The sequence below is a fragment of the Capsicum annuum genome, chromosome 2 (genome assembly GCF_002878395.1).
Source record: "Capsicum annuum cultivar UCD-10X-F1 chromosome 2, UCD10Xv1.1, whole genome shotgun sequence".
NCBI classification, from domain to species: Eukaryota; Viridiplantae; Streptophyta; class Magnoliopsida; order Solanales; family Solanaceae; genus Capsicum; species Capsicum annuum.
Window position 1 is genome coordinate 80,277,192 of NC_061112.1, and position 61,711 is coordinate 80,338,902.

The 61,711-nt window shown below is 33.8% G+C and overlaps 3 protein-coding genes and 1 long non-coding RNA gene across 7 annotated transcripts; 3 read left to right on the forward strand and 1 right to left on the reverse strand.

Moving 5' to 3' along the window:
- Window positions 1-9,599: 9,599 nt before the first annotated feature.
- On the forward strand, window positions 9,600-13,088 carry LOC124896199. Its single transcript, XM_047407722.1, has 6 exons — window positions 9,600-9,702; window positions 10,115-10,267; window positions 10,382-10,773; window positions 11,386-11,602; window positions 12,208-12,398; window positions 12,966-13,088. The coding sequence occupies exons 1-6, from the start codon at window positions 9,600-9,602 to the stop codon at window positions 13,086-13,088; spliced, it is 1,179 nt and encodes a 392-aa protein (XP_047263678.1).
- A 3,339-nt stretch (window positions 13,089-16,427) lies between these two features.
- On the forward strand, window positions 16,428-33,167 carry LOC107858637. Of its 4 annotated transcripts, XR_007052152.1 has the most exons (6): window positions 16,428-16,932; window positions 23,071-23,132; window positions 24,147-24,281; window positions 25,556-25,777; window positions 32,475-32,595; window positions 32,681-33,167. It is a non-coding gene; the product is annotated as an uncharacterized LOC107858637 (long non-coding RNA). The 4 variants fall into 4 exon arrangements; XR_007052151.1 differs by having other exon boundaries at window positions 16,582-23,132; XR_001671168.2 differs by lacking the exon at window positions 25,556-25,777 and having other exon boundaries at window positions 16,600-16,932.
- A 14,601-nt stretch (window positions 33,168-47,768) lies between these two features.
- LOC107858636 lies at window positions 47,769-50,812 on the forward strand. Its single transcript, XM_016703379.2, has 2 exons — window positions 47,769-48,246; window positions 49,298-50,812. The coding sequence occupies exon 2, from the start codon at window positions 49,458-49,460 to the stop codon at window positions 50,463-50,465; it is 1,008 nt and encodes a 335-aa protein (XP_016558865.1). The 5' UTR covers window positions 47,769-48,246; window positions 49,298-49,457; the 3' UTR covers window positions 50,466-50,812.
- A 953-nt stretch (window positions 50,813-51,765) lies between these two features.
- LOC107858635 (BTB/POZ domain-containing protein SR1IP1) lies at window positions 51,766-56,029 on the reverse strand. Its single transcript, XM_016703377.2, has 5 exons — window positions 55,692-56,029; window positions 55,523-55,592; window positions 54,222-54,782; window positions 53,371-53,907; window positions 51,766-52,599 (listed from the first exon to the last, which is right to left on the reverse strand). The coding sequence occupies exons 1-5, from the start codon at window positions 55,796-55,798 to the stop codon at window positions 52,054-52,056; spliced, it is 1,821 nt and encodes a 606-aa protein (XP_016558863.1). The 5' UTR covers window positions 55,799-56,029; the 3' UTR covers window positions 51,766-52,053.
- Between the last annotated feature and the right edge of the window lie 5,682 nt (window positions 56,030-61,711).

A 61,711-nucleotide genomic window follows, 5' to 3' on the forward strand; every position in this document is an offset into this window, starting at 1 on the left:
TATATATAACATTAAAAGTGTGAAGACCCTTAGAAATGTGATTTGAACTTTTTGCCCTTCATTAAAATTTTGTGCATCAACAATTTTATAACATCTGAACCGTATAGAAATTGGTGTATGAATAATTTTAAGGAGTTTGAATTTTATAAAAACTGATGTATCAACAATTTTATGGTATCTAAACTGTATAAAATTTTATATTTTAAAGGGATAATAATCCGAAAAATACTTGTACTTTGCCTAAATTTGTATTTGCGCATACTGAACTTTGCAGAGGTACTATTACCCCCTAAATTTTTTTTCGTATTTGAATGATATATATCTGTCCACTTGAACCATTGCGTGTAATTCACGTACATTGAGTGTGAGAGAGTGTTGAAAAATCGTTATAAACCTTTTTTTGTCACATAGCCCCTCAATTTTCTTCATTTTAAATTTTTTAGATTTTTTATTTATTTTTTTATTTGTGTCTTCTTTCTCTTCTCTCTTCTTTCTTTCTTCTCTTCCACAAAGCACCATGCACGCTACTAGAAATTATCCCTATGGTGACGATTGCAAAATTATTGTAATAGATAACAAAATCGTTGTCATAGCTCTACCGCAACGGTTCAGTAAGCGTCCTATATGTAGGCGCTGTGATAGGTCTATGGCAACGGTTTATGCGACAGTTGGTTGAAACCATCGCCATAGGTGAAGCTATAGCAACGGTTATTTTATGACTTATTGGGATGCCTATTTTCATCTAGTACAACGGTTACTAACCGTTGCAATAGATTCTATTGCAACGACATTAAACCGTTGCAATAGCATCTATTGCTATGCTTTTGTTATTCTATTGCGATGCTTTTTAAGTACCTATTACAACTATTTCATTAAACTCTTACAACGATTTTATTGGTCTTTTTTGATGATTTTTGACTACCTATTGCAAGGGTTTATTGATCTATTGCAACGGTTGTTGCAATATGTTATTAAATTAAAACGATTTATATAAATAGTCACTCGTATTAATGTAAATTTTTATTTACATACATAATAAATTATAACATAATATATACACATCACAAAAGAAAATCATTCATTAATAATCTCATAATCCAAAATATGCAACAAGCTAGTAATTTAAACCCAAAAGCAAAATGTTAATTAAATCCAAATGATTAGTTAAGGCCAATGTCTTTATCACTTTCTTCATCTATTTCTTCATTTTAGACACCTATAAAAAAAGAAAAAATAATATAAATTAGCACTTAATGACAACATATGACTGCTCCATTGTTGAATTGAACATATTTTCATCACACACACTCAAATGAGTCATCTTCAACACACTCAATTCAATTTCATCAATTTGAACTAATTTCAACACACACACACCAAATAGGGCATCTTCAATTCCATCAAAGTAGCAAAATTAACCCACCATTTCCACCACCAACCAACCCACCATTATCGTCGGCAGCCATCAGCCTTCGTTCAATGCTAAACCATACGATTTGAATAAAATTATTCAAATTAAGAAAGTTTCTTATGGGATATTTTCTTATGGTTTTCTACATAATTTGAATAAACAATACTATTTGAAGTTTTTCGATTTGGGCATAATTAATAAACATTGAAAAAGTGTTCCATCCGATTTGAATAAAATTATTGAAGAAAGTTTCGATTTGAATTTGAAATTTGGGAAAAGATCTTCTTAAAAAAATAGATGAACTAAATAAAAGTCAAATTTCAAGAATTAAGAATCAAGATTTTGGTGAAAAAAATATGAAAGTGCTGAAAAGAATAAGAATGGAGAAGAAAGAAAATAAAAATTAATTTTAAACAAAAAATACATGTGTAAATATGAGATTGGCACGTGGATTACACCACCATCTGCCAAAATTGGGTATAGCGTTTCAGGGGGAGGGGGGGAATTAATTCCACTTTAAAAAAATCTAGGAGGATAATAGGACCCCCGCAAAGTTTAGTATGCGCAATTGCAAATTTAGGCGAAGTACAGGTATTTTTTGGACTATTATCCCAACTAGAGAATTTACTACCACTCATGGTATTTTTTTTTTTCAAAAATATTAAAAATTAATGTCAATTATATTGAAATAAATAAATAAAATTAAAAACAAAAAACAATATCATATAAATGTGTTTAATGATAGATATATCAATTAGAATGTAGGTGGATTCTTTGAGATTTATCGTTTTTTGAAATGAGAGTGAAAAACGAAGAATGAATTTTGTTTTGGATGGAGATTGACAAAAACAAGGATGTTTCACAGTGATATTAATTTTTCTGTGTGTGTGTGTGTGTGTGTATATATATATATATATATATATATATATATATAATCAATAAAAAATAAATAATCAAATCTAAAAAGAAAAATATTAGTATCCTAGCACAAATAATAAACACCGGACGATTGTAAACATGAATGATAACAATGTGAAATTTCAATTTTTAATATTGAAGTAAAAAAAAATTAAAAATACATACCACACATTTTTTGTATAAGGTCTCTTCATTTTCAATTTTTCCGCATGTTCTTACAAACTCTTTAATTTTTTTTCCTGATATGGCTGTCTCTATTCCATTACCATGGATATTCCACCAATAATCCCTCTAAAAACATATGTTAATAAATATTATTATCACCAGATACCTTTTTAAAAGACTTATAGCTACACACAAACAAATGAATACACAAAATAATTATCATAAGTGCATTTGCATTGCATGTCAAAAAATAAAATAAGAAATCAATGAAAACACAAACCACATTTCAGCACTAATATAATTTTCATGAGATGAAGATGCCAGTTTTTAAGAATTTTGTTGAGTACACTTTTTGAAAGGAAACTAAAAAAATCACTCATGTTATATGTATGTATAGATTGTGGAGATGAAAGGATCAAAGGAAAATGTATATTTGTGTAGATTGAGGAGATGAAAAAAATGTATTCTGTTAAAGAGATGAAGTAGAAATGAATTTAAAATGTGTTCTATTAGTCTCTCTCTCTCTCTCTCTCTCTCTATATATATATATATATATATATATATATATCTGAATTTGCCAATAAACAGATTTTAAATCAAATTTAGAAAACATATTGGCATCAAATAATCTGGACAATAAATCTTTTTTATTGGGAATAGGGTATCTAATTCATTTCAAATATTTATAAAGAGGTTTATAATTAATTACTAACCTTAGCATACCACGCTCTTTTCAGCCGCATTATTCACATAAAATGTAACACAAGACCATGATGATTTATAAAGTTTTATTAGACCCTTTTGTAAGAGATTATCAATCTCTTTTTTACAGAATTTGACTTACTCTACATTCATTTGGCAGGGTCTAGATTTCGTTGGGATCTTGTCCTCGTACAAATCATCTTCATATGGAAGAGTTACAATGTGCTCTTTACGATTCCAGAAAGCATTTGGGTGATCAACATATTTATCAACAATTATTTGTTCGGAGATCATTTTTATTTTCTCCCTTACCTTAGCAAATTTCAATGTATCACCAATATTTATGCTAAACATTTCAAGATGTAAAAAGTTAACATATTTTTGCTTTATATCAATTGAAGCATTTATATCCCTAGTTACTGGATCTGTAACAAAAGGGTAGGATATCTCCTTATTTTTATAAGTAGCAGTAAATCCTTTAACATCAGTATGAGTAGAAAGATAAATTACATTTATAAAAGGGGTGCCAAGTATAATTAGGGAATATAATTAATTTTTTACCAAAAATAAGAAATGCGGAATACAAATCTTATTTCGACAAATATATGAATTAGGAAGTTTATAATTAATATCAAGAGAATGATCAGATGCAGACTTAACAATATATGTAGTCTTATGAAAATATCTGATTGGAATAAAACCTTCTTGAATGTAACTAACATCAGCACCACTATCAATCATGGCCACATTAGTCATAGAGAAATTATTATCATTTAATATAATGCAATTTATATACCATTTATGAGCTGTAACAATTTGCATCATGCCCAAAAAATAATCATTTTTTAAATTAAAGTTTTTGACAATATCATCGTCTTCTTCTATATCGAACATTCTTTCTTTCCCTTTGGAACTGGAAGAAACATCATTGTGAGAAATATCTTTCTCAATTTTTGTAATCTTGTGATCACAAATCATTTGGTTTTGCTTTAAAGATATAATCTCTTTGAGAAGTGTGAGTGCTATCAGCAATTTTAGAAGTACTAGGGGCGTTATCAGTAGATTTTTTAGTAGCAATAGTAATAATTTTTCATGAATTTTTTCATCGAAAACTTCTTTTAATAACTCAAGAACGCTATCAGCAGTGAGAGTTTGAACATTCAGATCTAAATCTTCAAACTGTTATTGCAATTTATAAAAAGTTTTATCATAAACACAATTATCACTATTGCAGTCAGCACAAATATTAGCATGATCACTATCAGATGAATTAGGTAATTCAACATCATTTTCAGAATTAGAATCATAATTATAATCAGATCAGAACTAGAAGTGTATAACAAACCATATACTTGATCATGAATATCATCAGCAAAGCCTAAAGACTTAAGCTTTTGGAGCTTGCAGTTACGAGCAATATGCCCAAAGTTACCACATCTGTAACACTTAATTTTGGCAAGATCGCACTTAGACCTATTTTTCATAAATCTAGTGGACTTACGCTGGGCTTTGCGAATCTCACGTTCTTCTTTGGATCTATGCCTAGATCTCTTCTTCTTATAGGGTTTATCAGACTTAGAATATCTCCGACCCTTTTCCTGAGAAGTAGAAGCCGGTTTATCCATACCAAATTGCTCACAAAAATCTCCTAATTGGGATCTTTCTTTAAGCTTATCAAGCTTAATTTGTCTAGCTAATGTTAACTTATTGCACAAAGCTAAACCTTGCTGAGTACAGGCTGCAATCAGCTGGCCATAGGTAAAATTTTCATAGGATATTTCACCATAGGAATCCAAGCCCCTAAGCTCCTTTCTAACCCTTCCAGCAAATAGAGGAGAAAGACCATCTATGAATTTAGCTTTTCAATAATACTTACTTTCGGGTAAATCCATGACCCTGCTTAGAAAAGTGTCTTTATACCATCTGAATTCTCCTAGGGTCCTATATCTAAGACCATTTAAGAGCGTTCTAGTATTTTAATATTGATTGATAAATCTGCCTCCAAAATGCTCAATAATGGTAAGCATAAGAGTATAAACAACATCTTCTCTATTAGCAGGTAATGCTCTTCCTAGGTTATCAACACCTTCGGTAGAATTCCTAGCTTCGAATATAGCTTTTCTTCTATCATTATCTAAGAAATTATCCCACCAGCCATCAAGTTGGCCAGTAAAATCAGCAATAATCATTTTACAAATAGTTGCATATGTTCGTCTTTGATGATTCTTGGCAGATGTGTAGCTTTCGTTATAGAAGAATACATTAACATTTGATGAACAAGGACAGATAATTGTCTTTCAGATAAGTCATCCAAGTTCCATTCATAGATTGTATCTCCGCTATATGACGTATTAATCTGATTCCAATCTCTTTTCTCTATCAGAACATCTTGAGGAGTTGGACACGGATAATAATTAGAAGTCATGCGGGGTATAACTGCTCCTAACCATACCTTTTCAGGATGATTTATATAATCAATTTTTTATTAAAACTGATGCTCAATCGGTGAAGTATCTGTTTGAAAAAGATTTTAAACATGATGCTTCAAAATTAATATTCGCAAGGTGACAAGCTCAATCAGCTCCTTTTGATTTTGAAATTCAATATAAAAAGGAATTGATATTTCCCTGCCTGATTTTTTATCTAGAGAATATGTAAGTGAAAAATGAATTTTTACACTCATTTCCTCTCTAAAAAAATGATAATCACTATTATAAAGGAATCCCTTTGAATGCAGATATGCATATGCTTATTCTTGAAAAAATCATACATTCAATAATTGAAGATGAATTCCTTGTCTTTAATTATGAAGAAATTAGAGATAAAATTGATTGGTTTGATATTGATTTATCTGATTTTATCTGACTAATCAATTATGTGCAACATGACTACAGATCCACCCTGGAAAATAGCCAGAGGAAAAGATAGAGGCAGAGGGAGATACTCCTCTTCAGGGGGAAGATTCGTCCCCTCATCATCACAGCCTCGGGCATCATATGTTTTATCATCAAATACCCCAGTGATACGAGGGGGAAATATGAGTTTGATAAATTCCAAGATTCCACAGCTAGGTGAATCTTCTTTACCCTCGATCCATCTAGAAGATATTTCAGAGGATCATCCATTATATGAACAATTGCAATCATATTTAACTGCAAAGCAAGCAGATACATTTGCTAACATTACAAAATAAAATGCTGATAGCAAACCATATGAATAACTTGATAATAGAGAGCTGATAGTTCTTGTTGAAAACTCTGAAATACAGAGACAAAATGATCCGTGGAAGATATTCCACAAATATTTGATTTCTAACCTCTATTTTGCAGGAGAGTCTTATAAGACTCGAACATATTATGAAATAATTCTATTATCCACGGGAAGTGCAAAAATTGTTTGCTTCCTAACCATACCTCTGAGCTTATTAAGTTCAGAGTAGATCTCATTTCCCATAGCTGGAGTAGATTTTATGCTATCAGCAAAGGCATTAGACAAATCAATAGGTTTGATATTTAAACCGGAAAACTTTTTATGAAATAATTTTTCCAATTTTTCTATGGGAGACAATTTTTCAAATCCCTCAATATCTAGAGGTCTCTGAATACAAGGCCTAGTTGTCAAGTCTTCCTTCTTACTTTTCGAAGTGAAAGCAATATCGGATGACTTTGGACTAACACTAAGCTTTTTTACCATCTCAACCAATTCATCAAGTTATCAAGAGAAGAAATATGTTCACTCAAAACTTTCACATAAAGACTCAAATAATTGTTCTGAGCTATCAAACTATTTATTTCTGCAACAGTTACTTTACCAATTTCATTATCAATGAATTTTTGGAATGCCAAAAAAGTAATACCAGTATTATTAGGCAATACAAAAGGTGATTGGGGAGGGTAAATAGTTTGAAGAATATTACCACTCGCATCTTGATAAGATCTTTCCAACACCTTAACATATAATGGCAAATATGTGGTTATAAAACATGGCACAAAACACATAATCTGATAATGCAATGCACACATCTCATAAAATTCTTGAAAAATATTATTAGTTCATCTGGACTATAAGTCTCAAAGAACCAAATTCTAAATCGATTCTATTTTTTATTAAAAAATTCTTTTTTAATATAACTTCTTGCCTGGGAACTAGGACTAAAATTAATTTGGTGTGGAATTAAATACGAATGAGCAAACTATTAGACTGTTAAATAAACATTTATATTGAGATGTATAAACGTCATTATAGTTTTATGCACATAGGAATGGTGCAAATTGCATTTAAACCTCTAACTCTTAAAGGGTTACCAGAGACATTTCTAGCTGCACTTCGGGATGCTAGAAATTTAAATTTCAAACAGTCTCTTATGGGTTTAATTGAATCCACTATAGTTTATGGTCCAGTATATTTTAACACACAGCTAAATTTGCAATTATCTTTGACTGATGTGAATATTCTTGATGCTTTGACTTTAAATATAAAAAATCATGGTTATAATTATGCCCCTAGTTCTGAGTTAATTTGTCTTTCTTATAGAATTTATTATAAATTATTGTCTACTCTAAACACAAGATGCAAATTGATAGATGATGCATTGAATCAGACCTTATTGGTTGAAACAAACTTTGCAAGATCCAAGGTCACCATAAAAAGGCCTATAAGATGGGATGAAATAGAATTTCCCAAAATATGGATCTTAAATTCGTTATTTCTCCGAATCAAGTAACAGATGAGGTGACAAACTCTGAGTTATCCCATGTAACTCAGAATCCAGATGGAAGGATTTGTCTTCAATTTGAAAATAAATCCATAATTTATAACTGACATTCCTTTTCTTTGCCAAAATTATTGCCTGCTATGCATTATATATCTCCTATTAAACCAGTTTATGGTCCATCTAGGAATCATGCAGCCTCTTTACATACTATTGATTTTGCATCTATACCTACATCTACACGCTTTGTAGAAAAGATTAAATTAATCCTAAAAAAAATATTGTTCAAGGTAGTGATAATATATCTGATAGGGATAACCCTACTCCTTCTGAAATGGAGTTTGATGTTAACAATGTTTAATATGATTCCACACCAAATTTATTTTAGTCCTAGTTCCCAGGCAAAGAGTTATATTAAAAAAGATTTTTTAATAAAAAGTAAAATCGATTTAGAATTTGGTTCTTTGAGAATTATAGTCCAGACGAACTAAATAATATTTCTCAAGAATTTTATGAGAAGTGTGCATTACATAACCAGATTGTGTGCTTTGTGCCATGGTTTATAACCACATATTTGCCATTATATGTTAAGGTGTTGGAAAGATCTTATCAAGATGCAAGTGCTAATATTCTTCAAACTATTTACCCTCCCCAATTACCTTTTGTATTGCCAATAATACTGGTATTACTTTTTTTGCATTCCAAAAATTCATTGATAATGAAATTGGTAAAGTAACTATTGCAGAAATAAATAATCTAATAGCTCAGAACAATTATTTAAGTCTTTATGTGAAGGTTTTGGGAGAACATATTTCTTCTCTTGATGAATTGGTTGAGATGGTAAAAAACTTAGTGTTAGTCCAAAGTCATCCGATATTGCTTCCACTTCATAAAGTAAGAAGGAAGACTTGACAACTAGGCCTTGTATTTAGAGGCCTCTTGATATTGAGGGATTTAAAAAATTGTCTCCCATAGAAGAATTGAAAAAATTAATTAATAAAAAGTTTTCCGGTTTAAATATCAAACCCATTGATTTATCTAATGCCTTTGCTGATAGCATAGAATCTACTCCACATACGAGAAATAAGATCTACTCTGAACTTAATAAGCTTAGAGGTATGGTTAGGAAGAAACCGAGGGAAAATATGCAGATATACCCCACATGACTTCTAACTATTATCCTCGTCCAACTCCTCAAGATGTTCTGATAGAGGAAAGAGATTGAAATCAGACTAATACGTTGTATAGCGGAGATACAATCTATGAATGGAACTTGGATGGCTTATTTAAAATACAATTATTTGTCCTTGTTCATCATATGTTAATATATTATACTATAGCAAAATCTATAGCATCTGCCGAGAATCGTAACGAACAGATGCAACTATTTGTAAAATGATTGTTGTTGGTTTTACTGGCTAATTTCATGGCTGGTGGGACAATTTCTTAGATAATGATAGAAGGAATGCTATATTCGAAGCTAGGAATTCTACCGAAGGTGTTGATAACCTAGGAAGAGCATTACCTGCTAATAGAGAAGATGTTGTTTATACTCTTATGCTTACCATTATTGAGCATTTTAGAGGCAGATTTACCAATCAATATGAAATTACTAGAACACTCTTAAATGGTCTTAGATATAGGACCTTAGGAGAATTCAGATGGTATAAAGACACTTTTATAAGCAGGGTCATGGATTTACCCAAAAGTAAGTATACACATTGGAAGGCGAAATTCATAGATGGTCTTCCTCCTCTATTTGCTGAAAGGGTTAGAAAGGAGCTTAGGGGCTCAGGTTCCTATGGTGAAATATCCTATGAAAATTTTACCTATGGTCAGCGAATAGCAACCTGTACTCAGCAAGGTTTAGCTTTGTGCGATGAGTTAAAATTAGCTAGACAAATTAAGCTTGATAAGCTTAAAATAAATCCCAATTAGGAGATTTTTATGAGCAAATTGGTATGGATAAACCGATTTCTACTTCTCAGGAAAAGGGTCGAAGATATTCTAAGTCTGATAAATCCTAGAAGAAGAAGAGATCTAGACATAGATCCAAAGAAGAACGTAAGATTCGCAAAGCCCAACGTAAGTCCACTAGATTTATGAAACATAGGTCTAAGCACGATCTCGCCAAAATTAGTGTTACAGATGTGGTAACTTTGGGCATATTGCTCCTAACTGCAAGCTCTAAAAGCTTAAGTCTTTAGGTCTTACTGATAATATTCATGATCAAGTATATGGTTTGTTATATACTTCTGGTTCTGAGACTGATTGTAATTGTGATTCTGAATCTGAAAATGATGTTGAATTACCCAATTCATCTGAGAGTGATCATGCTAATATTTGTGTTGACTGCAATGGTGATAATTGTGTTTGTGATGAAACTTTTTATAAATTACAATTACAGCTTGAAGATTTATATCTGAATGTTTAAACTCTCACTGCTGATAGAATTCTTGAGTTATTAAAAAAAGTTTCCGATAAAAAACTTCGTGAAAAAATTACTACTATTGCTACTAAAAAATCTGCTGATAGCGCCCCTAGTACTTCTAAAATTTCTGCTAGCACTCACACTTCTCAGAGTACTGCTAATGATTATTACACGCCTTATTCTTTAGCTGAGGTTAATAGACGCCTTGCTATAAGTCAATTACCCGACAAAGATACATCTTTCAATAATTTAAAAATTGAGGTTGAAAACCTGAAAAAAGAGATTATATCTCTAAAGCAAAACCAAATGATTTGTGATCACAGGATTACAGAAATTGAGAAAGATATTTCTCACAATGATGTTTCTTCCAGTTCCAAAGGGAAGGAAAAAATGTCCGATATAGAAGAAGACGATGATATTGTCAAAAACTTTAATGTAAAAAATGATTATTTTTTGGGTATGATGCAAATTGTTACAGCTCATAAATGGTATATAAATTGCACTATATTAATTGATAATAATTTGTCTATGATTAATGTGGCCATGATTGATAGTGGTGTTGATGTTAGTTGCATTCAAGAAGGTTTGATTCCAACCAGATATTTTCATAAGACTATACATATTGTTAAGTCTGCATCTGCTCATTCTCTTAATATTAATTATAAACTTCCTAATGCATATATTTGTCGAAATAAGGTTTGTATTCCGCATTTCTTCTTTTTGGTAAAAAATCAATTATATCCCTCAATTATACTTGGCACCCCTTTTATAGTTGCAATTTATCCTTATACTCATATTGATGCTAAAGGATTTACTGCTACTTATAAAAATAAGAAGATATCCTACCTTTGTGTTACAGATCCAGTAATTAGGGATATAAATGCTTTAATTGATATGAAGTAAAAACATGTTAACTCTTTACAACTTGAAATGTTTAGCATAAATATTGGTGATACCATGAAATTTGCTAAGGTACAGGAGAAAATAAAAATGATCTCTGAATAAATACTTATTGATATATGTGTTGATCACCTCAATGCTTTCTAGAATCGTAAAGAGCACATTGTAACTCTTCCATATAAAGATGATTTCTGTGAGGACAAGATCCCTACAAAATCTAGACCCTGCCAAATGAATGTAGAGTTAGTCGAATTCTGTAAAAAGGAGATTGATAATCTGTTACAAAAGGGTCTAATAAAACTTTCTAAATCACTGTGGTCTTGTACTGCATTTTATGTGAATGATGCAGCTGAAAAAGAGTGTGGTATGTTGAGGTTAGTAATTAATTATAAACCTCTTAATAAATGTTTGAAATGGATTTGATACCTTATTCCTAATAAAAAAAAAATATTATCCAGATTATTTGATGCCAATATATTTTCTAAATTTGATTTAAAATTTGGTTATTGGCAAATTCAGATATTTTAAGAGCACACTTATAGAATTGTTTTCAATATCCCATTCAGTCAATTTGAATGGAATGTGATGCCTTTTGGATTGAAAAATGCTCCTTCTGAATTCTAGAAAATATGAATGACATTTTTAATCCATATATGAATTTCATTATTATTTATATTGATGATATTTTGGTGTTTTAAAAAACATTAGAATTATATTTTAAACATCTTGATATGTTTAAAAAGATTTTAATACAAAATGGTTTGGTAATATCTAAACCCAAAATGAGTTTATTCCAAACAAGTATTCGATTTTTAGGTCATAATATTTGTTGAGGGAAGATAGTCCCTATTCAGTGTTCTATTAATTTTGCTGATAAATTTCCTCATGTTATCACTGATAAAATCCAATTGCAAAGATTCTTAGGGAGTTTGAATTATATATCCCCATTTTATGAGAATTTGTCAACAGATTTGGCTCTCTTATATGATAGATTAGAAAAGGGCTTTCAAGGTCCCTGGACTGATAGTCATACAAACCTTGTAAAACGTATTAAGCAACGTGTAAAATCTTTGGCTTGCTTAAATTTAGCTAATCCTGCTTGGCTAAAAATTATTGAAACTGATGCCTCTAATGTTGGTTATGAAGGAATACTTAAACAAGTTAGTTCCCATAATAATATTGAAGAATTGATACGATTTCATTTCGCGAAATGGACTGATAGTCAAAAGAAGTATGCAACGATGGAACATGAAATGTTAACCATTGTTAAATGTGTTCTTAAGTTTCAAAATGATTTATATAATCAAAACTCTTTGATTAAAATTGATGCTCAATCGGTGAAGTATATATTTGATAAAGATTTTAAACATGATGCTTCAAAATTAATATTCACAAGGTGGCAGGCTCAATTAGCCCATTTTGATTTTGAAATTCAATATAAAAAGGAATTGATAATTTCCTGCTTGATTTCTTATCTAGAGAATACTTAAGTGAAAAATGAATTTTTACACTCATTTCCTCTTTGAAAAAATGATAACCACTATTATAAAGGCAATCTCTTTGAACACAGATATGCATATGCTAATTCTTGAAAAAATTATACATTCAATAATTGAAGATGAATTCGCTGTCTTTAATTATGAAGAAATTAGAGACGAAATTGATTGGTTTGATATTGATTTATCTTACTTTATCTGACTAATCTATTATGTGCAGCATGACTACAGATCCACCCTGGCAAATGGCCAGAGGAGAAGGTAGAGGCAGAGAGAGATACTCCTCTTCTGGGGGAAGATCCGTCCCCTAATCATCACAGGCATCATATATTTCCTCATCAAATACCTCAGTGATAGGAAGGGGAAATATGAGTTTGATAAATTCTAAGATTCCGCAGATAGGCGAATTTTCTTCACCCTCGATCCATCTAGAAGATATTCCAGAGGATTATCCATTATATGGATAATTGTAGTAATATTTAACTGTAAAGCAAGCAGATACGTTTGCTAACATTGCAAAAGAAAACGTTGATAGAAAACCATATGAACAACTTGATAATAGAGAGCTGACAGTTCTTGTTGAAAACTTTGAAATACAGAGACAAAATAATCCGTGGAAGATACTCCACAAATATTTGATTTCTAACATCTATTTTGTAGGAGACTCTTATAAGACTCGAACATATTGTGAAGAAATTCTATTATCCATGGGAAGTGAAGAAATTGAACATTTCTAGGCTTATGATGGAGAACCAGAAGTTCATGGGTTCTAAAAAATTATTATAATAAAGATCATTACCCTTGGAAATTGGGTTACAACCTCTATGACAGAAAGGCAGATATTACTGAAAGGTTCCAAAACCAATTTTACATATTGGGACTATATTCAGGCCTTCACCAACACATTATATTATAATAATAAGTATAAATATACATGGTTCATAAAGATTTATGCGAAGATATTCGATGAACAAATCCCTAACTGGTTTATTAATTGGTGGGCATATCATGGCCTAATTGTTCAGATATTATCGGATATATTTCTAAAACTGTACAAAAGATGGACAAAGGTGTCCCCATTTCTGACTGAGTTATACCACCCAGATCATGTATGCAATTTAGACAAGATTGATCAGATATACTTCTATATTGAATTCTCTATTCCATGGATTCACAAATGGAATATTGAATTTGGATTTACTAAAGAACAAATACCTTGTATTTATAGGGATTTTATAAAACTTCTGGGATAAGCTGATGCGCAAAGATCCCACAACTAAAAAATTAAATGGTCAAGAACTCCTGGATACTATAGACAATAAAATTCTGGAATATGTTAATGCTCCTCAGAAAAATATTGTTGAGGATAAATCTTTAAAACATATTTCCTGAAGGATCGCTGTTTATAATGGAGACAGAATGAAGATGATAGAACAATATCTAGAAGAAGTTTGAAAAAATTTGATGAAAACTGTCGAACAACATTCAGATACTTCTATGAAGAGTATCACCAGCGATGATATTGCAGAAGATGTTCACGACTCCCAGCCAATTGATTCAGGAGATACCCTAAATGAAGAAGCCATAGACAGAATAGCAAAATTCCTCCGTGAACTAAAAAAAAAAAAGATGATTGGAAAGAAATCATTTTCATGATGTATGGGACTTGAATGTGGGACCTTTCTTACTATTTACACAGTAAATCCACTGTGCATAAGGACCCGGATGTGGGACCCATAAGTACTGTGCATAGATTCTTTTTTGCTTTTTCTTTTTATATATAGGACCTTCATTTGTTAGGGAAGGTCAGAAGAAAATTTTTATTTTCTTTATTTCTCTCTCTAAGCAAAGTTTTCTCTCCCCTCTCTCTTGTGTAACATAGTTCAAGGTTTGAATAAAAAGGATGATAGACGTCGTTGTTTATTATTCCGTCCTTATATCCAGCCAGTCTTAAGGTATTTACTTCTTTAATTTTGATATACTTTAATACTTTCTTCCCCTCTCCAACCGTGACTATGTTCGGCTACAAACTTCTCATATCTATGCCAGAGATCTAGGTTCTCTTACTTAGTAACTATGAAAGCTCCAGACTCTATCAAAATATGAAGGAATTTTTCTATAGTTTCTTGACTTGGTTCCGAAAGAGTTGGTACAGTCGAAATTAGTACTTTTTATGGTGGCTTTATCTTAGTGACTACGTCTGGCAAGCCGTGACTTTTAAGCCCATGATAATGAAGAAAAGGGTGTCTCTCTTCACGGTTAGAATCGCTAGACACATGGGCTCATCATTAGTATGTACTAATCTTCTGACAGGCCCCTTGTTCAAATAAAAGAATTTTTTCATGCAATCATTAAGCTATTTGAAATTCTTTTATATTTTGGTTGGTGCCTCGATTGGTTTTCTGACTAGGCTTCCCAATATTAGTTAATAGGTCTGGTTGGCATGGCGGATTACCGCCCGCCTATCCGATCCTGTTTAATGGTATGTATATATATATAGTATTAATAATTTTATGGTGCATGAATTTTATAAAAATTGGTGTATCAATAATTTTGTAGTATCTGAATTATTTAAAATTTTATGCATCTACAATTTTATAGCATCTGAACTGTATAGAAATTGGTGTATGAAAAATTTTAAGGAGATCAAATTTTATAAAATTGATTTATTAACAATTTTATGGTATCTGAATTGTATAAGATTTTGTATTTTAAATTAGAGAATTTACTACCACTCATGGTGCTTTTTTCAAAAATATTGAAAATTAATGTCAATTATATTGAATTAAACAAATAAAATTTAAAATAGAAAAAAATATTGTATAAATGTGTTGAATGATAATATATCAATTAGAATGTAGGTGGATTCTTTGAGATTTATCGTTTTTTAAAATGAAGTGAAAAAAAAAAAGAATGATTTTTTTGGATAGAATTTGAGAAAAACAAGGATGTAGTGACATTAATTTTTGTGCTTATATATGTGTGTGTGTGTGCGCGTGTGTGTATATAGATGAAGGAGGAGAACTTGTTCTTTTGATAGAACATTGATCTCAGGTTGGGTTTTTTGATTTTCTTAGTCAGACTGGGAGGACTGTAAGTCATCATTTTCAATTTGATTAAACTCTTATTCAAATTCGTCATTAGCACTATCAGAATCTCCACTTTTCTCTAGTAAGAGATGTTGGATCTGACTAAGGACTGAATCATCAAAGTTAAGATTTCTAACCTATTTAGATAATTTACAATCTTTAGCAATATGATTAGGTTTTTCACACCTATAACATTTTCCATTATTGGGAGCAGGAAGAGCTGATTTTGTTGTTGGACGTTGTCTAGGATGAGAAGATTTTGGTTTTCTGAAAATATACGATTTGGTAGTAGAAACCTTCCTTTTAAAGGTTGATTTTCTCTGAACAGGGGTAGGCCAAATTGCTCACAAAAAATCCCTAAATCTTGTCAGGTTTATGCCCTGTATGTAGCCAGCTGCCTTAGTATCTAGTCTTGCCGATAGATTTTTAGGCAACTTACCGAATTAAACTTGTAAGTTGACCATAAGTGATCTCCTCATAAGAGATAATATCGCCTGAGTGTTGATTTTGAAGTTCTTCTTTGACTAGGTCCCTAAGAGACTTAGGTAATCCATCCAGAAATTTATATATATATATATATATATATATAAATCTATTGTTGTGTTTTGAAAATTAAAAACTCAAGACATGTTTTGTGAATATGGTTGCTTATTTTGTATTTTTTTTAGTTAAGATCGGGCTGATATCCCTTTTTATTAAAACTCAAAAATCAAGTCTTTACAAATCGAGCCCAAAAGTGACCCGGTCCAGTAGAGAAAAAGGCAATAGAAAGACAGCAAATGGAAGATGAAAGAACAATCTGGTCGACATAGGAAAGTAGCAACTTTGAAGCTACTAGGATTTCTTCATATTCCTCGGCTTTGAAGTCGAGTTTTCCTCCTCCGCTTGATGTAGCTGATATTATAAAGGTCAAGATCCGTACGTGAGTTTCATTGCAGATCCTAGCTCCCATCTTCCAGATCTTCTCAAAGATAAGTATCCTCTACTTTTCATCCAATCCTAGCTGTGTAATAGCTTGAAACCTTAACTTGATACCTAAACTTTGATGAGCTTATTGTGCTTACGAAATCTTGGAACTGGACAGCCTTATACTCCGATTTGGTTTTGAGGTACGCTTCCCAAACTTATGACTTATGAATCGGGTCTTCTAACTAAATTTAACATAGTTACTTAAGTAAACTGTGGATCGATTATATTTCATCTCACCTAAATCTCTGAACTGGTGTTGTGTAATAGATTCCACTGGAGTATTACTCCAAGTACTTAAAGATATGTTAAATTAAATTATATAAATCCCCAATTTTATCCAGCAAATTAACATTACTAAAATGAAGTTTTACTTATTCCTCTGTAAAGAAATAAACCTCATAGAGATTAATATCACCCTTATATAAGTTTAAGCAAAGACTTCAAGACCTAGTTATACTCAATTGCACTGTTGTCATGTTTATGTAAACTTGGGTTTCTGTTTGAACTTTGTTCTATAGTTGAGCTCCCCTGTCTGCTTACTTTACTATTCTTGAGAGTTTTGAGAGACACTTAAAAAATACCTGACTTAATCTGGTGCTTATTGATTCATTTTCATGATTCTATGATGTGGAATCTGTTGCTTTTTATGTATTGTGATTGCTTTGGCCCTTTTTGGCAACTCCATGAAATTGTTGAAAATAGTTGTACCTGCAAAACTAAAACACCAGTCAGCTAAGAAGTTTGTCAGTGTATTTTCTTCTCTGTAAGTGTGCTGTACTTTAATTAATTCCAACTCCATCATTTTTTGTATTCTTTTTATGATTCGTCTTATGGTCCAAGGGATCTCCCATTCCCCTTTTACTATTTTGACCAATCAAAATGAGTCAGTTTCAAGCTCTAAAGGAACCGTATGGTGCTCAACATAGCAGCTGCACCTTTACTTCATGGACAGTGCTTCTGCATAAATATTAGTATTTTCCTACAGCTGCCTACATGATGCATAAACTAAATCACCCTCATCATTTCTAATACAGAATGCTACTGAGATTGAACTTGGATTTCCTTTTGAAGTGCCATAAAAATTTCACTTATACCATTCTTGATAAGTTTTTTTGTCATGTAACTACCTCTATTTGTACGCGTTGCATGTACTTCTACAAACGTTCCACCATCAAAGTCCATTTGTTAGGTAATTCCTTTAACCATGAATACCTAACTGGGGTAAAAAAATGTAAATTGTTATCAATCTCATAAATAACCCTATGCATTGACATGAAACCTTCATGATTTATTGTGTTTCTCTTTTTTCATAACTACCAACATATTAAACCTGGGATTGCCAGCGCAATCGGTTTAATCCTGTTATTAAATTTTATATTCCACCATTTTAAGAAAGCCCGGTGACATTGCATATAAATGGTCTTTCAACACCTACACTCATAGTAATTCCACACTCTAGAAGCAAAGTTGCTCGAAATAAAAAGATGATGTACTATTTCTAGATGTGGAGTGTCACAACATCTGCATCTTGAAACTAAATTAACACCACATCTTTGCAGTATCTCATCTATAAAAATCTCAAACTTTCATAAAAAATAAACTAATCTTTAATGGTACCCCTTTACACCATATATACTTCCACTAAACCTCAACTTCCTTCCCGTGTCTAACTAAATGATAAGCACTAGACACAATGAATTTCCCATTTAATATTAGCATCCACCAAGGCAGGTCCCATGGTGATGCATTTTGACCGATAAGAATATTATCTATGCAGTGATGAATAATGTTAGTGGGAAGCACTGACTGCATTTTTGAGTATCCCATTTACCACCTGTAATCAGCTTGTCAATGTCACCTTCTTCTTTATTGAGGGGGAAATAAGGGTCAAATCACATAATACAAAGCTCCCAACTTGGACCCAATTGTCAAATCAAATATTAGAAGAGCCTATAGTTTTCTCCCACTAGATTTCTTGCTCTATGTTATCCCTTGCCTCTAGCATTTTCCTTCACACTTAAAAATCTTTTTTCCATTGAACTACTGTTAGAATAAGTTTCTTACAGTATTATTCCATATACAGTCAGTTCTCAAAGACCTAGTAGTTCTAAAAAACCACTATAACTTCGCAAACATAGCCTTCGATGTGTCAAAGAAATCCCTGAAGCCCACACCTCCCTCTTTTTTTTTAGGGAAATACATCTTCTCCCATAATAACTAGTGCTTACTATTTCCTTCCTCTTTAGTGCTTTATAGAAACCTATTAAAAATCTTAGGCAGTTCATAAAAAATGCACTTTGAAGGCACCACAACTGATAATAAATACAAAGGCATACTTTGTATAACACTGGTAATTACGACTATTTTTTCCCAAAAGAAAGTAATTTTTTTTCCCAGTTCTGTAGCCTTTTCTTCACCTTCTTGATGAGAGCATTATAATATTCTTTTCTTTTCCTTGCATGAGTGTAGAACACCCCAAATACTGGAAAGGAAATTTTCCTGGTTAAAACCTGTTATACCTTTACATCATTCATAAAAAATCCTGCAAATATATTATACATGTAAAAAGGGCTTTTACTCTCATTAATTAACTACCCAGAGATGCCCTGATATCCCTTCAAAACATTCATAATTAAATGTAAAGAAGTTTTATCTGCAGAGGCAAAGGTTATTGTATCATCTGCATATGGAAGATGATTTAGGTTCCTATCTCTATTTAGGCAGTCCATAACCTTTATACATTCCATCTTCAAACAAAGCATTAAGGGACCTTTACTACACTCCAGGTGATAGAATAAATAAAGTAGGTGACAGGAGATCACCTTGTTTCAATCCTCTCGTTGAGTGAAAAAACCTTATGACTGTCCATTGATGATGATTGAATACCAGCTGTTAGCCACGAATCTCCAAATCATATCTATGAATATTTCTGCAAAATCCATTTTCCTCATCACCCCTAGATAAGTAAAACCAAGAAACTCTATCATAAGACTTAAACATATCCAATTTCAATACCACATTAGCAGGTTTTTCTCTAAACCTAATGTTTGATACAATCTCCTATGTTAACAAAACATTCTCAATAATGCTCCTTCCTTTAACAAAGCCTGACTGATTACTAGAAATTAATTTTGGAAGTACTAATTCTTGTCATTCATGAATAACCCTTGAGATTACCTTGTTAATGAAATTGCTCAGGCTGATAGGTCTAACGTCTGAGAAAGTTTCTATCATCTCTTTTTTAGGTATCAAAACTAAATTAGTGCGAATAATACTTTTAGGAAGAGTATTACCTTACCAAAAACTTCTTACTAACTGAAGAACATCCTCTCCCACAATATCCCAACATTGCTGATAAAATAACCCCAAGAAGACATCAAGACCACAAGAGCTACTGCCATTTAGAGAAAATACTGCAAGTCCCACTTCTTCTAATATAGTCTCTGCCATCAATCTCTCATTATCCTTTTCACTCACGATTTCTTTAATATGATTTAACAATTCAAAATTTATACCTTTCTCCTTCTGAGTAAACTTACCCTAGAAACATTTGACTGCTTCCTCACCAATTAATTTGCTATCTTCCAGCCAAAAACCTTTATTATTCTGTATCTTGCTAAGTTGTAATCTCTTTCTTCTCCCCTTCACAAGACTCTGAAAAATATTGTGTTTCTGTCAACCAACTTAAACCAAGTTATCTGAGCTTTTATTTTTCTAAAATTGCTCTTTTAGGTGAAGGTACCTTTTTACTTCTGCTTGAGCCTGTTGTAGTATACTACTATTCTCTAGAGTAGGGTGTTCTTCAAATAACTTCTCTTTAATCTGCATTATTTCTTTTCTAATAGCAAGCTATTGAAAAATATCACCATACTTATCTCTACTCCATTTATTTCGAGTTTTTTTTTTTACATTTTATGGATTATAATTGAACACCCAAAACTATTACCTATTTCCTCTGACCTCCAATGCTGTCTTACCACTTCTTTGAAGGGGGGTTCTTCCACCCAAAAGGCAAGAAACGCAAAAGGTGTAACAACTTGTTGTGACATTGTATGCATTGTAAGAAGCAGAGGAGCATGATCCGACCTAGTTCTAGGCAAGTGCTCCCAATTTTGTAAAGCTGCATTAGAGAACGCGCTATCTAATCTTTCAAATATACAATCACTTCCTTCTCTACCATTCTACCAAGTATATGGGCTTCCTTTGAATGATATTTCATCAAGCTCACATGAATTCACTCAAAGTGCAAAATCCTTCATCTCTTGATGTAAGACCCCATAAAAGTCCTAGTCTAATTCAGTCCTATATAGCATGAAAAGAGGTCCCAGACTTAGAAAAATTCAGCTAAGTATTGACACTTAGTTTCTTTTTGGGCTCGATACAATGACTTTATTTTCGATCTTTCCAGCCTTGGATTATCAATCTTTTAGTTGATTCATGATCAGGGATGTTAATAGGTCATAACGGGTGAGTTTAAGAATTTTTGGACTAGTGTAAGGGTGAGTTTGGATGTCCAAAACAATAAGGTCTCGCGATAAGCTCACGACGCGAGATCCAATTGTCGTTTCTGGGAGTCGCATCGTGAGGTCTATTCCCCATTTTTGGGTGTCGCAATGCGAGGTCTATTCCCTATTTCTGGGAGTCACGATGCGAGGTTCATTCCCCATTTCTGGGAGTCACGCCTCGAGGGTCATTTACACGGGAAAAGAGGCCTAGGGGCAGTTAAGTCCTGTTTCCCTCACCCAAATCAGCTAAAACACGAAATTAAACACCAAAGAGGGCAAATTGCATTCATTATTCACTCAATCCTCTCAAGAACAAGCCCTAGTTTCATCAAGCTCAAGAATCAAGTCTCAAGAATTCACCACAATCTTCACGAAATTAATAATCAAGGTATGTTAGTGTTCATCCTTGGGTTTCCTTCCATCCTTGGAGTTCAAGAACCCTTTATAAAACTACGATTTTATTGATTCATGAATTTGCATATGCAAATTTGAGTTGTATTCATGCTTGTGTTGTATGGGTTTCAAATCAATATTTTGTTATGAGTTTCATGAACCTAAGATAGCATGTAGTTGATTGATGTAATTCCCATGTTACAATCCTTGAAATTGAATGTTTAAGTTGTAGTCATGATGCTTATGTGTTGTTCATTATTATGTATAACAATCATGCCCCCCAAGTGTTTGATAGAATGTCTATGTGAATTGAATAATTTAATCATGACATGTTAGTGTGTGTTCTCATTCATGTTAGTTCATGGCCTTCAAGTGTTTGGCAAATTGCCTCGGTGAATGAATTGTGAACAATTGACTATTGCTATGCTTTCAAGAAGTAATACGTTTTACCTTTATGCTATTGAGTCCTAGGAGTATTTATTATCCGAATTCTAGTTGTTTACTTAGTCGCAGTAGAAATAGAATAGACCAGTAAAAAAAAAGGTCAAGAATAGTAGTACCCAGTCAGTAACAGAAATCAGTGAACTCAGTCCAGTTCAGTCAGTCAACACGATCAGTGTCAGTTCAGTCAAGCTTAGAAAAATCTAGTGACCAGTGTCTATTAAGTTGGGAGTAGGATTCAACATCGAGCGAACCCAAGGATGGGGGCATTCCTTCCAGCAGAGGGTTTGACCCTTAGTAGCAGTCCCTGCATTAAAGAACTACGTAGCTAGCGTAGGGTAAGATGTCCTTCTGCCAAACTAGGGTTGACGCAACCGTATATATAATTCATGAGTCTTCCTATCAGATTAGGGTTGACCCAGCATTGTTAGTATCCCTTGTCAAGGTGCTAACATCTTTCCAACTTGGACCACAGGTTGGACCCTAACTCAGTTTATAATCGGGATATGTCGGTTAGAGAAACACCCCCACAGTTACAATTTAGTTTTAGACTCAGGATATAACTTAGTTCAGTTCTACAAAATCAGGACTGTCAGAAATAGTCACCCAGTTATCAGTAATACAGTTATCAGTAAACTCAGATATCAGTTACTCAATTATTAGAACTCAGAACTAAGTATTCAGTTTCAGTATGATCTCAGTTACAGTATACAAGTGTATGCACAGTCTTGAATAATCAGTATGTACAATAGTTTCAGTTGCCCATGTACTCTCATTCAGTTATATATATATATGTGTATATATATATATATATCATTTAGTCAATCATTGTTCATGCATATGAACCCATGTATATCAACCTACCTCACTTAGCATACCAGTAAATTCAAACTACTGACACATACTCTTTCTTTTGCACATTGATGTCTCATATCATAGGTTCAGACGCACAGGCTCCTGACCATACTTAACAGCTCAGGTTATCAGCAATAGATATAGTGGTGAGTCTTCATATTTCAAGGACAGAGTTATTTATATTAGTATTCAAGCTAGTTTAGTAGTCGGAGTTAGTTGGAGACTTATCCCATCAACTCCACATTCAGAAAGTTCAGTTAGTGGCTTATCAGACTAGACTATTTCAGATAGATATTTAGTTTTTTAGTATCACTATCAGTATTCAGTATTTATTATTGTATTCAAATTATGAACCTTATGACATTTCAGCCTAACTTCTGCATTGTTTCAGTAGTATTATTCAGTGCTCACAGCAGGTATCAGTCATGGGTTAGCTTGTGGTCCTTCAAGATTGTAAGCACCGTGTGACGTCCAGGGTGCAAACTCGGGGCATTACACTTGAAGTGTGACCGGAAGACAACCTATTTTTTCTTCTTCAGTCATCAAACAATTAAAATTTCCTCTTATTAACCATGGTGTATTAGTATTAGATAGATTGTATATGTTATTCCATAGTGAAATTCTTTCAGCTTCTGTACACTTAGCATATACCATAGAAATCAGTATGTGCTTTTGATCCTATGGTACCATTACTTTAATAGAGATTTGTTGATTCAAGTCACTAATTATTTTCATCGCATCATCCCTCAAAAAGAATCAAATATTTTCTAATATATTTGTTACAGCACTGTGCATATTTAATTTTCTCCTAAATCTCTGAATCTAGCCAACTTGTTGGAAAGGCTCCATAAGAGCTATTAGGAAAAATTTATGATGCCTATTAAGCATTTGGAGTCTAGTGAATGTCTGTTGAGTATTAATAGATCTTATATTTCAAAAAATTACTTTCATCATCATTGACTAATTTTATTTGTCCCAACATTTCTCTTTGGTATCACTCTTTTAGGTAATTGTTCAGTGACTTGCTTTTTCCCCTTTTTGATGCTTCTCCTCACTTTTTTGTGAATGGTCTTCTTATCTATTAATGGCTTCAACTTCCTTGTCTTCACCTTCTTCATCTCCAGTAACATTAACATCATTTGTATTATTTGTATTTTCAGGATTATTCCCAATTTGATGAGTGACTATGTCATGAAGTGCCTTTGTGGGACTAATCTTCACCGAACCAGGTTCAAGCTGCTGCAAAACTTAGTCTGGTATAGCATGCTCCGTATGAACCTTATCAATATCACCTGGTAAGTTCTCTAACTAACATGCTTTTATGGGTCGGTCGTCCTTGTCTAGAACTAAAACTGCAAGGAATTTACATTTCTAAAATATGGCAGATTAATGCTGTACTTTGATTTTCCTTCTTCTCAAATGTTAGGACCTCCTCCTGTGGATCAGATTCCTCCTCTACAATATCCCCCAATTTCGTACTACTTCCCCCCTTCTGCTTAGGTGTTTCCACCTTATTTCTCACTGTTTTCACACTACCAAAAATTTATATTTTTTCGACTGAATAAAATTAGTCGCAAATTTTCAACTACTTCAGTCAAAAAATTTAATTTTTAATTTTTGTTTTTTATAAAATATTTCTCCGATACTATTTGCGACAACAACAGTCAGAAGATTTGACGGTAAATTCAGGGAAATATATTTTTCGAATACTGCGACGTCAACACATATAAAAATTATCAATATTACTTTGAATAAATATTTTGACTGTTCAGTCGAAATATTTTAAGAAGATTAATTATTAATAGAATTATAATCCGCTAATAGTAGTCAAAATTTTTACAATAATTAATTAAATATATTATTAAATATACAATCAGACTTTTATACAGAGAGGAAACAATTAATTAAATGTATATCCGACTACTATAGTCAAAAACACTAATAATTAAATAAATATATGTCACGACTCGAGCCGGGGCCCTAGTCGCAACGAGCATCCCGAACCATGAAGGCCCGGGCGCCCCTTTCTATCTGGCAATCATGAACACCATTCTTATACAATGAGGGAAAATGCGGAAAAGTATTACAATGGAATCATGGTCATGTTTCTAAAATCAGTTTGACAATAAGAAAATAAGTCATCAACATCTAAACAACATCTTTCTCAGTCTGCAAAATCTCTATTACATACGACATCAATAGCTGTCTGAAATTTAGGACAAGGCCCCCAGTGGACCTAAACCAAAATAGATAACAACTGACTAGAAAAGAAATAGGCCTTCCGGAATAAAGAAGACTCACCAACTGCACTCTTCACTTCTGTCTGAATAACTATACGGTTTAGCAGGACCTCTAGACTGAGCCTCAGACCCTGAAAGATAAGGGGTCAATACAATTGTACTGGTACGCAGAGAAATTCCAAAATAACAGTTTTATTCAACATAAATGAGAACAATTTAGAAACAGTTTATAAATATACATAGAGAAAGAAAACACATGGGCATATTTATAAAACTCTGAACAATTATCTGAACTCCATGACTCACTCTTTGTTTTACTTCTGTGCTAGGTGGTCCACCCTACAACTCTGAAATTCTACGGGCTATATGGAGTCTGCCCTTAACTCGGCAGCCAAGCCCCGAACCCAAGTTTGCCGCAAGGGTTGGAGTCTCTATCTCTAATACGCTACAGGGCACTAGGCTAGCGTATAAGCCCTCTAGGGGATGTAATAACCCGTATCGGCAAAACACGGTTTCGGGCAATGAGTTATCTGAACTCGTTCCTTCTTCGGGTAACCACCTAACATCTCTTTGTGCCCATTTTTAATTCTTTAAGACATGTATACTCTGAAATCAAAATCTGAAAACTCTTAACTCTGTTATGGCATTTATTTAAATGGTATCGTTATACCAATGACTTGCAAGTCGCATATCTGAGTCATTAATAGCATATTATAAATCTCTTCTTTCAAAACATAAAGTTTGGGACCACCATATCAATAAACCATTTCAAAAGGGCTCTTACTTTAAACTCATGTGAACACATGCAAGAAACTCTCTTTTCAACATTTCAACAACATTGGTGGTCATGTATTTTTGACAAGCCATGCAATTCTTTCATTATATATATGTTCAATATTTTCAACATGTAAAACCCTCTCTCTTCAATTCAAATCCATAATCAAGTCATAAGCAAAATCAAGGTATTTATATTATGATCCCAACAATACATCTCGAATAAATCAAATCTTACAAAAACAAGATGTTTGTAAACAAGAAAGGGATTTCTAGTAGTTCATGCTCTCAATTCATCATTCAAGCTCTTCAAACACACACACACATAATATATATATATATATATGTATATAGATATGTACATATATAGATATGTATATATATATATGTATATAGATATGTACATATATATATATATGTATATAGATATGTACATATATATATATATATATGTATATAGATATGTACATATATATATATATATATATATATATATATGTATATATGTACATATATATTACATATATATGTATACTTATACATAGTTACGGGTCAACTTTGGGGAAAAAGGCCTCAAGACCAAAACTTTATCACCAATACAGTTTCATGATACATAAATGTAATTGTAAATCCAAAACCATTTTTGTAATTTCATGATTTCTAAACCTTCAACATAAATAATAAGAATTTACTATGCCCATGTAGTTTTAGGAAAAACCCCACGTACCTTAGATGATAAGATTTGAAAGATGGAACCTGATTGTTGATCCGTTTTCTTGAAATCTTGGCTTAAGAGTTGGGGTTTTTGTTCTTGGGAAGACGGAGGATGATTTCACTTTGATGAGAATATGAATTTTTTTGGGGTTAAATTGCTGTTTAGGGACTGAAATTCGGTGTTTTATACGTTTGGGGTCCAGGGGAAAAGACCAAAGTGCCCCATGACCCTTAAGAAGCTGAAATTGTGCGGGAATAGCCCCCGTGTCATGACCCTTAGGTGGGTTAAGTAGACCTCGCGACGCGACCCCTATTTGGGTCAAGCAACCCTCGCGTCGTGGGGCTATCGTGACCCCTTATTACCTCACACAAAAAATGGCATAACTTTTTACTTGGTTAGTGAATTTAGGCTAAATTGGTATCGTTGGAAAGCTAATTCGATTATCTACAATTTGGTGGGTATTAATCTGCCAAATTCTATAAATAAAAAAAGTTACTCGTTCAAAGATGACCCTTGTAGAATCAAATATCAAATTTTGGATTGTTGAAGGGTTCTTAGCTCAACTTTGCTTTAGGCTATTTCTATGAACATTTTTCACCTCATAACCACTTCATATACTAGGAGAAGGATCATGAAACATGAATCTAAATAAAAACCATGGAATTAGAGCTAACACACATAGGGACGACGGTTCAATTTCTTGCTCGAAAATGCGGGGTGTTACAATATATGACTAAATATATAATCATAACCTTATACGGAAAATTAATAATTAATTAAATATATTATTAAATACATATCTAACTACTATAATCAGAAAACTAAATAATTAAATAACTTCATACATAATTAGACCCTTATACAGAAAATAAATAATTATTTAAATATATTATTAGGTATATTTTTTACTGCTGTAGTCGAAATATTAAATAATTAAATAATTGCATATATAATCAGACCCTTATAAAAAAAAAAAATAATTATTTAAATATATTATAAAATATAGGTTCAACTATTGTAGTCGAAATATTAAATAATTAAATAACTACAGCTATAATCAGACCCTTATATAGAAAATAAATAATTATTTAAATATATTTTTAACTAATGTAGTTGAAAATTTTAATAATTAAATAAATATATTATTAAATATATAATGAAACCCTTATAAAATACATTACAGAAAACACCCCCGCCTATTCTCTCTAAACTAGGGTTACTGCGATGGCGGTTTGAAGGCTATAGTGACGACGACGATAACTTGGTGGTGACAGTGACAGTGAGTTGGTGGAGGTTTGGTGGCAACGGTGACGGAAACCCCAAGTTGTATGTTTTTCATCTCTAAATACATCTTTCATTAGTTTCTTAGCTGTATTGGTTCAATATCTTGCTTGGGGAATGGGATTATTGGTTCCCTTTCTCGGATGGTTGTGAAGTTTAGAGGATAATTAAGGAGCTGCGGACGATGACTTCCCCGCCATAACTAGGAATTCTTTTATCAGGTTGAATACAATCAATGGGAGGAGTTGTGTTTGTCTATGTTCTTGGTTAAGTAAACAATGTGTCTTATGAGGAATTTAAGAATTAAAGGTGTTTACATTTTAAGAATGTGAAGTTAGACTTCGAACATTCAAACAAATGAATGTATGCTAATGCAAGACTCCAAAGTGAAGGAATATTGTTGATTTTCACACTGAGTTGAAGTGTTTCAACTGCTTAGTAGCACTTGAAAATTACTTACTTGAATTTGGTGTTTACATTAAACCAAACAATTTGACCTTAATTAAGTAATACAAATTAAATTGAGAATATTAATTGACAAAAACTTACTATAACCAATTATGATTCAATGATGCCTCCAGGTTCTTAAAATGTATTTTCTTGTTTTAGCGTAGTTTTATCAGGTATGTGAGTTTATTTTAATTGGTTTTTCAAGTTCCTTTTGCAAGAAGTATATTTCAATACTGGACATCTTTTACGTTCAATTTTGTTAGATGGTTGCACTGAAAACCAAAGAGAATGTTCGAAGTTTCAATATCTAAAAAGGAAAAAACACGTGCATTCAAATTCATAAACTCTAAGCAAGTAACTAGAATTATGCTACTTAAGACTTACGAGCAAAAGGAAAAAAAAGAGTACTACGTGTAATTGATCTTTGGATTTGGCAATATAATAAGCCGACATTTAAATGTGGTTGATTTATGCTCTAGCATTATGCACAATGCAGCAATATAAGAACAGAAAATAAGAAAATCTAAAAAGCTTAAACTTAAGATGGTCCAAAATTTATTTAAGATATACAGTATGACTCAAGTTTTTTTTTTTTTTTGACAGTATAGCTTTTTCTTGATCTGATAAATTTAAAGAAGTACCAAAAATCCAGGCCAAACATTCACTTGGGTGTTGAATTCATTGTCTTCATCTATTATACTCTAATAACAGACAATTAAACAAGGGGTTGGAGCTAAAACTACTGGAAGAACAAAAATTACTTGATCACAAACAAGAAGCCTTTACAATTATACCTACTCGTATTCGTTTATTTTACTGTATTGTTGTTGTTATTGTTGTTTTTGTTTTTGATTTCTTTTCATCTCTTATTGAGCGGATTGTTTATCAGAAATAGTTCTCTACTTGTTGGATTATATTGGCTATCGTGTTGTTGGACTCAGTTTCTTGTATTTTTTTGTTTATATACTATAATGTTTTGCTGTTCTTGGTGGATTTTCTTGGTATTGAAATCCGTCCTCTGTTTTAAGAGATCCAATGTGTATTAGAGGAGGTAGACATGAGTCCTTTAATAGAAAAAATTTAGTATGTCTATACCCTGAACTGTAGTAAATAGTTGTAACTAACATGTTGGCACGAGTCTTCAAGTTTCCAGAGAAGGTGAATGTAGCTGCTCATAAGAAGAAATGGATTTCTTTACAGTATGATATAATGATATAAATCTCATAGATTTGGTCGTGTGAAGAAAAAATAAAATAACTTTAGTGGCAAGCATAGTTAGTGTCTTTCTGTTCTATTGAATGTTGGAGCTATATGAAACATTTCAAGATGCCTTTGTAAGTAAATTGTTGTACATTTTTTAAGCCCTGAAATGTATGAAAACTACTGTTGGTGTTTTTTCTCCTGTTATTGTTTTGGTTCTCTTACTTTTGTTTCTCTTCTTTATTGTTATTGTTGCCATTCTTGTGTAGATGGAAAATGAAGATCGTACATGGATGTATAATAGAACTTATCTTAATCGTGTGAGTTGAGGGAGGAATATAAAGATGAGGTAGCTGGATTTATTGCTAAAGCAATGACACTTAATGAGTTTCTTACTGAAGGGATAATTAGGTATCCCTGTTGAAAATATAGGTGTGGCAAGTTATTGAGTCCAGATGTTATTACATTAGATCTTTATAAGAAGGAATTTATGTTGAATTATACCGTGTGGACAACTCATGGAGAGAGTAGTACTGCTAATAATTTTGCTTTTTAGAATTATATTGAAAGTCCAATAATAGAGAATAATGCTGAAAGTTCTCGATATAGTGAGATGGCCAAGGATGCTTTTGGGACACACTCATGGGACACACTCAGGAGCTCAAATGAACCAAATGATGAGTCTAAACACTTTTATGAACAGTTAAAGGAAGCTAGTCATCCATTGTATAAAGGATCAATGCATTCTAAGTTTTCTGTCGCAGTTCGGATACTAAGTATTAAGTCAGATTATTCTATTTCTCAAGAGGGCATGAGTTCTATCATTGGACTTATGAATGAACTTAACTTAAATAAATTTGACTTACCCAAAGATTTTTACACAACAAAGAAGTTGGTTTCTAAGTTAGGACTTTCATCAGAGAGGATTCACTTCACTGTTGCGAGAAAGGTCGCATGTTATTTTATAATGAAGATGCAAATTTAGAACATTGCAAATTTTGTAATCAGCCTCGTTATATGGAAGTCATACATGCCAAAGGGAAGAAGGTTCTGATGAAGTCGATGCATTACTTATCCCTTATACCACGGTTAAAGAGGTTGTATGCATCAATGAGTTCTGCCCCTCATATGAGATGGCACTATAAAAATAAAAGATCACTTGGAGTTTTATGTCATCCGTCAGATGGAGAAGCATGAAAGCATTTTGATAGTGTTTTAATTCTTGATTAGATATTGTTGTCAAAGTAAAAGATTACTGATCCAGAAAGGGATAATACTGGTAATGGGATGTTATTGTTTCTGACAAGAGATTTGGGGTATTATGACTTCAGGGAGTCTCTATTTGAGGGAGAGATGAACTACATAACCTACATTGTTAAACATAGCCTGTGTTTCCAGATGTAGTATTTCCTTAGAAGGTTGTAACTTTGAAAGGGTTGGCTTTGGCTTATGCAAAGCAACAAGTTTGTTTCGTGGTATATGCTTCTGTACTTCACGATCTTTAAGCAACTTTCTCCCTGTATTGCTTGATGGAGCAGGAAGTTCAGAATCATCAGATAATAGAAACGAGTAATCTCTATTATCTTTTAACAGAACTTGAGAACTAAACATGGAAAAAACAAATATCATCGCCACATATACTCTAGTATCTTGAAATTTAGTTGGTTGAGTGAGAACAACTTTTGGACTTTGCCTAATATATTCCTAGCTCAATTTGACCAAGTTTGACAATGAAATTTCCAAGTTTTGATCTTAATATGCACTTGTGTCCTGAAATGTGCTTTAATTTCAACTTTAATCTACAAATGGATGATGTTATTGTTGTTTGTGTTATTCATTGCTATTGGAAGAAGTAACATGTGTGTTGCTGTTTTTTAAAGTTTGAGATTATTTTTCAATCACTTTGAAAATGTTGGTTATATTCCAATTAGTAGCAGTACTATAAGTGGATATATGTCAAAATCATCATCCAATTTCTTAGGTCCATGTATTGTTTATAAAGCCCACACATACTAGCTTCTCTCTCTATTTTCTATATGCTCATTACTGCCCCTAATATCTACAATACACCTAAATTTGTGATTTGTATACTAAGCAAAAAGATAGAAGCTATGCGAAGTTAAGAAATAGAGTTTCAACAACTAGCTAGAGTGGAAAAATTGCTGAACACCTGTGTATTTCTTTCTAGTAATATCACAACATGAAAAGTTGCTTTTGCAGAATAATATACACAACGACACAATGTTAAACTTTCATTTTTAACCTTTTAACATATCAACATCGAGTGTCAATAGTATCTACTATAAGATTTAGTCTCCACAAGTCACAAAGCTGCCACTCTCATAATCACCTTCGCAACTGCATACAGGAGACTCCAGTCCAAGAACAAGCTAAAATATATAAGTCTTCATGATAATGCCAAAGTACAGAACACATGTGTGAAGCTATACTCTAAATGTGTGAATCTACAGACACGGGTGTTAAGGGTAACACTGCCTACATGCTTTCCTGCACACATTTAGAAAGAAAACAAGGCACCTGTACAAGACTAAATGTTACAAAGCTACAAGTCGAAGAGAAAGGAAAACAAGTTTCAACCATTAGGCATCTTCTCCTTTCTCTTACGATAGTCTATCAATACTTTTTCACGTTCTGCTGGTAGTAGTAGACCAACTAGGTAGGTAGTAGACCAAATATATACAAGTTTAACAAGAGATACTATATGTCCAAGATATTATTCCACTGAAAATTTTAGGTTATACTCGAGAATTTAAAATCATTTCAATTTAAAATCATAGTTTACTTATCTCTTTTCTAAAATTTTACAGGAATTCTTAAATGGTGGAAAAGAGCCAACTTTTCTTGAGATATTCGAAGAGGCTCATAAGAAGAAAAAGAAGGACAAGTACAAGAGAAGATTGAGTCAAAACATGCGTTAAGGATGCATATGTAAGATATAACTTTTACATACTTTATTTTATTATTACTCAACTTAGCTTGTTTACATACTGACAAATAATTTTCTTTCGAGAAGGATTTCAAAAAAGCATAGAAGATTGGTATCAAACCAAACCTACTTCAGAGGATGGTACCATGGTCCAACCATCACCTGCAGATATGACTAACATGTAGACAGCTGCGGTAGGTGGTTCAAAGAAAGGTAGAACCTACGGTGTGTGGTTCTCCAATCCTCAAGTAGTCCTTCGTTGTTTCCCAATTTCTCTTCTACTTTACAAATTATGGAATAAATGGAAGCGATGAGAAAGTAAATTGCAGAGTTGATGCAACAATGAGCAACGAATGATGCTAAGTTTGTCAAGTTTGCTAAATTTGAGGAGTTGGTCAAGAAGCACATGCCTCAAGTATCTGATGATGAGGAAGAGGAACTTGATGATTATTAGATTGTAGTTCTTGTTTTTGGTTGTGACTTTTAGACTTTAAGTTCTCATGGGATGTTTAACTATTTGACTCGATGTTTGTTTTGGATTGTAATGTTATTAAGACTTAAAGTTCTCTTGAGATGTTTAAATTTTTATTGTGTTTGATGAAAAATACATTAGGTATGTTGTTTGTAATATGAAGGCAGTATAAGCTAATGAAAGAGCAGTATTGCTTGAAAAAGAAAATAAATTTTCAACTGCAATAGTCAGAAAAGTAAATACTTTTCAGAAAAAGATTAAGATTTCCAACGACACTTGTCAGAAAAAAATTAAACAATTAAAAATACCGACCACAATAGTCAAAATAATTATTTTATTAGTTTCCGACCATAATAATCGAAAAGATTTTATTATTAAATGTTTATTTATTAAAATTCTGACTACGGTAGTCGGAATAATTATAATTATTAAATAATTATTTATTAAAATTTCGACTACACTAGTCAAAATATTTATAATTATTAAATAATTATTTATTAATTTTCGACTACAGTAGTCAGAATACTTATAATTATTAAATAATTATTTTTAATTAGTTTATTAATATTTCGATCATTGTAGTTGAAAACTTTCGACCACTGTAGTCGAAAATATTTTTTCGACAAGTTATATTTTGACTATCATGAAACGGTCGAAAGGTTGTTGGAAATACCTTATTTTTCGATTACATTCCGATTACAACAACTGTTGGAAAAATACTAATTTCTAGTAGTGTCAAAAGAATTTGACACCTATTCTTTTGTAGTCATTTCCTATGCTTTAACACCTTTTCCTATGTTTTTCATCCCTAGCTCTTGTGATTCATCTGTCAACACATCAAATGATTTTTCTGTCACAATTTTTTTCTTTAGATCTTTTACTTTTTCTGCATCATCACCCAGGACATATTCGTCATCTTTGTTTTTAACAATCTCCTGTTTGTTGGATGCCACCTTCTATTGTCTCGTCCCGATCTCCATCTATTTTGACCATTGGCCTGCTGATGCTTCTGCTGAGGACCCTGTTCTTGAAATTCTTTTCCCTCTTCTATTGATATTTCCTTAATTCTGGATGGAAGATTCTACATTCCACCTCTTCATGCCCCTGTAGCTTACACTTCTTACAATAGGAAAAAATTATATCATAGTTAATTTTAACATTTATGCTCCTCATTTTCTTTGTAGCTTCATTTTATATATCCATCATCATATATTGATGTCTTTTATCCAAAATATCTAATTGAATTTTCACCCTAGCACAACTTGGGCGTGTTTTATTGATAGTTGCTACATCTAAATGCAGGGGTTTACCAACAACAGAGGCTAATGAAAACAACGATTCATTGACAAAAAAATGTGTGCAGAAGATCAGGAAAGGAGATCTATGCTATTACTTGAGTTATTTCTTCATCAAGCTTGAAGTTAGAATCATAAATAAGTGAACGCATTTGATACAAGTTTCCATCTTTTTCATTAATGTGGTAAACACTTTTAGACAGAATATAAATGAAATCCTCCTTTAATGCAAGACTGATTAATACATGCCTATTACGCAAAAAAACCTACTTTGCAATTACCTTTAAGTCCACATTGTAAAAGTATTTACGTTCTTAATTTTGATAACTCAAGCCATTCGTAAGAAACTTTATCCACAATAGCATATTGAAGGTTCTCTATGATATACAATCGTCTAACTTTCTGTTCAGTCCACTTAATTAGTGGAACAACATTCTTGAAATCAATCATTTTAATAGGAATTGGGATTAGTTCCTGCTTATTCTCTTGAATTTATTTGTTTGCATTGAGATTAATAATGATTGAATATTTTTTAGCTAAGGCTGCATAAGGATTAATGATAGGTATAGATGAATTGCTAAAGGGACGGAACTGGACGACAGAATCAGTAGGTGGTGATTTCCCAGCCTTCAGAGAACCTGTTCACCAATGGAAGCCAAGAAAATATGCCATGTAATTGAGATCCCTCTTTTCGAAAATAATTGTAATTTTCACTTTTCGAGATTGAAAATTGAAACGGATAAAAATTTTAAAGTATATTTCCTCCATCCAATAATAATTGTCCACTATTGACTTGACACACAATTTAAGAAATAATAAATAATAAAGATAATTATACTATACTACAATTTGAATGTAATATGTTTAATGTTTTGAGAATACATGCATTATAATAACATTAAATACTAAGGACAAAATAGACACAAACGGATAAATTATCCGTTAAGTTTGAAAAGTATTATTGGACATCTACTTTTAGTATGGTGGACAAGTAAAGATGGACGAAGGATATACATTTTCAATTTAGCACTAAATAATTACTCCTTTCGTCCAACAATACTTGTTCACTATTGATTTGACACACATGTTAATAAACAATAAATAATAGGGATAATTTTATCATATCATTATTTGAATATAATGAATTTAATATATTAAAAAATACACTCAGTTATGAATAGTAGTAATATACTCCCTCTATTTTAAAAAGAATGATCTACTTTGACATGACACAAAGTTTAAGAAAATAAAGAAGACTTTTGAATCTTGAGGCCTAAAATTAAAGTTGTGTCAAATGTACCAAAATGTTCTTTAATCTTGTGGTCCTAAACTAGTCGTCACACGATGCTTACGACCCGGAAGGACCACAAGCTAACTCATGACTGATATCTATTGTGAGCACTGAATAATAATACTGTAAAGAATGCAGAATTTGGATGAATTGCCATAAGGTTCAAAACATCTGAAATACTGATAAAACATAGCATCTAAAATAACAGTCTATAAAACTGAATACTATAAAAAAATCTAGTCTGAAAGTCTCTAATCTAAACTGTCTGAAAGTAGAGTTGATGGGACAAGCCTCCAACTAACTCCGACTACTGAGCTACTGATAAACTAGAATACTGAAACAAAAGCATGTCCTCGATAGATGAGGACTCACTACTAAATCTGCTACTATTGGCTGAATCTGGCTAAACACGGTCAGGAACCTGAGCGTTCGAACCTATGATATGAAACATCATAGCGTAAGAAACTAGTATACAATCAGTACGTGGGAATGTACTGGTATGCTATATGAGGTAAGGCTGAATGCAAGAGCTCATATGCATGAACAATAACCGACTGAATAATATAGAGTAACTGAATATGAGAGTACATGGACAACTAAAACTACTGTAAAAACTGAGTATATAATACTGTGCATATATGTATACTGTAACTTAGCTTTTCTGTAGTTAAGTAGTAAGTTCTGATACTGAGTAACTAAAAATCTGAAGTTACTGATAACTAAATTACTGATACTAAGTGACTGTGTCTGATAATCTTGATTTTGTAGAACTGAACTGAGTTTTACACTGAAGATCGAGACTGAAACTGTGAGAGGTAATCATCTAACCAACATGCCCCGCTCTGAATTGATTAGGGACCAACCTATAACCCTAGTTGGAAGGGTGCTAATACCATGCCACGGGTACTAATACTGGCTGTGAGTTAACCCTAACTAGCAGGAAGACATTTTGTCATCCCTTATATAACAGAAAAATCCAAGAGAGATGTGTCAACCCTTATCTAACAAGAAATCATCCCAACCTACGCTGGCTACGTAGTTCTGTAACTCAGGGATTGCTACTAAGTGTCAAACCCTATACTAACAGGAATGCCCCCATCCCTGAGTTCACTCGGTGTAGAATCTTACTCCCAACTAAAGAAACTGAACTGATCACGAGACTGTACTAGGATTGACTGAACTGTTACTGAGAGTGTTAACTGACTGGATTTGGACTGATACTGAGTTTCACTGAGTTCTATAACTGACTGAGTACTACTGATCGTGACATGACTGATACAATTATGTAACTGACACTGGCTCTAGGTAAACAGCTAGATTATCGGGTATTAAATACCCCAGGACTCGATAGCATAAAAAGTAAAACATAGCATGATCATAAAGGCATAACAATACTTGCTTGCTAACAATACACTAATTTAGACATTCAGTCAAACACTTGATAGACATAATCTTGTGCATGAATGGAATCACATATTAACATATCATGTTTTCACTAGTCAAGTCACATAAGTATTTTATCAAACTCTTTTAAGGCATAAACTTGTACATGATTAGAAAGACATAATAAACTGTCTTGATTCTACTATTTAATTCACATAGGCAATTTATTCTGTCTTGATTCTACTATTTAATTCACATAGGCAATTTAGCAAACACTTGGGGAGCATGGATTAGTTCACATGGTAATGGCCAACACATGAACAACATGAATACAATACTCAATTTCAAATTCAAATATAGAATTCATGAAATCTAAAACTTGTATTTTGAAAAAGGTTTCTTGGGCTCCATAGAAGGTAAGGATCCATGGATGAATATCTAACATACCTTAGAACATTCATTCTTGAAGGTTCTTGGAGGATTTCTTGAGGATTGACCTTGATTTCTTGAACTAAACTTTTTGCCTCTTTGAGAGAGAATGTTTTAAATCTTGAGAAAAGTGAGTGAATAGTGATATAATAGGGTATTTAGGGCATAATTTTGTGTTTAAGGTTAATCTGGGTCATGGAGAAAGACCCTATTACCCCAGGAATATTTTTAATTTCCGTCACTAAAAACCCAATTTGGGCCCCTGGTGCGACGCGACACAATCGCATCGTGCTATTGGAAAGTGGACAACTGAGAACTGGGCAGATGGCGTGACATGACGCCATCACGGTGCCTCACTGGACTGGAAACTAGGCCTTGGCACGACGTTCCATTATCGTAGAGCAATACTGTAAAAGTGACCATTGGGAAATTGGCTGGTGGTGCGATGCGGTGGAATTGCGGAGCAACACTAGATGCGAATTTCACCCTTGACACGACTCGCCATGATCGCGTTTCCTTACTAGATTTTGAAAATTGTGAACTGGGCTTATGGCGTGATGTGTTGGTATCGCGTTGGCTCACTGAAAAATGACTATTGCCACTTATACGTTTTTCGCAGCGCGTTAAAGTAATAGGTGGAACACTGTTTCACTAAAATAGCTCTAACTCTTCGTCTGGGTATCAAATTTGGGCGAACTTTATATCGTTGGAAAGCTGACTGAATTTTCTACGCATTGGTAAGCTCTAAACTGAAAAATGCTGAGTATTTAGAAAAATTTATATGGAATAACTCATGTACTGAGAGTTAAAATGAGCTTAGGAAATACGGGGTATTACAATATCTCCCTCTTGGGAACATTCATCCTCGAATGAGACTGATTAAGTTGAGAAGCACTGATATACTAAGTTTACACACTGAACATGCATATCTGATGCATGGAATACATGAATGAACTACTAACAAGCTGAATTTTCATACTGAATATGCATATTTGATGCATGGAATACATGACTAAACTGATTCATGAATGCATGACTGAATATGCAACGGTAATGGATACTAAGTTTATAATTATAACTGTATCATGGACCTGATTGTAACTAAGGAAGACTGTCACCTTAAGTTGAAAATACTAAGGAACCATAGATCAATTACTGAACATGTATGAATAGGAACATGAGAACATGATTCAGTTTGAAACGTGATACATGAACTGAATTGATTTCTTGTACAAATATCATATGTCTGATATTGGGACTTGAGAGTCAACTTAGGAGCACCCGTTATTTCAAACTGGATATTGTTCCGTGAAGAGAAACTAAAAGGTTTAGGACATGAAAGCTCGAGGGCTTATAATGCATTTCCCCCTTGGTACTTTATGTCCCCCGTAGAATGCTGACTTGACTGGGATTCTGAAGAAAAACTGAGACGATGCACGGGTCACCTACAAACTAATTCGTGAATTAATATCTAAGATACGAAACTGAGGCATGATACATGAACTGGGTTGAACTTGTAACTACTAGGATGCTCTATCTTGGAATAGTCATATTCACGAAACTTCAGATAGTACAACTTGGTGGAAAGATGTGGAAACCGTACGAACATGTCCGGCTGACTGCTAAACTGAATTCCTGGATTTATGGACTAACTCATTCTGAAAACTTATACTCAATTGGAGCATTTCTTGACACTCTTTCTATAAAGTTCTACTGACTTTAGGGAGCAAGGAAATCTTGTCATGGTCTGGATAAGACATCTGAATGAGAATTCACCATATGGCTTAAATTCTGTAATATGGGCACTAATAACTCTACCTACTAAGGTCTGAGCTATACTAAACTCTCCCACTATGTTGAAACCTACGCAAATCTCCGAAAAGCATTTAGCCGCTTACATATCAACATGACATTCAAGCCTTTCTTCAAAACTACAACCTCATGTAAAACTAGCATGGAACAATCTTTTCTTAACATAAAACATCTACTCTCTCCCTTCTAAGAAACTGCTTATCACTACATCATTTCATAAGAAGAGTTCACTAAAGGTTAAAACATGAGGACCTGAAGCATGAATGACACTATACCAAACTTGACACTTAACTGAGGCCTGAGGAATAGAACATCACTATCCTTGATTTTATCAAGCGATTTAAACTTAGGATATACATGACGAAATCTGAATTTAGCTGATCATTAGGAGTATAGCATAAGTCATGGAAACTAAGCACACTGTAAGGCATGAATACATGAGTCATGAGCTGCATGACCTAAGTTTGGAGTTTTTGTATTCATGGAACACGATTTGTAACACTGAGGATATTGGAACTTTTTATACTAGAAAATGTAAGCATACATTATTTTCGATAATGTGCATGCATAGGAGCTATGATTATAGATCTAACATGTACTGTGTTAGTAGATATCGTGATAACTGAAGTGCAAGACTTTGCATTGAGGTAAGGACGGGTTGGGCATCGACCTCTCCCACTGCTTCTCTGCACATACTGACATTACTACTAAAATCTAAAAGTCTGACTTGGTTAGTTGTTCTACCATATCCTTGTTATCTTAAAGCCATTATTCTAAGTCTGTGAGCCACTTAATAAACTCAAAATCGAACTGAAACTACTTTACTCTAGAGTCTGAGATATGACAATGCTCATAAATACTAAACTCATTCTGAAAGACTACTTCTGATAATGTAAGGTCCACTGCTAGTACTTCTTTTAGACACAAAATTCTTAGCTTTTTATTTCCCCCAACAATCATAATATAGCAACCTTAACATTGACTAACTTAGAATTCTCAACTTCTCTTTCTACTAGTTCAATCTAGTGATTCAAACTTAAACCAACTGAAACTGAGGTACTACCCCATCATTCAAGAATTGGTTCATTAAGAAACTGAAATAGAATGACTCTATTACTGAAATTAACTGAAGAAGTTTTTCTAAAATACTGTAACCAAGCAATTTCTGTATACTCATCTAGCTGGAATAAATTTTCCTACTGAGGTGAGCACTAAGAAAGGTTATGTTAAGATTTCTAGTCTGACTTAAAGTTGACTGCTATGCAATGAGTTACAAATGACATAGAAGCTTCTGGTCTAATAAGGCATGAATATGTTAATGGAAGATCTGTAACGTACCAGTGACCGCATTAAAAAAGCTTACCTGATCTTGTCTGGACTGAAGTGCATAAATCCTGTTTGGGCATTGCCCACTGATGACACTGGAAGTAGCACCCTGTTGATTTGGGCGATTAAACTGAGCTGAAGGACGACTATACTAACCCTGTGAACCTCTCTTAAGACAATCTCTAATTGTATAGCCTGGATTTCCATACCCAAAACATATGTCACTGCCAGCCCTACACACACCTTGATGATTTCTATCATATTTTTGGCAAAGTGGGAGGATACGACCTCTTTTCATGCTACCTTGAGACTTAGAGTCTGATGTGCTATCTCGATTGATATTTTTAATCTTTGGCACTGGAGCCCTAGTTACCAAAGAATTTGGGACTAAAAATTTCTGACAGAACTGGAATGGTTACCACCCTCTAACCTTGGCCTAAAACTACTTATTCTGACTCTTTTATTCTTTCTATCTTTCTTCCTACTCTTCTCCCCCTTGCTCTGCTTAGTTTAAACCCTAAAGACTAGCTAGGACAATAGCCTGTAGGTTGTTCTGAGCAACTACTGAATAAGCTAAGGTAGTGAAAGCAATTTTGAATTTTGTACGGGAGACATGCTCGTCCAGGGGATCTGCCTGAACGGGCTGAGGTGCTGACTGATTTCTAGTCCTTCTTTCATTAGTCTTTTTGGGAGGCATGTTCTGTAACCATAAGGAAGAAAAGGATTATACTAAGAGTTTAACTAAAGCTTATGCTTACTCGCACGACATGAACACTGAAAGAAGGAAAATTTTTCCTAAAACATCTCATAGCCTCCTGTCTATAAGTGTGGCACGCTACACACCCATGCACAAGACTCTATTAGATGCGGCTTTCTAACTCCCTAGGACTCTATTGAACCTTAGCCTCTTATACTAAATTTTTAACGACCCGAGACCACCCCACAGTCGTCATATGGTGCTTACGACCCTAAAGGACCACAAGCTAATCCATGACTGATATCTATTGTGAGCACTGAATAATAATACTATAAATAATATGGAATTTGATGAAATGCCATAAGGTTCAAAATATTTGAAATACTGATAAAACATAGCATCTGAAATAACTATCCATAAAACTGAATACTATTTGAAAATCAAATCTGAAAGCCTCTAATCTGAACTGTTTGAAAGTGAAGTTGATGGGCCAAGCCCCCAAGTAACTCCGACTACTGAGCTACTATTAAACTGAAATACTGAAATAAAAGCATATCCTTGGTAGATGAGGACTCACTACTAAATCTGTTATTGCTGACTGAATCTAGCTAAACGCGGTTAGGAACCTGAGCATCTGAACCTATGATATGAAAAATCATAGTGCAAAAGATGGGTATGTAATCAGTACGTGGAAATATACTGGTATGCTAAATGAGGTAAGGCTGACTACAAAGGTTTATATGCATGAACAATAACTGACTGAATAAAATAAAGTAACTGAATATGAGAGTACATGAACAACTGAAACTACTGTAAATACTGAGTATGTAATACTGTGTATATATGTATACTATAAATGAGCTTTTCTGAAGCTAAGTAGTGAGTTCTGATACTGAGTAACTGAAAATTTGAAGTTACTGATAGCTGAATTGCTGATATTAAGTAACTGTGTCTGATAATCTTAATTCTGTAGAACTGAACTGAGTTCTAGATTGAAGACCGATACTGAAACTGTGGGAGGTAATCATATAATCGATATGCCCCGCTCTGAATTGATTGGGGTCCAACCTGTAACCCCAGTTAGAAGGGTGCTAATACTATGCCACAGGTACTAACACTGGCTGTAAGTTAACCCTAACTAGCAGGAAGATATTTTGTCAACCCTTATCTAATAGAAAAACCCAAGAGAGATGTGTCGACTCTTATCTAATAGGAAGTCATCCCAACCTATGCTGGCTACGTAGTTTTGTAACTCAAGGATTGCTACTAAGGGTCAAACCCTATACTAATAGAAATGCCCCCATCCCAGGGTTCGCTCGGTACTGAATCCTACTCCCAACTGAAGATACCAAACTGATTACGAGACTGTACTAGGCTTGACTGAACTGTTACTGAGCATGTTAACTGACTGGATTTGGATTGATACTGAGTTTCACTGAGTTCTATAACTGACTAAGTACTACTGATCGTGACATGACTGATACTATTCTGTAACTGACACTGGCTCTAGGTAAACAGCTAGATTGTCGGGTATTAAATACCCCCAAGACTCGATAGCATAAAAAGTAAAACATAGCATGGTCATAAAGGCATAACAATACTTGCTTGCTAACAATACACTCATTTAGACATTCTGTCAAACACTTGATATACATTATCTTGTGCATGAATGGAATCACATATTAACATATCATGTTTTCACTAGTCAAGTCACATAAGTATTTTATCAAACTCTTTTAGGGCATAAACTTGTACATGATTGGGAACACATAATGACCTGTCTTGATTTTATTATTTACTTCACATAGGAAATTTAGCAAACACTTGGGGATCATGGATTAGTTCACATGGTAATGGCCAACACATGAACATCATGAATACAATACTCAATTTCAAATTCAAACATAAAATTAATGAAATCAAAAAGTTGTATTTTGAAAAAGGGTTCTTGGGCTCCATGGGAGGTAAGGATCCATGGATGAACATCTAACATAACTTAGAAGATTCTTTCTTTAAGGTTATTGGAGGATTGACCTTGATTTCTTGAACTAGGATTTTTGCCTCTCTGAGAGAGAATATTTTAAATCTTGAGAAAAGTGAGTGAATAATGATATAAATAGGGTATTTAGGGCATAATTTCATGTTTAAGGCTGATCTGGGTCATGGAGAAAGACCCTATTACCCCTGGAAGGTTTTAATTTTCGTCACTGAAAACCCGATTTGGGCCCCTGGCGCGATGCGGTACAATCGCATCGTGCCACTGGAAAGTGGACAACTGGGAACAGGGCTGATGGCGCGACGTGACGCCATTGCAGTGCCTTACTGGATGGGAAACTGGGCCTTGGCGTGACGTGTCATTATTGCAGAGCTATACTGGAAAAGTAACAATTGGGAAATTGGCTAGTGGCGCGACGCGATGGAATCGCAGAGCAACACTGGATGTAAATTTCACCCTTGGCGCGACGTGCCATGATCGCGTTGCTTTGCTGGATTTTGACAATTGTGAACTGGTCTTATGGAGCGACGCGGTGTATCGCGTTGGCTCACTGAAAAATGACTATTTCCATTTATACGGACTTCGCGACTCATTGAAGTACCAGGTGTTACACTATTTCACTAAAATGGCTCTAACTCTTCGCCCGGGTATCAGATTTGGGCGAGCTTTATATCGTTGGAAAGCTGACTGAATTTTCTACGCATTGGTAACCTCTAAACTAAAAAATACTGATTATTTATAAAAGTTTATAAGGAATAACTCATGTACTAAGAGTTAAAATGAGCTTAGGAAATACGGGGTATTACAATATCTTCCCCTTGGGAGCATTCGTCCTTGAATGAAACTGATTAAGCTGAGAAACACTGATATACTGAGTTTACACCCTAAATATGCATATCTGATACATGGAATACATGACTGAACTACTGACAAGCTGAATTTTCATATTGAATATGCATGTCTGATGCATGGAATACATAACTAAACTGATTCATGAATGCATAATTGAATATGCAACGGTAATGGATACTAAGTTTATAACTATAACTGGATCATGGAATCGAGTACAACTAAGGGAGACTGTCACCTCAAGCTAAAAATATGACTGAACTTGAGATCATTTATTGAACATGTAAGAACGGGAATATGAGAACATAACTGATTTTGAAACGTGATACATGAACTGAATTGATTTCTTGGATACATGTCATACGACTAATATTGGGACTTGAAATTCAACTTATGAGCACCCGTTATTTCAAACTGGATCTTATTGCGTGAAGAGAAACTGAAAGGTTTAGGACATGAAAGCTCAGGGGTTTATAATGCATCTCTCCTTTGGGATTTTATGTCCTCCAGAGAATGCTGACTTGACTGGGATTCTGAAGAAAAATTGAAATGATGCACGGGGTACCTACAAACTGATTCGTGACTAAATATCTGAGATATAAAACTGAGGCATGACACATGAACTGGGCTGAACTCGTAACTACTAGGATGCTCTATCTTGGAATAGTCATATTCATGAAACTTCGAATAGTACGACTAGGTGGAAAGATGGGGAAACCGTACGAGCATGTCCGGCTGATTGCTAAACTGAATTCCTGGATTTACTGACTAACTCATTCTGAAAACTTATACTCAACTGAAGCATTTCTTGACACTCTTTCTATAAAGTTCTACTGACTTTAGGGAGCAAAGAAATCTTGTCATGATCTGGATAAAACATCTGAATGAGAATTCACCATATGGCTAAAATTTTGTAATATGGGCACTAATAACTCTACCTACTGAGGTCTGAGCTATACGGAATTCTCCCACTATGTTGAAGCCCACGCAAATCTCCAAAATATATTTAGCCGCTTACTTATCAACATGACATTCAAGCCTTTCTTCATAACTACAACCTCGTGTAAAACTAGCATGCAACAATCTTTTCTTAACATAAAACATCTAATCTTTCCCTTCTAAGCAACTGCTTATCACTACATCATTTCGTAAGGAGAGTTCACTGAAGATTAAAATATGAGGACCTAAAGCATGAATGGCACTATACTGAACTTGACACTTAACTGAGGCCTGAGGAATAGAACATCACTATCCTTGATTTTATCAAGGGATCTAAACTGAGGATATACATGATGAAATCTGAATTTAGCTGATCATTAGGAGTATAACATAAGTCATGGAAACTAAGCATACTATAAGGCATGAATACATGAGTCATAAGCTGCATGACCTAAGTTTAGAGTTTTTGTATTCATGGAACACGATTTGTAACACTGAGGAGACTGGAACTCCTCATACTAGAAACTGTAAGCATACATGATTTTTGATAATGTGCACTAATAGGACCTATGATCATAGATCTGGCATGTACTGCGTTAGTAGATATTGTGATAGCTGAAGTTCAAAATTTTGCACTGAGGTAAGGACGGGTTCGGCATCAGCCTCTCCCACTGCTTCTCTACACATACTGACATTACTACTAAAATCTAAAAGTCTGACTTGGTTACTTGTTCTATCATCTCCTCCTTAGCTTAAAGCCATTATTCTAAGTCTGTGAGCCACTTAATAAACTCTAAATCGAACTGAAACTACTTTACTTTAGAGTTTGAGATATGACAATGCTTATAAACACTAAACTCATTCTGAAAGAATACTTCTGATAATGTAAAGTCCACTGCTAGTACTTCCTTCTGACATAAAATTCTTAGTTTTTTACTGCCCCCAACAATCATTATATAGCAACCTCAACATTGACTAACTTTGAATTCTCAACTTCTCTTTCTACCAGTTCAATCTAGAGATTCAAACTTAAACCAACTGAAACTGAGGTACTACCCCATCATTCAAGAATTGGTTCATCAAGAAACTGAAATGGAATGACTCTATTACTGAAATTAACTGAAGGGATTTTTCTGAAATACTGTAACCGAGCAATTTCTGTATACTCATTTGGCTAAAATAGATTTACCTACTGAGGTAAGCACTAAGAAAGGTTATGTTAAGATTTCTAGTCTAACTTAAAGTTGACTACTATGCAATGAGTTACAAAAGACGGAGAAGCACCTGGGTCTAATAAGGCATGAATATGCAAATGGAAGATCTGTAATGTACTAGTGACCGCATCAAGAGAACTTTCCTAGTGTTGTCTGGACTGAAGTGCATAAAGCCTGTTTGGGCGTTGCCCACTAGTGGCACTAGAAGTAGCACCCTGCTAATTCGGGCGATCGGACTGAGCTGAAGGACGACTGTACTGACCTTGTGAACCTGACTGAGGACAATCTCTAATTGTATGGCCTGACGCGCCATGATCGCATTGCCTTACTAGATTTTGATAATTGTGAACTAGGTTTATGACACGACGCGGTGGTATCGCGTTGGCTCACTGAAAAATGACTATTGCTATTTATACGGCCTCCGCGACGCATTGAAGTACCAGGTGGTACACTGTTTCATTAAAATGACTCTAACTCTTTGCCCGGGTATCGAATTTGGGCGAACTTTATATCGTTGGAAAGCTGACTGAATTTTTTACGCATTGGTAAGGTCTAAACTGAAAAATACTGAGTATTTAAAAAAATTTATATGGAATAACTCATATACTGAGAGTTAAAATGAGCTTAGGAAATACGGGGTATTACACATGTCATGTGGAAAGTTGAAATTAAAGTATTGTCAAAAAAGAAGAGGGGTCATTCTTTTTTAAACGAACTAAAAATTAAAGTAGGTCATTCTTTTCGAAACTGAGGGAGTAGTATTTATTTACAAGGATAAAATGAGTAGAAAAGGATAAATTCTTTATTATTTTTCAAACTGGACAAATACTGTTGGACATCTATTTTTAATATAGTGGAGAAGAAAAAATTAACAGAGAAAGTAGCAGTTAAATTGCTTCCCGAGAAGCAAAATGTGATAAATATTTTGAATTTGGAAGAGTACATATGTTCCTCTCTATCTTAGGAGTTGTTTGACTATGAAAAAATTCACTTTAAAAAAACAAAAAACTTTTTCACTTTATTTGAATTATGTTTCATGTTAAACTTATATTTTTTAATTTTTTAAAATACATTTAAATATTCGCTTATTTGTGTTATGTTATATATCATGTTTCGAGTTGCATTACGACCTTACTATACTATTCTTTCTCTTGAGTCGGGGTTCTATCGAAAACAGTCTCTCTACTTCTTCGAAGATAGCGATATGGACTGCGTATATTTTACCCTCTCCAGACCTCACTGTGTGGGAATATATTGGGCTGTTGTTGTTGTACATTTAAATATAAATATTTTTATGCAAAATATTATCAAACATAATTTCTACTTCAACTTTAAAAATCTCAAATAAAGTGAATTTTTTCATAGCCAAAACAAATATAATTCCTCTTCCTCCCCAAACCCCTAAACCCCATCCCCCATCCCCATCCCCGGCACACACCTTTTTTGATGAACATAAGAGTGTGAATATTTTAATGCTTTTATCCACTTGGACATCGACACACTCTTGGTACCGTACTTCTTACTTTGTTAGTACTAGTGCTTAGTTTTTAGAGAACCGACCAGCTAAAGGCTGAGCTGACTTATGTTTGTACTTTGCAAACTCAAAACTTTACAAATATTTGCAAGTTCCCAAGTTCCATCTCCTCACTGTATATATATATGCATGATTGGTAAACCCCCCCACCCCAAACAAACGCAACCTAAATGACTAATCCTTATAACAAAACTCCAAATAAAACACAACATACGACAACGCATTCACTACACCACACCTGTAAACCCGCACGTGTCATTGACTTCCCTTTGACTCTCCCTTTAGAAGCTTCGAAAATTCAGTGTTGCTTACAAGCCCTAATCCTTCCAATTTCTTGCTCCCATCACACTTGCATACTTAATTCTCCTAAATTCAACCCCATTTTTCTTGATTACATTACTTCTTCATTAGCTCAGGTGAGTTTTGTTTGTCTCTGTTGTTTATTTTCTTGGAGTTTTATTGAGGTTTATGGGGTTTATTATCTTCTTGTGATCGCGATTACACTAGTGGGTTTGTTCTTGAACTTGATAATTTTACTTGGGGTATAGTACAGTTTGTTTCTTTTCATTTTTTGTTACTTATTTTTACTGTTTCTTGGATAATTCAGTGTTAATTTGGGAATATGCTTTGTTTGCTTAGCGTTCTGTAATTGGGATTTTGGTCCCACCTGTTTCTTCTAGAATGTGTATAATGATGACTTCATCTGTTTGCTAGAACGTAAAACAAGGTTTGTTTTGTGTGTAAATTATTATCTTTCGCTTGCTCAGAGGTTGAAATTAAGTTGATGTAATGTGAAACAATGATGAGTATATGTTCAGCACATGCTAGTCAAATATGGTATGAGGGCTTCCTTGTCTAAAGGAGAGGACGAGGATTAAGGAGTAAAAAGGGTTTTGCCCTTCTAGCCTCGAGTAGTGGACGATCAATTATTGATTCGGTGCTTTTGATTTTTAAAACTACAAATTGACTAAGGGTGTGGCTTAGTGATCAATGAAGTGGGTTGAGCACCATGAGGTTGCAGGGTTAAATTCCATCAGAGACAAGAGACAAAATACAGGTGTGTGTAAGCTGGCCCCGACACCACAGTTATTAAAAAGTGCAAATTTCTGTTCTATATACCCCTAGGATCTCCAATCAATGAGTTGATTGACTACACATGAAATTACTACCCAATGGTTCTGCTAATTAAGTAGTTGTGGCATCTTCTTTTAACTCAAAAATAGTTTTACTTGTATTCTGTCATGAGATGGAATACTATCACATGGAGCCTTCCAAAATTTTGTATAAAAAGAGACCCGAATTTGTCTTGCTTGTATGTGCTACTTCATTGGATTGGGAGTGCAGTAGTGACTTCTTACCAAACTTGATGAACTCTTTACTTCTATTTTTAAGAAGTTTATAAATCATTGTTGCTGGAAAGACGTAATGAGTTTCTTTTTTCTTCATTTGTTTACAAATTTCTTGCAGAATTTGGTTACCCAGGATATAATGAGCGCATACAGTGGATGTTGCTTCTGAAATCAGCTTTGTTAATGGATTGAGCCGAGGTGCTCTTTATCCTATTGATTTCATGGTACTTTTCCTGATTATTTAACTGCTTCTGTTCAGTGTTAAAGTGAATACGGGAATGAGAATGCCCATAAATCGGGTTTGCCCCCGAATTGACACTTACCAGCTGAAGCTTCGGATTGAAAAGAAGATTGGTCAACAAAGGGCAGAGAAATATTTTACTGCATTAAGCAAATACTTGAGTCTAAAGCTTAGCAAGGCAGAGTTTGAGAAGTTCTGCATTGGATTGTTGGGGAGAGATAATATCTGCCTTCATAATGCACTTATTCGAGCAATTATAAAAAATGCTTGTACTGCCAAGACACCTCCGCCAAAAGATGGCATGATGCAGGCTTCATTTCATGTCAAAGTTCCAAATGGATATCAAAGAGGCACTCTCCAGTCACTATGCAGGGATGCGTTTCCTCAGTCTCCTAGAAAGGGGAGGACTCCTACTCTTCGTGATCGCAAATTCAAGGACCGGCCATGTCCTCCACAGCCTCATTGGAAAACTGCTGCTTCTGAAGATAATTCACCAAAAGCAAGAGAGCATCAAAGTGCTACTGAGTTGCTATCATTGGGTAGCATTCATGGTAGAAGCTGTGTAACTGCTCCCCTTGGTATCTCCCTGAATGCTAGGGGAACACCGAAACTGGTATGTCACAGATCAGCGTCATCCCCTTTACACGGTATTGAAAGTTGTAATAGCACTCGTGAGCTGCCTGACTCCAACTTTCTAAAGAAATGGTTGGAACGGAAGTCGGAGACAGAAGGCCTACAGATATCAACAGATGCCATAAATGTGTTGAATTATGGGCTCGATGTTTTCTTAAAGAGATTAATAAAACCTTGTTTGGATTTAGCAGGCTCAAAATCACAACCCAAGCGCATCCATGATCAAGCTGTATCAGTTTCAAATAAAACGAGGCCCACAAAATACATTCAGGGACCAAGTGATCTCTTTTCTGCTTCAATGCTGGACTTTCGCTCTGCAATGGAGTTGAATCCTAGGATACTAGGGGAAGATAGCCGAATACAGCTTGAGAAAGTTTCCTTGCATACGTATGGAGAATCATTGATCGATTAGTGCATTGATAAGGGTATGACTGCAACTTCAAGTTCATCTGGGAGTGATGAATTGAGTTGTGATTTTTAGAGTTGGTCAAACAGTGATGCGGATTCAGTTTATACAGGCAGTAGTAAAGCTTCGACGTCGTATAGAGCTACTCAATTTTTTTATCAAGGTTAGGTTGTGTATACATCTAAGAGCTGATTATTTCTAAATTGAGAGTTGTTATTACCTCATAAAGTAGCAAGATATCTATACTTATAAGAGGCTATCCGTTGCAAATAGAATTAAGCAAGCTTCTTTAACTGATGTTATAGTGTTTTATGTAACTGACGGCTGTTTGTTAGTAAAGTTTTTTTTTTGTCTACAGTACCATTATTTACTTAGATTTAGTTGAAACTTAAAAAAAAAAAAAAGAGTTTTTGAAGTTGTATGGAAAATAGTTTTTGGATCTTGAAGTTGTGTCAGGACATGGATGTTACTTGTAAAAAAATTAATATTTTGTGAGTGAATGAAATTTCATCCAAATACTGGTTTGGGCCAGTTTTTGGAACTTGAAAATTTTTTGAAGAGTAATTTTTCAAAGTTGACCAACTTTTATGAACAAACAACGTTTCCAATTTTTTTTTTGAAAATGTAATCCCAAAATCTTTAGTCCCCTTCCTTCAAAACAAGGGGAAAGCGAAGTGGGGAAAAAAACTCCCGTCTTTGTTAAGTAAGGTGTTTATGTGGAATCATCATGTAGAAGGATCATTACACTTGTAGCCCTTTTTCGGCAATGTGCACATTTGATCCCCCTACTCTTAATTAATCTCGCAAGATCTGGAGTGGTGCATGGCTAGGAGTGCGTTGATATGAAAAGATACAGATTTCGATATAAAATTTGCAGACTGCCTTCAGTAAATCCAACATTTTTAATTATGCTTTTTATGGTTATGCAGCAATGATAGGTATTGCTACGTGGACCTGGTAATTGGTCTGTTCGGATATATTCTGATAGGTGTGCCTAACATTCATATTTCCATTTCATTTTGGTTGTTGCTTACCGGTCTCTAGCTCCACTTTAGCCCCACCCTACTATAAGTGGGTAGCAGCACTGGGTGGACGGTCTATCCACCCTTAAAGCCTTGTCTTTTCCTGCTTTCCCATCGGGTTGCTGAACTGCCTGCTTTGATCTTTGTAAATGGAGAAATTTATATAAAAAATAATATACTAGTAAGCAGGAGTTAAATACTTATATATAACAACATGATTAGCAAAATCATTAAAACGGAGAACAAAAGATAGAAATATAGATAATTCGGTTTGGTAGAAGAGATACGGATAATGAATCTCGGGATTAATTTAGAAGAGGAATTTATTCCATGTTTGGTTGGAACAAAATGCATAAGATAACTCATCCCGAGATTAGTTATTCCAAGATTGTAGTGTTTTTCTTATCCCTCCTTGAGGGTGGGATAACTAATCTAGAGATAGCTAATCCGGGATAACTTGTTTTCCTATCAAACGACCCAGCCTTTTCAAGAATTCAAATAGTGCACTCTACTTCAACAAGAGTCAGTACCATTGGTACTGTACCAACAACCTAATGGAAAATATAGTTGCATCATGATATGGAATTACGCCTATTTCTACTTGGTTTATTTTCCTCTTTGCTCTGCGTTGGCATTGTGACTTCATCAGCTCCAAACGATGGGTACAGTTTGCCAAGCTTTCTGGATACTGCACTTATGAAAGATTTTCCTGGAAAACGAGGCTTATCCAAAGGTGGAGTCGTTGTCCCAAAAGGGGTGCTAGCAGCTGATTTGTCATCACATTTTTGAATTTCTTTCAACTTCATTTTCAATTTCATCAACTCAAATTTTAGATCCTGATTTTCTCTTTTTAGACTTGAGACTTCGTCTGTAACAGGGAGAATGTCAGTGGAGAACCAATTGACTTTAGATGGAAGAGAAGGAGGATCTGGCTCTACTAAGCAAACATCCATAACTTCGCGAAGGCGTTGTTGCTCATAGTAAATCACTTGCACGACAATCTGAACAGGGAGCCTCTCATTCTGAGCAGCATGAGCACGAGCTTCTCGAGTTAGCTTTTGACAGTTCATAACACTGCAAACATTTTTCCTCTCAACATCACTTAGAGCTCGATGTGCCTTCAAATGGTGCAAAGCTAGAAGATTAGAAACAGGTTCCGATAGGGTTTACTTGGGAGTTTTAGTTTGTGTTCACAATAGATAATCCTTTGTAGCTACCCTGATATGGCAATGTAGAAAATAGAATAAATAGCATTGTTTGAAGTTTCAAAACGTTTTTCTTGCAGCTGCATGACTATGAACCTTATCAAATGCGAATGACACACTTAAAAGAACATAGATACAGAACATGTTTAAGATCTTGAAAATCCCTAGGCAGAAACATGTGATCTTCCTTAGTTATCACTTGTGTACTATAAAAATATTTTCTTACTTAACTGAATTAGGCCCTTAATGGATTTATGCAAGAGATCATAATGATTCAAATACTACTTTACATCCCAAACGACAACATTGACACAGTTCAGGTGCAACCTATAAATCCTTTATGAGATTAAAGAACATATTTCGAGGTACTAAATCAGTTGATTATAAGTATTACTCCTTCCGTTTCAATTTGTTTGTCTTACTTTCCTTTTTAGTCAGTTTCCAAAAGAACGTCTCTTTTCCTTTTTGACAACTCTTTACTTCTAAGCTTTTGCATGGGGTTCTCAAGACCATAAGATTAAAGGACATATTGGTATATTCTACATTTCGTTAATTTAAGACTACAAGATTCAAAAGTCTTTTTTACTTTCCTAAACTCCGTGCCAAGTCAAACAAACAAATTGAAGGTGGGTGGGGGGGGGGGGGTTAGTATTTAGTAGAGTATCAAAGATTCAACTTACATACCTTTAAATACATGTCAATTGCCTTGTACATCATATCTTCTGTGATCCTTGATTGCTCTGGAATGACTTTAGCAACGCTAATAAACTCTGAAACAGAGAGATTACTGTCCGAGGCTATTTCAGCAAGGTAATCTTGCATGAGTTTCCCGACTTTCCCCATGTCACTTGCTGATGGAGACACATTCTCTTCATCATTGAAACCTAATCGATTTCCCACCATTTCATACTCTAGGAAATTCATCATAATACGTTTCACAGTTTCAACATCAAACAATGTATCTCCTGTTAATGAATATGAAGGAATTAATAAATCATCTAATACAGCCTGTCCAAGTTGCAATGACATTCTCTTCTCCAAATCAACCCTGCAAGAGACTGTGGTTTCTAGATATATTGCTGCTCGGAGAAGCAACGAGAGAAAGCTCACTGACAAGGCACTTTTCTCCTTTGGCAAAAGACTAACAATGGTTTCTAAAACAACCCTCTTTTCATGTTCTTTTCTTGCCTCAATACTTTTCCTCCCCTTTCCTGATATATCCTGGAATGACAAGAAAATCATGTTAATAAATATTTCACTTAACTAAATAGAAAAGGAGGACAAAATTACTCCCTTATTTTTGGTGGTTGGTCTAAAATAATCCTTTAGTACACCTAAGCAGTTTTAGACCTTTGCATTTATTAAAATTGTGCACTTTTGGTTTCTCTTATACTTGAAATGCACGACCTTATTGTCTTTGACAAAATTGACTCGTGTAAGGACGCACTTTTCCTAATTCATGCCACATATATATATATATATATATTATCATTTTCTCAAGCAAAATAATCCAAATTCAAGGGATAAGTCCTCACCAAATCTCCAAGGGATTTCTGTGCATAGAGCATTAATATTGGTCCAAGTTCATGCTGTTTGAATCCCCTTGACAACATAGCAATCAAAACCCTTTGGAAAAAATCAATTCGTAGGACAGTTAAATCCTCAGCCCACCAATCAAATGTCGAGGAATTCAAGCCATATTGACTATCCTTGCAGACTATGTATGAAATTGTGTCTATGCTTCTGTTCACTAATTTTATATCTTCTGCAATGGGAAGAAGTTTTTCTGAAGAGTGCAAAATGGAAACTGAACTTGCAATGCTCTTAAGTGCAACTTTATTTAAGTAGGCCTCTGTTAATCCAACCAAATTTCCAACTGCATACTCATCTGTCATCTCAAGATATTCTGCCACACATCTAAGCAAAGCAATGTTTCCTGAGCTTATCTCAAAGTTTATTTCATAACAAAATTTTGCTGCAAGTTCAAATGCCTCTGCTCCACCAGGAATGTCAGGGATTTCAATTGCAGAAAGCTTAACATCACTGGATTTTGAGACCAACTTCCTTATGCATCCACACTTTGAAACTAGTGGGAACTGCATGGACACATCAAAGATTGCCCCTTTTAATGAAGAGTTTAACTTTTATACTCCGAGAATATAAATAATGAGGAGGTATAACACATAAGCAGACACTCAAACTTGGCCTCACCTGAAAAGTAAAACTCCAACTAGGCATAATACATAAACAGACACTCAAACTTGGCCATAATTGGCAAGTAAAATCTCCAATATTGAGAGTGCATGTCTACACACCGAGAATATAAATAATGAGGAGGTATAACACATAAACAAACACTCAAACTTGGCCTCACCTGAAAAGTAAAAACTCCAACTAGGGATAATACATAAACATAAACAGACACTAAAACTAGGCCTCGGCTAGCAAGTAAAAACTCCAACTTTTAGAGTGCATATCTAGACTCCTTGACTGGAAACTGAATACTCCAACTTGTCCCCATTGTGTCTCGGGAACACCCGACATTAATGTGACACATAAATTTTGAAGGTGTCTAGATGGTCATTTTGTAAGCTGGACACAGTAGAGACGAGTTGAGGTGTCTAGATATGCACTCTCAAAATTGGACTGCTTACTTGTCAATTGAATCTAAGTTTGAGTGTTTGTTTATGTGTTATGACTAAATAAATTTACATTATTAGGCCTCCTAAAAATAACTGCAAACAACTGGCCGTAATAAGGGTAATTAGTTAGTGAAAAGAACAATCTTGATGGTGTTCTTGAAATTAGTTGGAACTTATTAGAACAAGGAATGTACCTTGTGCAGAGCAAAGGAAGTTCTTCCAACATGAACAGTCATGTCACTAGGGATATCCTGGGATAAGATCCTGTAGATAATATAAAAAGGCCACTCATTCATAGAAAAACTGCATAAAGAGTAGGTGGAAAAGAACACTGGGAAACAACAAAAAGGTGAAATAGAGTACCATTGTGAAGTCCTTTCCATGACATTTGAAAGAAGCTCTTTTCTCTTAGTGGACATGTTAACGTGAGTAAAGGGTTGTGTAGTCTGCTCTGAACCAAGATCCACCATTGCCAAGACTATACAGGAAAAACATGTACTAAGTATATGTCCTTTCCTGGTTCCTTTGGTTCAAATGCATTAGTATATATTGTATCATACTATCATTAGCCACCAAGATCATTCAATAAGGTAGGCAGAATTCCCATTATAGGCCCGAATGATTGATAGTACTGTGCAAATTATTCCCTCGTTTCAATTTCTGGGAGGGTGTTTGACTGGGCACAACATTTAATAATAAGAAGCCCACTTTTAGACAGTCGGTCAATTTTATTTTATAATAAGCCAAAAGTCACATAACTATTGGTAATCTTGAAAGGGAGCATCATTCAGGAGATAATGAGGGTAAAATGTGAAAATTTCAAAAATAGCAACTCTTTTATAGCAACAGTGTCATAATTACGAAAAGTAACAAATTGTATTTTGTAATTAAGTAAAATATTGCTATATAAATACATATACAAATATATATGTATTACTCATAAATACATATGCACAACTAGAAAATACATATTCTTCTATTACTATGAAGTGGGTAAAATATTACTATTTTTGCTATAAGTTGTAATTTTGAAAAAGTATTGCTATTTATTGTAATTATAGTTTTAAAAATGCTAGTTTATGTAATTTTTCTTAAAATAAACGGGTACTTTTGTTGAATGAATATATTTGACTCATATACATAGTTTTAGCGGATAGGATCAAATGTGTAGGTAAATAAAATGGTGAAAATAGGTAGTCTTTTATTCTTAAATTTTTGGCTTAATATAAAATTTCATACTAGCAAAATTTAATGAAAAAAACACCTAAATTGATCGGGTAACTTTTGTAGGTGAAACACTAGTAATTAAGTGACTTTATTTTGAATTATACAATAAAGTTTGATTAACTTTCTTACAAAGTTATCCCAATTGAATAATCATATGAAATATTAACTCGATTTTCGAGTGGATGTTACAGGTCTTATATATGTGACGGTACGGGAAAAAAGGGAGGTAAATGGTTTACTAATTCAGTGTAAGTGGACGTAGGCCATGCAGTTTTATAGGAAAGATGGCCCGGAAGATGGAACCAAACGAAAACAAGTTTCTCTGTGGGAATCATTCTCATCCGCGAAACTATCAACAGAAAAGGAACAAAAATATATCAAATTATTTGAAATAGAGCAAAAATATTCTTTGTGTTACATATATATTATCAAATTATTTGAAATGGAGCAAAAATATTTTTCGTGTTATAAATATATTACCATATTCAGTGAATGTCTACTTTACCATATATAGTGAATATGTAGTTTTCCCTATAAATAAAGGAATTTTCCTTTATTATAATGAACTCATCAAAAAACTCTCAAGAGAAATAAGAATTGCTCTCTTTTCTCTCTCTATTCTTCTTGTTCTGATTTTATATTTCATAACACGTTATCAGCACGAGACTCTACCATTTGTAGCAAACACTCTTTGCAGCATGAAAGACGAATGAGGTAATTTAAAGTCACAAACACTTTTTTGGTAAAAGATTTGGATTTGTTATTTTTTATTTGTTCATATTAATGATTAATGTGTTTTGTTCTAAAGCTTAAAAATTTATTGGTCCTAAAAAAAATTGATCTCTGCCTATTTAATAATGAGCGCATAAGATTTATCCGTTTGTTTGGCGATTTGGGAGATTTGATTTCAGAAAATTTTGTTTGGTGATTTAAAAGTTATCATCATGCCTCCACTTTGTGATTTATTTGGATATTAGTCACAGTGAATAGGTAAGTTTTCTTATTTACTTCTACGTTAGACTCTTGTTACTATCACTTTTCTACGGGGTATCTTTTATTTAAAGACTTAACCATGATATTATTTCCTCAACTCTTGTGATAGAGAAAATACATTTGTGAAGATCAAGTTTGGTCCCTTTTGACATATTATGTCATTGGCTAAAGGGTAAGACGGTGGATTGAAGTTCTATCACACCAAAAAAATCATAAGATATGATGCACCGTGATTATAAGATGTTGGGTTCAAGCCCCATCTATTTATGCTTAAGACGTCTATATATGGATAAGACGTTGATTTTGAATCTCAATGCACCATATTGATGATATAATGATGGCTAAGACAAAATAATGGGTATTTCATGAAAAGTCATGAAACATGTCCTATTGAATATGCTCCATTTCATGAAGTGAATGTGGTAGCAATAAATGATAGGTTTGAAAGATGACAATTTGATCCATTCTTGAAATGAATGTGGTAGCAATATATGATATATGCCTCGATTTGCTCCTGAAATAGCAATATCATGAAAGAGGTTATAAGCTATTAGAATTTGATAGGCTTAAGGCACGATTATATTCCATTCCTGGAGAATGAGAAACTTATTAATGCAAACGTGCACTTGATTGTGATGATATCACAACTCACCTCTGAATAAAGCAGAATAACTAAGAAGAGTTATTTTGAAATCTACTTTTGAAGTAGTAAATCTGAAAATTTATTCATATAATAGTAAATCTGAAATTTACTAAAGCAAAAAAGGCACATGTCATGGTAAACTTGAAGTTTACTAGTATAAAGTTCATAAATTGTCATGAACGCTTGCTACATTTCGAAAATGTGCATATTGAGTATTAGACATATGTTGAAGAAATAAAAGATTCTTCAAGGATTGCTTATTTTCTTGTCCTCATGATAAGTTAGTTGTACCAACTAATATTGGAATTGGATCCCTTAAAATCTGAAAGTATAAAAGGTGAATAAGGACGCGTTCACCGGTCATATGATCTATTAAGATGCATCGATATAAGATGATCATATGTGAGTTTATTGTCAACCTGCAGTTTGACATTCATAAAATTGCTTGCTCAATAAAATTGAGTTAACAACACAATTTTCAGATTGTGTAATCAAAGGCAATTTATCTTGATGATAATGGTTTGACATTGAATGCCTTCAATAAATAGTTGAACTATTACTAATGAGAACAAAGCTTCATGTGTTGGTTTGAAATATGATATAGTATATACAAAAATACTTCTATCTATCAAACTATTAATTCTCCCTCAAAGTTGGTTCTGAGTTAGGAACTACACATTGTTCATCTAATTATTTTGATGTGCGGTATATAATTAATAAATATACCATGATGCACAAAAATGGATTCCTCAAAAATATGGAAGATACATGTTAGTTTTCCTAACATAAGAGGGAGATTATAATCAACTATGAAATATGTTAGGAATTATCATTAGATCTCCATTCAAAAGATAATTGAAGTCAAATGCCGAAAGCATCTCATATTTAAGCTGCAAGTGCTCCTATTTTGTATCCCTAAAGGACAAAGTCTATGCATGCATGAAGCATGGTAAATCAATCGATTCCAAATTAAATAATTCTTGAAAATGATAATGAGCAATAATCATAATAACAAGGCAATGTGCTCTTGAAGAGCCTACGACATAACACTTCACGAAACCTGATGAGAGGTTTAGGTACCTGAAAATAATGAAGTGATGAGATTTCAAAATATTATGTCGCATTGTGAGCCGATACAAAATGATATATAATGAATGTCTACTTTACCATATATAGTGAATGTCTATTTATGGAAAAATTAGAAACTCCAAGATTAATTTTTTGGCTCAAAAATATTCCCTTGTTAATTTTTTGGCTCATAAATATTTTTTTTCTTGTGGAATGACACCAAGCATGCCACATATATGAAAAACGCTACATGAACAGTCTACGTCAGCATTCACGTGGAAAATCTCTCATTGACCGAAAATTCGTTGGCTGAAAGATGCAGTGCAAAGAAATTGAGATTATGCAAATGAATGACCGTCAAATTTGGTGTTAAACACCTAACGAGGAGAAGCTTCCATTGCATTGATATTGGATTATGAATTTCAAACTTCTTTGTTTAAAAAACGGAAAATAAGTTCACAAGAGCAAATTAAAGAAAGAGAGTTGGAACCAAACCTTTAAATTTTTCTAATGATACATGGTTTCGATCTAAAATGAACATGTATTGACTATTGACATGTACTACAAAATTAATTACTTGAGCTGGTTAATTATTTTTGGATACTAAAATGTGTCTTTTCTTTGTGGCTCTTCTTAGGATTCTTTCCATAATCTTATTAATTGTTCGTTATTTTTGTGCTTCAAATAATTGATGAAGGTGAAGAACTTTAAATATTCAAGATTATAGTATTTTAGTTTGTCTCTCTTTGTATCATCAATTTTTTATTATACGAGAGATTTTTAAGTGAAAGCTGATGTGGATTGTTCAAGTAACTTTTTTTACACATGATATATCTGCTGTCATTCTTTTAGAGAGGGGTATTTTTAAGTAAAAATTTTAAAGAAGAAATATTTTTAAGTAAAAAGCTAATGAAATATATTTTTACTTCATTTCAAATAATTCATATGCATTTTTGATCCTTTTCCAAACTATCAATAATGCCAATCCCTTTTTTTGTCAATGTCTCAAGCAGTACATGCAGACCTCCTTGTATTTACTCCAACCATTAAGAAAAATTAGTAGATTGATCAACAGTAACACATGCTGAATTTATCACAATTCGACATTTAGGCAGTTCTCAATCTAGAAATTTGGTGATTGTAAGAACAGAAAAGAAAAGAGACAAATATACCTTCGAATTATAATAAATGATATGTATATATTTTTTGTCATATTTTGAATATACATATATTCTTACCGTTAATGAAATGGTTCGTATATGTCCTCACACTAAGGGTGTTAAGTGGGCCGGCCCGGCTTGTAACTAACCCGGCCCGGTAAGCCTAGGGCTTTAGGGTTCCGGGTCCGGGGTCAATTATTTTTTTAAAATGGGCCCGGCTAACCCGGCCCGGATCAAGCCCGGTCCAGGCCCGTCGGTTAACCGGCCCGAATATCTTTTTTTTTTTTAATAAAAAAATGGGATTTTGGGTCAAACTAGCCGTTGGCCCAATGACTATATAGCCGTTTTTGGGTCCAAACGGCTAGTTTGGACCCATTTATTTTTTTAAAAAAATTTAACTTTAAAAAATAAATTTTTTAATCCCAAATTTTTTTTTATAAATACCCTACAAATCATTTTTCACACAATTTTCCACTCTCTCAAATCTCATTCTCTCTCAAATCTCAATTCTCAAATATTCAATATATTTAATTTCTTAAAGTGTTCACTTTAGTTTTTTAATTTTACGTTTATAAAGTACGAGCGGAAGTTTCTAAAGTCTCAACCTTCGGATACTTTCAAAATTTGGTATTGTCGTTCCATCTCTTACGTTTAATTTTTATTTATTGTATTAATTGTTTAATATTTAATTTTATTATATTTGTGTATTTTGAATATTTTTAGTTTAATTTAATTTATACTATGGATAAATTAAGAAACCTCGCTACTAAAGGTATTAAATTTTTTTGTCCCGGAAGCGGTAGTGGTAGTAAAAAGCGAATTAATAGCGGTAGAGGTAGTTCAAGTAGTAGATATACCCGTGTGACTTCGCCTCCGGTACCGCTTGGTATACCTTTTAAGGAAGAAATAGGTGTAGGTGCTCACGATATAGATTATGTAGAAGCTCAGGAAAATTACGGTATAGAAGAAGAAAATGAAGTAGATGCGGTTAATTTAGACGAAGCTAATGAAAATATTGCTGAGACACCCGCGGTAGGAGATGCTAACGTTAGGTCTTAATCGATTAATCTCCCTCCCCGTCCTCCCAGTGCCTCAAGACCTCGTAAAAGAACTAGTGTTGCATGGCAATTTTTTGAACGTATATCAGATATTGAGGTGCAATGCAATATTTGTCAACAAATATATAAGCATAGAAGTGAAGGCAAGCAAGGGGGTACAGGTACGTTAATGAAACATATAAATGAAGATCACAAAAGAGAGTTAAATATTGCACAAGGTGGTGGGGATGTTGG

Bases quoted from the DNA above. Each gene is read 5' to 3' on its own strand.
- LOC124896199 (XM_047407722.1), top strand. From the start codon at position 9,600: ATGGATTTACCCAAAAGTAAGTATACACATTGGAAGGCGAAATTCATA. The intron at 10,774-11,385 runs GTAAAAAATGAT...AATGCTTTCTAG, and splicing joins ATATTGTCAAAAACTTTAAT to AATCGTAAAGAGCACATTGT. The intron at 11,603-12,207 runs GTATGTTGAGGT...ATTTGTCAACAG, and splicing joins TGCAGCTGAAAAAGAGTGTG to ATTTGGCTCTCTTATATGAT.
- LOC107858636 (XM_016703379.2), top strand. From the start codon at position 49,458: ATGAGAATGCCCATAAATCGGGTTTGCCCCCGAATTGACACTTACCAG.
- LOC107858635 (XM_016703377.2), bottom strand. From the start codon at position 55,798: ATGGTGGATCTTGGTTCAGAGCAGACTACACAACCCTTTACTCACGTT. The intron at 53,908-54,221 runs GTGAGGACTTAT...TTGTCATTCCAG, and splicing joins AGAAATCCCTTGGAGATTTG to GATATATCAGGAAAGGGGAG. The intron at 52,600-53,370 runs GTATGTAAGTTG...CACCATTTGAAG, and splicing joins CAATTGACATGTATTTAAAG to GCACATCGAGCTCTAAGTGA.